Raw genomic sequence first — 72,089 nt, 5'->3', positions numbered from 1 at the left:
TGAATGTATTAAAGAGTAAAATGTTAGTGTTACTAAATGGAAAAATGACTTATTTAACATTGGTTTTGATTAATTTGTGAATGCCATTAGTATCTTGACATTTGACACATACTTTCCTAATGTCACCAGTTGTGTAAGAAGCCACATCTTCTTCAATAGAGTGCTTGTAGCGATGACGATAAGCACGTCTTACTGCCAAGAGCTCTTCTGGAGATCCAATGCAAGCTATTTCAATGATTAGCCGGTAATCGGGTACATCCTTCTTCAGTGCAGCATTGGTTAAGACAGCATCCCTATCAGCAGGGTCCAGTGTCCAGTGGCATATAGCTCTCTATGTCCATGTCATTTTTATTGTCAAAAATGTCAACATGAAAAAAGAAAATACCCAATTGTAATTCATTGAATCATAGGTACATACATGTAATAAATAAATCTAAGTCAAGTATATTCTGAATATGTCATCTGTATGGATATTTAGATAGATAATTTTTGTGGAAATATAAACCTCAAAGTCCCCGGAAAGTTCACATTTAAGTTGCTCGATGAGATCCTCTTGATAAACTTCCTCATAAGCTAGCCCAATAAGCTTCCTCTGATTTGCATTTCTGTGTCCTAGTGTGGAAATTAAAGCCCTTTCATCTGTTCCCCATCCTGAGAAGGATATCCAAATAACAAAGGAAAAGGATTAGTAGAGTCATTGGCTTTTGACAAATGTATACCCTTCTAAGAAGAATTAAATCAATTAATACATGAATGGTAAAAGTAATAACTTCATTTTTCTTACTATAGTAAAAAAAAAAAATAAAAAAAAAAAGGGAGAAATCATACAAAACTTTAGATTTTTTTTTTAAGATGAACATATTTCTGAGGGTGAAGTTTAGGTCTAGTGTTTTAATGCATTGGATGAGACACGAAAGTGACATATGATCATTTTTGGACACGTGTAGTATCTATTTTAGTATTACAATGTATTAGAACACTGGACCATGAAAGGAAAACCAAATCCTATTTTTGATTTCAAGAATATATATTTTAATAAATAAGTTTAGAGAATAAATATGGAGTGCTTTTGATATTTTATCTAACATAAATTTCCCCTTCTCAGTCCTAATTTGCAATAGAGCGCTACTAGTAAAGAAAAATGAAATATGTATAGAGCCTGCCTTGGCAAAGTGTCTTTTTTCTAGATACCCCTTTGTTTCCTTTTTATTTTTTTTTATTATTATTATTATTTTTTCATATGCTTAAATAATGGAAAACATATAAATGAAATGCTGTTTTCCATATAAATCAGTTTTGGATTAGTAGTTGAACAAGTTTCTTTTTTGATAAATATAATTGAACAAGTTTCTACATCAAACGAACATAAGAAACTGCTTATGTAACAAAATCTTTTAGCTGCCATGACAGATTGTTACCATTTCGTTTAAATGGAAAATCAATTGAATAAAATTGTTCAAGCAATAAAAAAAAAAATATTTTCATTTTCATAAATTTGATGAATAATCTCAATAATTAATTAATTAATTAAAGTTTTAGAAACAACAAAAGGAAATTTAATAGAACTTTTTAACCATATTACCAACATATGAGATCAGTAGCATTTTTGGCATTCACAAAAACAAAATAAGGATTAAAATAAGAATAACCTAGACAAGCCTTCTTGATATTCTCTGCATCTTCAATCGGGGAAAATTCCTTGGGAGCAATTATGGTGGCCATTTTTTGCTCTTCCTCTGTCAAGGCTCTGACTATTGTTTCTTTTTTTCTTTTTTTTGTTCTTCATTTATAGTGGCCAAACATTTACAGCATCCGTTTCAAAATTAATCTCAATATATGTTATTCGCAGCAGTAATTAATAACATTTGCATGTAACTTATAAAGAAGTTGTACCGGTTCCCATAGTGATAATCTCACTTGTGTATTTCATTACAATTACTGATAACAGAAAAAGTTAGAATGATATAGTAGGACTTATGACCAAGAAACATGCATAAACGAATGTGCAGCCTCTAAAACCATAGCACTTAAAGTCGCTTCTGCCACAAATCCCACTAGTTGGTGAAGAATTAGCTTTGAGTAATTTGCAATTCAAAGGGGGAGAGTTGTAAGTTGGCAATCTGTGGCACTTACAACAAAACATGTTGGTGGAAACTACCATCGAAGCAGCTTCAATAATACTACTTTACCTTACTTCATTTTACACAATATCTCATTACTGATAAAAGAAGATACAGATTATTAGTCCACAATAAGCTACCATTAAAATGCCCTATGTTACCCAGTGTTGACAACTTCTAGTAGAATTTCAAGTGCCTATGCTCTTCGTGATCTAAAATTATTTGCCTCCTCTTTATTAGATTTAGCTGGACTTAACGCAGCAAAAGAATTCATATCTGAAGCAAACTGAGAATTTTCTTCTACTTCTAAAGTGCCAAACAATTCAATTTCAACTGCTTTTGATTATTTGATAATCCAATTCACATCATCATGAAAAACATTCTTTTTTTCTGTTTGGACTAGGTGGCCACCTTGATGGTATTTTGAACATGTTGAGCTAGGTTTGGGGCGTGACATAAACCCGAAGGTCCATGATTCAATTCACCACACTATTGGTCTATAGGGTTTTGGGGTGTCTCTTGGACAAGAAGTAAAATAGTCTTGTCAAGAGCTAAGCCACCACTTCTTTATGCCGAGAGAGAGAGAGCCTCTCAAAGTAATACCAACAATATCCAAAATGAAAAATCCAATCTTATTGTCCATCTCATTTCTCATAACCATTTTCTGTACACAGTGTATCATCTATATCTTCTAGAAACTACCTTCCACCTTCAAAAACCACATTTCTCCACACACAAACCCATTAAACTTGATAATTGATATTGCAACCGCCAAACAATGAAACAATGACATTCCTTCGGCTCACCAAAACTCAAACCTCAAAAGCCCACAAAACATTAGACTTCATTAGTAACAAAACCTTCTTCAACCTGTTTATGGTCAGTCAGTCTGCCAAAAGCTCAGCCTGCTTCGTCACAAAAATGATCAACACTTTCCCTTCTGAAATATTCTTTTTTACTTAAAAACTTGAAATTCAGTACCTCTGATTCCAATGACTCACACAACCCCCAATAGCCATTCCTACAAAGAACAACCACAAAGACCAGTTAAAAGGAAACAAGTGTTCAATACTGATAGTGAAAATTTTGATAAATAATAGGGAAAAAAAAGTATATTGTATTTTTCAGAAGTGCCAAACATAGACTAAACTCTGAAAGCAAAAGAGATAATTACAATACAAGTAAATCATCAAAGAAAAATGAAGATTAATTTCAAGTCAATGCAAGCATATACACATACATCACCTATCATAATTTTTTTTTCACAAAAAAATGGCTGTGCTTAAGATTTGAACTCGCACACCTTTGGTTAACCAATCATACAATTAGGAGTTAAAACACACCGAGTTAAGCCCAACTTCCTACTACTCAGACTTAGCTCTTTCAAAAAATTTATAGAACTCAATATTGGCTCGAGCTTCATTCCAGTCTCAATATTCTGGTTGGAGCTCAGCTCATGCAATACTCAACTCTCTTCCAAGCTGATTGCAAGCTCCAAAAAACTTCTAAATGCTAGCTGTTTTGAGCATTTAAACTTGGAAAGCTGATGAGCTCTACATCAAGGGTAAGGTAATTGCACATAAGTGATGGCTTTTTATTACACGAATGGGTACTCTTTTCATCATTTGTTTGCAAAATGAGAACCAGAGAGAGAAAAATCCATCTTATACATGAAAAGCTTACAGAGAGATGACAAAATAATGAAAATAATAAAATAAAAAATAACAACAGAAAAGTTTAGGAGAATGTGCTGTCTATGCTTGATTTCTAAAATGAAAGCATCAGATCAGTTTGAGAAGAAGAATATTCCCTCAGATCTATGATGGAGAACCTCTATCAAGCCAGCGCACCAGCTGAGCATGATGGTGCTTAAGCCCAAAAGTCAGAACATAGTTCAAGCACAGGTCATCTTGCTTAACAAACAAGCCAAGCAAACTTTGATCGAGCTGCTTGCAAGCAGCTTGGCTCTTTTTTATACCCTACAGTACTTGAGAACAGCTCTTCACATGTACCTACCACAAGCAAGAAAAGAGTTGGAAGAACAGGTTTTCTAGCATTATTTTAAATAAAATCAGAAAGATCAAAGGTAAGAGACACTAAACACTTCAGAAAACTGAACCCCAACCACAAACTAAAAAAAAAATCCCAACATCAAATATGGACAAAAAATCCTTAAAACTGCAAAGGTGTAACTTCAGAGGCATTTAGTGAAGTTTCAATGAAGAAACAAAAAATAAACCAAAGAAACGTCAGCACTAAACTGCATTTAGGGCTATTCACTCAAAATGTAACAAAATTTAATTAACAAAGATTTTTTTTTAAATGTCATAGATATAAATCTCCAGAAACACTTTCTAATGGGTCAACCAAAAATTGGAAACTCATGGGAAAGAAGCTTCAATGCACAAAAAGGTTTTACCAGTCCCATTTCCCATTAAAACAAAAGATGCTCAGGGAAAAGAACAAATGGGTCCCCTTGGTTATAGTAGCCACTAACTTTTTCACCAGACATGCCAAAGGAAATCTTTTAGTCTGTGTGTGACTTACAAATAGAAAAATAAAAAAGAGAGTGAAATGATTAATATATTTTATCCATTGCAAAGACCTATGGGTTTGTATGAATCAAACAACAAATTAAGGATCAAACAGCTGGTGTGGTGAGCATGACAGTCACAATGCTGTAGAATAAATTGAGCATGTCAACATGAGATACTTACATTTTCATAGAAGAAGGTCAGAAGGCACCGCAAAAACAGTTTAAGGAAAGACATGATTATCATATTGAAAGGATACTTAAGTAAGGCACAAGTACAGAATTTTCAGGGACAAAATGGTTTTGTAATCCTGTTCCATCATAATAGACTGAGCAATGAGATAAATCAAGTGCTCAGGGTTGGGAAAACAAAGGATGCCTTTCACAAAAACCTGGAGAAGCTACGAAATAACCATCCAAAATCCTGGAGAAGTATTGGATAATGACTACTTGAATATGTTTCTCTATAATGGTTTATAATAAGCTTCACACAGGATTCATAACCACAAATGACCATGACATTAGTAGCTAAAAAAAAATCAATAAAAACGCAAACAATTTACACAATTTACATGTCACCTACCTGGTCTCATTCCAGAAAAGAAATACAGAAGAATTTCTTGAACAAGATTCAGATCAATAGCAGCCACCAGAACCAATGCCAATTATGTAGAAAACTGCAGCAGAACATGCAACATTCAGTCCACATCTGCAGCAGAACATGCAACATTCAGTCCACATCCACAAACGCAGTGCAGTCAATATCTTGCAGGGTGATATTCCCCATATATAAATCGTTTATGTGATGAGAACAGAGAGGAAGGCATTTCCAATTGAGACTTTCATGAGTTGCACCCATCCCTGGGACTCACTTGTCCTCAACAGATGGGTTCACATTCAAACGGTTCTGCAGTAACCGTACCCGATAATAAACAGTATCTATTATGTCACAGAAATAACCAATACAGGAACATGAAGGCTCATCAGAAGCCAACCTGATCAAAGCCAAAGACAAAGCCCCGTCAACAGGCATTGGATCTGAAAGATTTTGATCTCCCATAATTTTAACCTCTCTTTCTGTGGGGAAGTTCCCTTCTTCATTTCCATTAAAATCAGAGACCTTCAAATCTTTAGTGTAATGCATAATGGCTTCACGTTTGGTTGATTCATGCTTCTCTGCTAGTGTCAAAATGCAAGAGAACCTCAAGTGATAAGTTACTACAGTTTTAACCATCTTGAAGTTGTGACAGCAGCAGAAGAAATCAAGCCACCTTCTTCCTACACCTGCATACCACTTGATAATATCAGTATCTTCAAGAGCAATGAGTAACTTGATCGGCCTAGGGCAACCCATGTTATTTGTAATTTGTAAAACCAGCCATCTTAACTGCCTTCCTAACAAGTTCTATTGCTGCATCAACTTTCATACACAGCCTCGTCATATCCTCAACTGTGCTCTTAGCATATTTCCGTTCCTCTTCCTCCTCCACTCTTTTTTCTTCTTTCTCTAATGCCTTAGCTTGGACCGGACTCAAATACTTGTCAACTTGCTCTTGAAACTTATCATTTATCATAAGCATTAACCAGCTCTTGGGGTAATTGATCCCTAATGTGCCTTAAAGAGAGAAAATCACCTGCTGTAAGCATCTGATGCCATTCCCAACGCTATTCCAAGGAACCCAAGAAATCTTGGACCACTTCAGTCAGTCCAAGTTCTGAAGATTTCTTGAACCTCATTTTCAATTTGAAAGTCAAATTTAAACCCATCACTTTGCTTCAACTTCTTAAAAACATGCTGCAATATCTTCATCCCCTGTATCTTTCTATTCCTCTCTCTAGCATTTTTAAATTCTAAAGCTCTAGCTTCCTTCTGCCTAAGGTACTTCTTCCGTGCCCTAATTGCTTTCTCCGTCATGGGAGGATGCAAAACTGAAGGTGGAACTGCCTGTAGTTCCATACCTAGAAACCTAATATTCTCAGATACCGCACTATGAATTGCCGTCTTCATTTTATCGACCCTCAAATCCAACCTACCTTCTAAATATTTCAAAACCCAATTCTTAAAGTCCATGGTCAACGTTTTTGACCCTGATGTTATCACTAATATTTCATCCAAATACCTGACCACATACATCTTCACTGGCTTATAAAACAGGCCAGACATCCAAACAAGCTGCTCCGATTTAAACTTTGGATTCTCCTGATTTTTCTGAAGACGCATATCTTGAATTTCTTTATCAAACCCATTAAAGTAAATATTAATCAAAATTGAACACAACCCGCTTTCTTGAGGAAACCCCCTTCCTAAAGTAACAACCACCCAATTCAATTCCCACCACCTCACACTCAAACAGCCTCTTTATTAAACCAATCAAAGAATCATCTTTTATTTTCTCTTCAATAAACAAACACAACTTACTTACATGCCTATCATCAAACCTTTCTCTATCAAATGTGACACTAAACCACCAACTAGGATTCTCTACCGAGTTCTTAAGGTACCTAATGGCGGTGTGGCGTCCCATACAGAAACGCCCACCATAAGAAAAAGCTACAAACAGTTCATCATACAGAATTTCCAACACCATCCTAATAGCTTCAATCAAAACCTTTAATTTCAAGTTGGGCAAGACCAAGGACTCACCTTTCTTTCTTGAGGGCATCATCAAGTTTTGGCATTGTTGGGTTGTAAGGAAGTGAGGTTTTGGCAGGCGGTAAGGAGGACATTGGGCAAGGCAAGGACATTTGAGACAAGACTGGAGAATGTGCCATGTGAGTATTGAGTGAGAACTAAGGCTTTGAGTTGGGGTTTTGTGGGGGTTTCTGTGGGCTTTTGGGTTTGGGTTTTGTGGGGTGGAGATGGGTTTTGTAAGAGAGTTGAGAATAGTCTGAGAGGGGAAAGATTTGGAGACCTGAATTCAAGTGGGTTTATTCTTCTGACTCTGAGGTGTATAATCATTGAGACAACGAGAACAAAAGTGGAAGTTTGGACTTTCGATTGGAACCTCCACTTTTGATTTTGTTTTGGGGGTTTAATTTCTACTTTTCTATCTCCTTTTGTGAAAGTGAATTTTTTTTTTTAAATAACTGTTAAAGATGTCCATTTGAAAAAAATAATTTTTACTAACTTATTTTACTATTTAATTTATTTTTTTTATTATTTATAAATTTTATTGTACTTTTTAGTACTATTCATAAATTTTACTGTTATTTCAGATAACTTTTATTTTTAATTACAATACTTTGGACAAAAAGTTTTCAATTCCTACAAAATAAACGAATCTTAAACAGTTTTTAGTTTTCAGTTTCAGATTATAGCGAGGAGAGAATGTATTGCGACAATGGCCCGAATCCACAACAAAAATAAAAAATAAAGAATAAAATTAACCCCCCTTAAAGCAGAAGCTAATGCAGCCAGACTAGAAGCAACAAAGGCAGCAAAATTGGGGTATAAAAGGCACATGATTTGTGAAGGAGATGCTATAAACGTCATTTTGTCACTACCTAATTCTTGATCATCTCCTCACTTGTCTATTGCTATTTGCTAATTTCCTGACAATGCTTCTGAGAGTTAGAATTTCCGCCTATCCTTGAGTGCTACTTGAGGGATGTTAACAAACCAGAAACTCTTGTATTTCAAAAGGTTTTATTTAACACAAGCTACCTAAACTGAGCCTGCCTTAGCAAAGAGATTCCATATATGTCTCATTATGGTTTCTTAGTTCCATTCTTGCACCTCTTTCAAACCTAATCCACCTTCTCTTTTGGCTTGCATACAACATCCCAGTATACTTTAGCCCCCTAAAGCTCCTTTCCTTTCCATAGCCTTGGTAAAATTCTTTGGTAATATGAAGATGCTGGACCAGTTAAACCTAAAGGCTGTAAAGAACTGGGGCCATCATGCAAAGGAAAGGTTCCTTGCTGTCCAGGATTCAATTCTGCTTGTTATCTTATCAAGAAGGAGCAAACATTCTTTTGCACAAGGTCTTCGAGAAATTAGAGAAACCCTGAGCTATCTTACAAGTAGTGAGCCTTTTTGAATTGCAAGAGCTCAAATATTCGATTCTTCAGCCATCAGGAACAGCAGCACAGAAAACCTCAATCTTTTGAGAGTTCGTAGCCACACCAGACATATTTCCTAAACTCCTCCAGATACTAAGAAAAACTTACTGAAAACTAGGTGTTTATGTTTATAGTTGCTTCTGGATTTACATTTCCCATCCAATCAATGCAACATAAGCAAATATCTTTAGGGTGGAAGTTTACCATCCTCATGCCACACAACAACCTTGAACAGTGAACCATCTCAAAGAAGCTACTGGGGTATGGCAGCTGTTTTGTGGCTAAAGCAGAGATCATTGCACCAAATCCTTGCTCTTAATGCAAATTGAATCTATTTCTCATTCCCATCTTTGGGAGCAAAAGACATTGTTTGTATATCCAAGGGAAGGAGGTAAGTAGAGAAGGTTGCAACCACACAACCAACATCCAAAACCTGAACTACCCCTGCAGCACACAGATCACTTTGGTCTCACTTGTAGTTATATTCCCTAACCTGAATATACAACAAAATTTAGTACGTTAAAAGTATGAACAAAAACACATATTGATCCTGACACAAAATTTAGATGTCATGCGCACACACATTACAAATACATGTATGTATGTATGTATGTATATAGGTAGTAGTAAGAAGTTAATAAGTTAGCACTTAGCATAAGCTGCATAACAAGAAGCATTCAAGCTAGTCCTTTACTATAATGTTGACAAATCTTTAGCAACAGGTTAGGTGGAATCAGGGCTGGCTCAAGGTATTGTGGGGTCTAAGGCGACAACTTTAAGTGAAGTCTATTCTTATACTTTGAATATTAATAGAATATTTATTTAACTTTTGGGTTTTTTTTTTTTTTTTTTCATTTAACATCTATTTTTTTTAGAAAAAAAAAAATACAAATTAAAACAAATCCATCACATTACTCAATAACTATACAACTAAAATAAACACTATTCATTGAATGAAGTAACCAAATATTAAAAAAATTATGATTGAAAAGTTTAATAAAGTTATATATTTAATATTTCTAAATAGAATTTGAGTATAAATTTATTTACTAGTGGAAGATTAATGAGTTCTTTTAACATTTATGTATGAGAGATTAAATGATTGACCCATTAATTCAATGAAAATATTTTTCTTTAACTGATTTTTCTTTGATAAAAAAACAACTACTTTTATTATTGGTGAATATTTAGGGCTTAATTAATACTTCTATTGGTACAAGAATATCTCTATTGGTAAAAATTTAGGGGTCTTTTTTCATTGGGGGCCTTAGGCGTGCGGTTGCCTATTTGGCTCACCCATTGAGCTAGAACTCGGTGGAATCTTCTGGTGGTGGAAGGGAATGTCTCTCTAGGTCTTCTCTTCTAGAAACATCCAAGAACAGCAAATTCTTTCACATAAGAAAAATCATGGCATGGAAGTAACTCGTTGAATGTCAATGGGCACACAGTCATCCCAATTCCAAGGATCAAAAGTGGCGTTTCAATAAGAGCAACCTCGTTTGTAAATGTAGAAATACCTACAAGTTGAAATTACAACAATATCAACTAGAAGAACACGAAGTTGCATAGCTCAGAAATATTCCAAGGCATCTAGAGCAGCATGCTCTCCAAAGATCATGATCCTGACGATTCAACCTCAGAAGGTAGCAGAAATAAGCGAAGGCATGATGAGGATGAAGGGGTTGGACCTAGTGGAGAAGGTGATAACACCTTAAAATGTATACTTGTTATATATTTATGTGAGCGTTATCCCCATATTACTATGCTTAATTTGTATAATTAAGCCATGATTTGCATTAGTCCCTATTATTTATCTTTACATAATTTTTTGAATAAGATGTCATTCATTACGTGTAATTATCTACTTGTAGAAAATCATGTGAAAAAAGATGAGTTTACAAGAGTCTGTGAGAGAATGGAGGCCAAACTAGAATTAAAGAGGAATTAAAGGACTGTGCTTAAATGTCTAAGGAGGTGCAGCTGGAGTGCTTCGGTCGTCTACTATGTTTGGAAACTTCAAATAAGGAAAGAAATCAAAGGAAAAATCAAATTTGAGAACTGATCAGTATTTTAGGCATATCTCTCTCCTCAAAAATCCAATTGACACAAGGTCAGATAGGTTAGAACTAGGGGTGTTCGCAGTGCGATGCGGTGAGATTTTGGCCATTTTTAGCACTACATTTTGCGGTGCAGTTTAGCTAAAATCATAATTGCACCGCATCTTATTTTTGCAGTCACATGTGTAGTGCGATGTGGTGTGGTGCGGTTCAGTTTAGAGTTTAACCAAAATCATAACCGCACTGCACCTCATTTTTGCAGTTACATGTGCGGTGCTATATATAAAATGAGATTTGAAGTTGGTATATTTTTCAAATTTTTGGCATTTTCTACCCATCCCAAAACTAATTTTTCCCTTTATTTTTGGCCAACTTTTAAATTATTTAGCTAGTTTTTCTTTATTTTTGGTTGGTTTTTCTAGTCAACACTTGCTAGGATTATCAAACTTTTTTTTTTTTTGAAAACTAGGGTTATTAAACTATTAATAATATATTTAATATTATAAATATATTAATATATAAAGATGGTGTAGTGCGGTGCGGTTATGCTATTTTGCAAGCGGTTTTGGTGCGGTTTTTTCAGTTTATGCGGTTTGGTGAACACCTCTAGTTGGAACCATGACTTAAATATCTACAACTTTCTAGTTTTGGGTTTTTTGAAATTCTCAATTTTTGAAGGCCAAAATTAACTCACAAGTTACTGCCATAAACCTAGACGAAAATTAATATAGTAAAAGTATTATTTTCTTTTGATACTTTGGACATTAGGGTTTTGAAGGGAGGCTGACTCTTTGCGAGGGCTAAGGGCTATGTTTTTTCTATACAGTATGAATATTCAATGTGATTCTTTCTAGGATTTTATCAACAACATATTTGATTATCCAATTATATTTCTTTTAATGTATTAGTTCTTCCATACTTTCAATAAGTTCAATCATGTTTTTCTTATTGTTTAGATGAATTTCTAATAATTTCAAATAGAAATCAAGTTTTAAAGTGAATGGGTTTTTTTTTAAACTTTTCTAACCGCATTATTAATCTAGGTTATCATACGTTCTTGAATTGTCTCAATTCAACCGAATCATAAGTATTTAATTGTATAAGAACAATCAATTATGAAATATATAATTTCTTAGATCACAAATAATTTCATATCGATATAGGGAAACACCCTGATGCCATAGTATTTACATTATTGATTTAAATAAGTTTTTATTATTATTCTTGTTAACAATCACCAAGCAAAAGTATTTTTCTTCTTCACCCAAATTATTGTTTAATTATATTGTTTTTTAATTTACCCCGCTCCTTGTGATTCGACCTTAGTACCCTGAAAATTATATTATTATGATCTCCTGCACTTAGAAGTGAGCAAGCAGAAGGCTACTCTGATGAGGAACCACAGCCAAAGTGACTTTATAAAGTCGGGGAATTTATGGTTGATTCGGAGGATTTTAGTCAAAGGGAAATTTTTGACTTCGTTGCCAGTAAGTGATCATCTTTTTTCTTACTACTAACATCACTATTTTACCCACTATTTTACCTACTATTAATACTCTGCCACATTTAGTTTTTTTTTTTTTTTTTTGAGAATCCAAAGCGTGAAATTTCATTACTAAAACAGAAAACTTCGGTCAAGAATTACAAAGTTTGACGCATCACTGTGGATGTCTTCAAGCCAAATTTGTGGTTCATACAAGAATTTTGCTAACTTAGCAAGCTTATCAGCAACTTTATTTCCTTTCCGTCTAACATGTGAGAAAGACGCACTTCTCAAACTTGTAGCTAGCCTGTGTGAGTCCTCCACGATGTGACCAAAAGCTGTCATGCACTTTGAGTCCGAAACTAGATGCTTGTAGATGATCTCGGAGTCTACCTCAAAAACTACATCTTGTAGATTGAGTTCAATGGCGAAAGAGATGGCTTTCCTGCAAGCCAAGGCCTCCACGTCCTCCACTGTGGCTGGTAATGGAATGCGTTCCGATAGCGCTGCAATCACCATACCCTCTGAATCTCGTATCACTACTCCGATGCCAGCTGTGCCTGTGTCCAGGAAAATCGCCCCATCACTGTTGGCCTTGTACTGAGTTGGTGATGGAGGTAACCAGTGCGTTGGGTGGTCCGCCGGTCGTTGCTGCACTGGGATGTCTTGGGCTGCTTGAAATTCATTGAATCGTTCAACAGCGTCAGTATAAATCTTCCCCAGCGGCACCGTGGTTTCACCCATTCTCTGAGCATTTCTGTTATGCCAGATACCCCAGGCCACGTAAGCAAATATCTCAGCCAACCTTGGTGCATTCTGAGCTAAAATTCCTTGACATAAGTCACGGAAACACACCAATCTCTCAGCCAAAAAAGGTCGACAACTTTCCAGCTCCCACCAGACACCTTTCACCTCTGTGCAGTCCCAAAGCGCATGAATTGTGTCCTCTGTTTCACTGCCGCAGCGATCGCACACAGAATTTGCTGTGATGTTCCTCTTCAAGAGGTTCAGTTTTGTTGGCAGAGATTCATTTGCTGCTCTCCAAAGAAAGTGGCGGATTTTGTTTGGTAGGTTGAGCGACCAAATAGCCAACCAAAACTGTTTGTTGGCTGCTGTGTTAGAAGGACCCGGCGCCTTCATTGCTACCTCATTTGATAGGAGCTGGTAAGCCGATTTGGTGGAGTATTGTCCATTCCTCGTTGCTGACCAAATGAGTTTGTCTTCAGCTTGGGTGGAGCTCAAGGGTAAGCCAAGGATTGCAGCAGCTTCATGGGGGGCAAACTCATTCAGAATACGGTCTTCCAACCATTTGCCATTTTCTTCATCAATAAGAGCACACACCCGAGTATCATTGGGTAGATTTTTTTGGGGAGAGACCACCCGGCTTGAGTGCAAATCCGGCAACCATTTATCTCCCCGGATTAAGACTGACTTTCCATCCCCAATTCTCCACCTCGATCCCAACCTCACAGCCCTACAAGCTTTGAGAATGCTATTCCAAGCATAGGAACCCTTCACTTTCACACCCTCATCTAAGATAGAGCAATTGGGAAAGTATTTTGCTTTAAAGACTTTATAGAATAAAGAGTCTTTGTTATGGAGCAATCGCCATACTTGCTTCCCCAACATTGCTAGATTGAAATTTTCAATATCTTTGAATCCTAGCCCACCTTGACATTTTGGCTTACACAACTTCTTCCAAGCCACCCAATGTGTTTTCCGGCTTTCTTCTTTGTATCCCCACCAAAACTTCCGAATTAGAGATTCAATATCTTTACACAAACTCTTTGGGAGTTTGAAGCATGCCATGGTGTAGGTTGGCATCGCTTGGAGGACCGCTTTGATGAGTACTTCCCTCCCCCCTTGTGATAAAAGGCGCTCTTTCCACCCTTGCATTTTGTGCCAAATTCTTTCTCGAATATAGCTGAAGCTTTGTTTCTTTGCTCTACCCACCAAAGACGGCAATCCAAGATATTTCTCATAATTGGTGGTGACCCCAACTCCAAGCATATCTTTGATTTCTTGCTGCACCTGATAGTCGGTATTAGGGCTGAAAAATAGTTGGGTTTTTCCTTGATTAATCTTCTGCCCCGAAGAATCTTCATATTGATGTAGTATGTCAAGGATGGTGCTGCATTCTTGTGTGTTTGCCCGGCAAAACAGCAAGCTATCATCTGCAAAGAACAAATGAGAGACCTTTGGACCTGCACTACAGAGGGAGACCCCTCTTATTGAACCTGCAAGTTCTGCTTGTTGAATAAGTGTGTGTAAACCTTCTGCACATAATAGAAACAGGTAAGGTGATAGGGGGTCTCCTTGCCGGAGGCCTCTATTAGGGGTGAAGTGTCCATGTGGTTCACCATTCACCAATACAGAAAAAGAGACAGAACGGATACATGAGCTAATAAGGGAAATCCACCTACTTGCAAAACCCAATTTCTCCATTAATTTTTCTAAAAAAACCCACTCCACCCTATCGTATGCTTTGCTCATATCGAGTTTTAAAGCCATGAACCCTTCTTTTCCCTTTCTCTTATTTTTTAAATGATGTAGTGTTTCAAAGGCTACAAGAATGTTATCAGTGATCAATCTATCTGACATGAATGCACTTTGTGACTCCGAGACCAATTTGGGCAGGATTTTTTTAAGTCGATTGGCAATGGTTTTGGACACAATTTTGTACAATACATTACACAAGCTTATGGGTCTGAAATCAGAGGGTTTTTCTGGGTTTTTTGTTTTTGGTATCAGTGAGATAAAAGTGTGATTGAGACTTTCAGGTAAGGATCCCGTGTTAAGTATAGATAAAGAGGCCGCAATAACATCTTGGCCAACAACATCCCAACAAGACTTGAAAAAAATTGGAGGAAAACCATCAGGTCCAGGTGCAGTTAATGGTTTCATTTGGTTCAAAGCTTGTTCTACTTCAGATGCTGTAAAATCAATAATTAATTCATCATTCATAGAGGGGGTGATTTTCGGTTCAATACCTTGGAGAATCTGGTTAAAGTTTGAAGGGGTGGAGGATGAGAAAATATTTTTGAAATAGTCCACGAAGGTGTCCCCAATCTGCTTGGTTTCTTCTACCACCGAGCCATCATCCAAAATTAATTTGGATATGAAATTCCTCTTGTTTCGTTGTGTTGCTCGGCCATGGAAGTAGCTTGTATTCAAATCCCCGCTCTTCAGCCATTCTACCCGTGACCTTTGTTGCCACAAGCACTCTTCCTTAATCATGAGCTCATACACTTCACCCCTAAGAATCCGGACCTGTTCGTGATTTGTCCCTGCCATGGACAGATTTTCGGCATGTACTAGCTCCTTCTTTTTTTGAGTCAACAATCTGCGTATATTACCGAAAGACAACCTGCTCCATGACTTCAATCTCACTTTGCAATCTTCAACCTTACCCAATAACCTATCCACCGAGTCTCCTGAATTCCTCCCATTCCAAGCACTTTTGATGATGCCCTCACAGTTTTCATCTCGTAACCACACAGCCTCGAAGCGGAATGGTCTGGATTTATTGTAGAATCTAGCATTTTCATCATCAGAGCAAACCCACAATGGACAATGATCCGATAACGTACCTTGAACATGATGTACTCGTGCTGTGGGAAACAAATGTATCCAAGATGGGGTTGCCACCCCTCGGTCTAAACGAATCCAAGTCACCTCACCATCGAACTGGTTGTTACACCACGTGAAGGGAGATCCCACAAATCCCAGATCTCTAAATCCACAAAAGTCCAAGGCTTCTCTAAAGTCCCTCATCTGCCTTTCCCTTCTGATTGATCCGCCCTTTTTCTCCTCTGCTTTGGTAATTTCGTTGAAGTCTCCCACACACAGCCAAGGTACCTCCATTTTTAAGCAAAGATGTTTAAGTAGCGCCCAAGAATGTTCCCGGTTGGCCGTTACAGGATTTCCATAGAAACCAGTAAACCGCCAGGCGTCATCCAATCCTGGGTTAACTACTGCGTCAATATATGTTGGTGTGGAGTCTAGTACTCTGAGATTGATCCCATTCTTCCAGTAGAGTGCTAATCCACCACCTGTATTGACTCGTGGTTCAATGTGTACATTCTCCAAATGAAGCTTCGAACAAAGTTTCTTCAAGTACTTATCCTTTGCTTTGGTCTCCATGAGGAAGATGATTGAGGGCGACATTTTTTTCACCAACTCGGTGAGTTCTGAAACTGCACGTGATTGCCCCAAACCACGGCAGTTCCAACTTATACAATTCATTGCGCTTGGCGGGGCTGATCCACAGCCACCGCCCCTTCAAAATAGACATCCTTGTCACCATGGTAAGATTGTTGTCGTTTGGAAGGAAGATTGGAATTTCTTCCCTTTGTTTCAGCTTCTCTTTTCTTCCCCACGATCTGTTCAACGTGAGCAGCTGGACGCTTGTTTCCTTCACGTGTTTTTCGAGTCCAGGTTGGGAGAACACGGCCTTGTTGTGCTGAGTTTGGAACCCTAGCTGTTTTTTGATGGTCACGTGCTTCACTTAAGTGATTAGTGCTCGTAGAAGTTGTTGTTGCACGTGTAATGGCTGAGGTGGCGTGCGACCTGGACTCTTCAAGACACTCAAAACCAGCCGCCTCATTTGCATCCTCACTGATCATGTGCTCCTTGATTGGAATTTTAGCAATCAATGGCTCATTAAATGTGTGTGGCCCGGCCTTTAACTTTGATAGCCCCTCATCAATTTCAGCTAGCTCGGAAAGGAAATCTTTGTTGTGCAACGGGTCTTTTGGTTCAAAAACTTGATTGGTTGCCGTTTTGAGGGAGTTTGAATGCAGATTAATTGCTGGTGGGCTGGCAGACCGTGACTCTGCATGTGGCAATTCAATATTTTTTAATTCACCTTCCACTTTCTCTACTTGATTCACCAACGGCTCTACCTGATCATTATTCTGCTCCAAAACCGTAGGTAAATTGATTGGGCCATCTGTAACCGATCCCCTTAATTGCTCCATTGACTGCTCCACGTTGTTCTGATCCACGTCATCATGTGTCGTTTGGGCTGGAGGGACCGCCGTGGAGTTTGCCTGAGCTTGCCTTGGCTGAAACGAAGCTCTTTGAGTAGATGAACTTCCTTTCTTTTTGTGAAAAAAACCGGGCACTGAGATTACATTTTTTTGTACACGACTCGCAGGTGGTGCACGGAGCCAAGGTCCAAATTGTTGTTCTTCAACTTTTAGGGATCCTTCACTATCTAGCCACACCTCACAGTCCCTATCGTCATGGGTAAGACAGCCGCACCAATAGCAAATATTGGGTAGGCGCTCATACTTGAAAGAGACCAACTTTTCTTTGCCTTGTCCAACTGACACCATTCTTCCTCGACTTAGTGGACGAGTGACATCCACGTTAACTCTTACCCTCATAAAACTCCCTCCATTCATCTCCGTTTCAGCCTTCTGTATGATTGCTCCAACAGTGCTACAAATTCCTTCCGCCACCTTTGGATTCATGAATCTCACTGGGATGTCATGTACCTGCACCCAAAATGCTGTACTTCTGAATTTCAAATCCTCAATTGGCACGTCCTTATCATAGCGTTGCAACGCCAAAAGGTGCTTGTCAAAGCTCCAAGGTTCATTTGAGAGAATGGAATCCACTTCATGTTTGTTGTCGAACGTAAAGAGGACTATGTGATTGCCCATATTTTTGACTTTGAAACCATTCTTTGATCTCCACAATGGCATAAAAGTCGAAGCAATAGCTTCCATATTCAGAGCCCTTCTTGTGTAGAATTTGCCAACAATGATAAATTCTGGCGTAGCCAAATCCTCCTCAAGATCGAAAGTTGGCCCTTCTCTATCAGAAATCGATAAACCTTTACAATGATTTGTAAGATCATCCATGATTTCACTGTTTCCCAAACCCCCGAAAGAAAGAAACCACTAGCCTTAAGGATAACCTTGTTATCCTAAGGGACAAAAGCACCTACGAGTAGGGACACAATATTCTACAGCCTAGGAGAAGTTCACAGAGAAACTTTCACTAGCCAGAGAAACACTATTTTCAATTAATGCTTAGTACTATCGTTTGTACATAAACTTTGTTTTTCTGTTATTGTTCTTGTTTCTGCATAGGTGAGATAATTTGGAGAGACTTACCAAACTAGTATATGGTTTAAATTGTAAATTCATTACAGATTTTGTTTAGGATAAAGTTTGGTTACGATCTTAGCTTAGACAATTAATGCCATGCACTCAATATCTTTTTATTGTTTCTCACTACTTTCTCTAAAAAAAAAAAAAACTTTTTATTGGATGTAAATTTTGACAAATCTATCATTGGATTGTATTTTCTTTTTATATCTTCTATATTTGCAAAATTTTTAGAAAATTGTGTGAAGAATTTTCAATCATGAATCAAGTATCTTTCATCTTGCATATAACCAGACTTTAAAATTGTTCTATACATAATATAATCATAGTTTGTTGAGAATCCCATCAGTTTTATATTTCTTAGGATTTATAAATAGTTTTAGTGATTACTTTCTTTTTTATATTAACTAAAATAATTTTATATGAAAGAAAAATTTTACCAAAAGTGGTCATTATTTCTTTCTTTTGTATATTCAATTAATATATGTGTTTCGTTTCAATAAAGCTTGCAATATTCAAACCTGAATTTCTTATTGATATCCATCAACAAAATTTTATAAGTTGTTTTAACCCATTGCCATGGTCAGTTTAGGGACATAATACCAAACGTTAATTGTTACAAGAATTTTGGCTCCGTAAAAATTTGACTGATCATATTTTCTTCTTCTTTTTTATTTATATTTTTTCTCTGCAGTTGGTTAGGAATTTGACTATGTTGTTACAAACATCACATAATCTTCCCCAGATCTCTCCCTTTCACTAACAGAATTTACACGTTTTTGTTTTTGACTTATTAAACAATAAACATATATAATAGAAAAAAAAAAAAGTTAAAAAGTTCAAAGATTTGAACACTTAAATATATTAGAAGATACTATAACCCTGTAGAAGTGGTGGCAATGACAGTAACAGAAGAGAATAATCAACCAGAAGGAGGTTCAATGACAGACAAAGCAACCAAAGTAAAACTTTTGAAAAGGTTATTAACCATACTCACTTTCATTCTTTCTCTTCCAATATTTGCCTCAGTTATATGGCTATTATATATGGGAGACTATGATTGTGAAGTAGTCCTAAGGTTGCCAAAACTGCAACTTGGTATTGGTATTGGGTTGATCGTTACCTTCTTAGTTAGCAATATTGTTGTGTTCTTCCAATCTCGATTTTCTATGCTAGGACTCCTTGTGGTTATGGTGCCACTAACTGTTATGTTCACTGTGGGACTTGCCCTCATTGGAGCCTATAATATGGAAAGTCGTAATATACCAGGCTCACCAATGTGGCTGCAATTGAAGGTGCATGACAATGATAATTGGAGCTACATCAAAGCATGCATTTGTGATACAGGAGCATGCAATGATTTGGTGTCGAGATCATTAACGTTGAAATCATATGACTTCAACTCAAAAAGATTATCACCCGTAGAGGTAATGTTATTTACTTTGTAGTTTGCATATAAAAAAATTACAAATTTTACTATATGAGTTTAACAAATTAAGTTTGTTTTAATTAACTGATAAAGTCTCTTATTGTAGCAGATTTAGCATTTTCTAATTTATGATGAATATAATTAGCTATATCCAACATTTACATGCTTTTTTTATGCATATAACTTCTACTTCAACTTAAAACAAAATGTAGTGGAAAATAGTTCTTATCCATATGACAGCGACTGTGATACATGGACAAATGATCAGGGCACTCTATGTTACAATTGCAACTCTTGCAAAGATGGATTTCTGAGTACATTACAGGGCAAATGGTGGACACTCGGGTTCTTCCTGGTTGTGATGGCTTTAATACTCATTGTTTCTCATCTGTTGCTATTCCTTGCTTCGATGTTGGAGCATTATGCAATATAGGAGTTCAAATGTTACATTTTCTTTAGCTATTTATCTTTCTTTTTGTTTCAAGCTTGTATGGATCATCTTTTAATAAACTTTGTTTTTTTCATCTTTAGCAAAATTAAGTCGTAGTTGTAAGAAAGTTCAGAACTAATGACTGTTGAATCAAATCTCTTATTATAAGTTGTCATTGCATATGCTTCATACTTTATTTTTATATTTTTCTTAACACAAGCTTCTCTTTATCTTTAAGAATATTAATTATTGGAGTGGAACATAATTATGTCTTAGGAATAAATAGAAGATATTATTGTTATGATAGAATAGAAAGACAAATAATATTAGCATTTGGAACATAAAGTTTTGCTATTTTACTTGCCATATGACATGAGTGTTATCTGTTTCATTATATACAACAATAAAAAAAATTTATCAGTTGAGCTAACTGGAACTAACATTTGCACCTCTTTTTAAAAGGATATCCTACGCTATTATTCCAATAGCTAGGATATGCTCTTCGTTACAGTCAAAATGAGATAATTATACTTGTAATTATGTCTTAGGGATAACGTAAATTATATACTTGCTCTCTTGCGATTTTGTTTATGCTAAATTTCAGAGTTTTATAAATTCAACATTCCACTAAACAGTAAACTCATTAAATTTTTTGTTATAATTTTATTTTAATTACATGTAAAACTTGTAAACAAAATGTGACTTGATTGAATCGTTTCCTTCATTCCCGTTCCGGGTGTGTCAAACAGCTCAATAGATAGAATGTTGGTGATGACACCTACAAGCTTTGAGTTCAAGAATTTGAAGGAAGCAGTGAGTTGATCGAGAGAGTAATTACTAATTAGGCAATTTAAGTGCTCTTTTTGCAACATTTAAATTTGGGTGTTAGGATTAGGCAAAATCAGGAATATCCTTTCACAATAGCAAAAGGACCATTCTATTGGTTTAACAACTTGTATAACTTCTTCCTCCTGTATTATATGCCTTGAAGCAAAAGCCATTGGATCTATAAAATTTCTGAAGAAAATTTTAATTGAGTCCCTTCTATAATCTAAAATCAAAAGATATACAAGTTACAAAGACAGAAGCTAAGCTAGCTAGCAAGAAAGATAAAAACAATTACTTAGTTAAAGATAAGTATGAGATCATAGTTGTCATAACTTTACTATCTTACTTTAAATCTAAGTTTTTTTTTTAGTGATAGAATTTTGGGCAACACAGTTTTCATATTTAGAAAATATAACCTAATAATTAGTTGCATAAAATCGATAACTCATGAGTTACAACTAATTAATGCAAACCACACCCGTGGATTAATTCCCGTATGTTATGAGACCTTCGTTGCATGCAACCAAAACAAAAGATACAACCTTCCACCTAGTTTTGAGTTAATCTTTTATTTTAGTTTAGATGAAAAAAGGTTTTGATTACTTACTATTACTAAGAAAAAAAACCAAGTTTTTGAAAGGACTCTATCTATAATTTATTGTATAATATGTGCATGCAATGGGGCTAAAATCTAGAGGTTCGGTTCTTTCTTGTTAGACAAAGAGAGCACAATCGGCACTACCTTATAATAACAGGAATAACAATATCGATTGAAATCACGTTATATAAAACAGAAGTCAGTATTTCAAATTTCTTAATTTCTTTTCCTGTTAACTGAAAAATGCAAAAAAAAAAAAAAAAAAAAAAAAAAAANTTTAAAGAAATTTTCATATGCATAGAGCATTTTAAATATATATATATATATATAAAGTTTTAAAAACTTATAAATTCTAAACGATGTCATTTCTATTGAATATCTCAATTCAATTTAAAACATATTCTTTATTCAAACTCACTCAAATTTAATTTCAAACATATTCTTTTTAAACCTCACTCAAATTCATGATACCAAAAAATATGGTTTAGGCCCAATTCAACATATTTTGGGGTTAGATGCGAATGTAAAATGAATTATTACTTAATATTTTATAAGTAATACATGAATTAGAGAAAAAAAAATCCAACATTTTGTATAATTTGAGAAATTAATTGGACTATTTTTCATATATTTACAAAACGTATTTTAAAACTTCTAATTCTAAAAATATTGAAACAATATTAAAATAAATATCATATTTTAGATGATCATTTTTTTTTTTGGCAATATTTGACGTCAATTATTTAATAATGAATTTCAATAATGAATTTGTTTCAAAAATTATTAATTCTAATTTTAAGATAGAGAGAGAGATAAGAATCGTAAAATTTTTGGAAAATTTAAAAAAAATTACATTCTTAAACTACTGAAAACATACTAAAACATTTTATTTTTTAAATTTTTTGGCCTTAATTAAATTTTTTACATCCTAAGCCAGATAGACATCTTATCAGCTAATAGAACATGGTTTTTTTTCCCTCCTAAGTGAGAGACTTTACTTTTTTATTATTATTCTTGTGCAATACTATAAGGTAAAGATATATAATATGTTCTATTTTAAGGGGTCTCTTTCATTTGGAAACCTTAAGCCATTGCGTAAATGGCCTAATGGTAGAACATCATTAAAGTGCTTCACAAGCCAACGGAGGTCTTGAGCATCATTAAGGTGCTTTTATTTTTGTTTTTGTTTTTATAATTCAATTGTTACAATAAAGAGACAAAATTTAAACCATATCTCTCATAAAAGAGATTAGATAATGTCATTGAATAACAAAGTTCTTGGCCAACTTGATCCTTAAAAATCCGACATTGCTAAATTGGATCCAATATTCCATTCTTCCAGTCCTGTCAAAAAATTTACTTCAAGACCTAAGAGGAATAAACTTAGGCCGTCAACCCATAAGGTTATATACAAATGGGAAAAAAAACATAATTACTACCATGAGAATAGAGAATTCAGTAATAAAATTTTATGATCTTATATTGAAAAGTAACTGCTTATATGGAGATTAATCTAATCTACAGTTTTTAAAATAGCAATACATTAATAGCTCTTCCTCTTCATATTTCAAAACAAACAATTGTGAAGAGGGGCAGAAAAGCTTATCAACAGCCTCTATTTCCAGCTTCATATTCACCTTTGAGTGAGCGAGGGATCATATGCTCCTCCCCAAAGAGCTCCACCGCCAGCACTAGGAACAGCTACAACACTGGAAGGTACACCATGGCCACTGCTATATGGAATCATTCCCCCTCCTGCAGGCCCAACAGCCATCTGAACAAGAGGCCTTCCATAGCTGTCAATATAGGCACCGGCACCACCACCCTGTATAGGAGGGGGTGGGTATGAAAGATCGGGATGCATGTAACTACCACCGTATGGGCTTGGTGCTATTTGACATAGTATCAGCTCAAGCATTAGAAATGAAACATCTATAAAACATCGAAACAAAATATGATGTATACAGGCAAGGAAAGTTACCAAGTGCTCTCTTCTCGGCATTTAAGACCTCAGCACGTAGCTTTTCCACTTCTCTTGCCATCCCAAATAGATTCTTCTCCATTGCTTGCATTTGCTCCACTTGCTCAATGTTTTTCCCTTTTTCATACTCAAAAGTAGAACTGCTCAACCAAACAAACAGATTTAGAGAATTAAATGGCAAGCTAAAACATATGTCCATGCAAATTAAAAAAGAATGCAGAGATTGTCATATTCATGTGCATTTGATTAGCTTTTTTGTGGAACTTCTTCAGTTTATTGGCTTCTGTAAAGCTTCTTAAGGCCTTAGGTACAACTATACATTTGCCCAAGTCAAGCAAATAAGTAAATCAACAAATAAGCCAATCCAAACCAACACGGGTAATTACTAGTCTCAAAGCACAGAAAAGATTACTTGAATAGAGAAACTTAAGAAATTTTGGTATCATCAAACTTTCAGTTATCGCCAATTAAAGCATGCTATATCGTGGCAAAATTTGGAATATCTTAGACATGGAAAAAATGGAAATTTTATTAATGAGAAAATTCACTGGAATGTCTAAATGCCTCTCATTAAGCACTAAAATAGATCAGTGAAGTGAATAATTGAGCTGGTTCGAGAAGGTCCTTTCCAATGACTGGATCTGTCAATAGATTCTGATGATCCAATAAAAACAAAATCCTAAATGGATGGCAATTTGGTCCTAAAGTGTACCATACCAAGGCAGTTGACAAATTGCAACTGCATATTTGTCATTTCCTGCTTCATCAAACTAGCAACATTTTAAAGAAGAGTGCAGTAACTTCTTCCGCACGCTTTACATGGACTTCTAAGAAATCTAAAGGGGAAACATCCAGGAAACAAATTTTTATGCCTTACCGTAATCTCTGGTGTTCTTGCCTCAAACTGTCAAGCTCAGCATGCAAATCTGGTATATTCTTGACATCTGTACGGGCTTTCTGCAATTCCTGAGTGGCCTTCTGAATCTGGACAGTCAGCTCTTGTCTGGCAGCGACCAAACTCTGTGCCTCCTTATGGGCCTGTTGCAGTTCCTTCTTCACACCCTCACCAGCTCTGACATCTGCTTCCTTCTTTGCGATCTTATCCAGCAAAATCCTGATCTGTAAATCACTTTCAGTCTGGATGCTTGCTATGTGTGCTCTGATTCTTTGTACTTCCTGCTGAGCACCAACAAGCTCCCGCCTCAATGTCAATTGACTGGCTGCCAACCTACGGTTTTCTCCTGTAAGCTGTTCTATTTCTGCTGCCTGAACAGCAATTTTATTCTCCAACAGATCAGGAGGAGGCAGTGGCTCCAATGATCGTTGGCCTGCTGCAGAACCAAGTCCAGGAAATGGACCATGCCGCATCATCCCTGGAGCCTGGACAGGACGTCGCTCAAAAGAATGTGGAATTTGTCCTCTTGAAGCCATCTATCAGACAATCCCTTCAGGCCAGGACAAACATCAATGGAGATTTACACAATCAAAGTCCTGCGGTGCAGCTACCTGCATTGTTTTGAGAAAAGTGATCACAACCATAAAGCAAAGTCTACAATGGATATATAAAAGATATTTCCTTTATTTCTTTTTCTTTTTTTAAGTGAGTTTGGTCCCGATGAGAGAATGAGGGGAGATTCAAACTAGTGATCCGCTTCATAAGGCTTGGTCCCCAGCAGATTGTGCTACCTCCTATCAGTAACCAAACATTCTGTAATACATAAAAAAAACAATCCTATTGTAACAAAGCTGTGGTTAAATTAAAAATGTTTTTGAATTTGTTCTATAAAAATTCCATACACATGTTTTTTTTTTTAATTTTTTTTTTTATAAGTTTTGGCCCCAATGAGATGGGGGAGGGAGATTCAAATTAGCAACCTCTGCTTCATGAGGCAGGATCCCCGCCCAGATGTGCTACCCCTTAGGTTAAAATCCTGTGCAAAAGTTAGGGAGCTACACTGGATGTTTATACTGAAACAATGCATTAGAAGAATATTGAAAAGTCAAGATTTAGGCTTTGATTGGAACTTTGGAAGAAATAACTAAACAGCCCAGATCACTAACTTATGGAATTGCCCAGACAAACCAGCAACCCATGAAATATCATCCAGTTCACAATGCAAGAACCGCCTCTACAGACAATATAAACTCTGGAAAGAGTTATAAAAATGCCACTATTAGCAGCCTTTCATACTTGCATCATCAGCAAACCATTAGCTAGCTGCAGATGTAAGCTTCTAATATAATTGGCCCATTGGCATTTAAAAACAATTTTTTTCTTTGTACCAACATATGCATTTGACTTAAGAAACCTAAAATTCAACTTTGTGAAACTAGCTTCATTTCATTAGATAAAGACGTGTTCAATTCAGATTGCTAAAGCAAAAGAGGAACAGTTTCACTATTACAGCATGGGTTAAAACTTAAAATTCAAACATTATTAACTTTCCTAAAAAATCATTAGGAAAGCTAAAAAATAGAATGTTTTTGAAAATTTTGGCCAAACATAAATATCTAGAAGAAAAACACAATATTTACAATCACCAATTATTACAAATTAAAAATAAAAAATGAAAATTTTACAATCACCAAAATTTTTAAAAAATATATATATATATATATACACACACACACACAAAAAAAAATTAACTAATGTAGGGGAACATGATGTTCAGATTTTTCAATAAAAGTCTTATTACCAATAAAAAAAATTATTAAAAAAAAAAAAAAAACTGTTTACAATGACTTCATATTTTCTTGTTTTTTTATATTCCAAATCAATGACTTGCGAAATGCTACAGACCATCATCCTAAACATTACATTTCAACTTCTAATTCAATGTAGTCAATACTAAATCACTATTCTCAAACCAATGGAAAGGGACAACAGCTTAGAATAGAGTAATATAATAAAATTAAAAAAGGACTTCCTTTACTTGAGAGGCTGATGACTGGAGAGTTGTCAGACAGACAATGACCTTGCCAGAATCATTCCCACCATTAAATGAATTGCAACAATTCATTTGAGTTTATTGCAAGTATAGTAAGAGCTCATGGAATAAATAGCACTAATTTTGATACCCGTAATATTTGCAGTAAACCCCTATAAACTACTGGTCCTAATTTATTCGAAGTTGAGACACCTTATATGCTTGTACCACCACCATTGCTAACAGAAACAAGAACTAATCCCCCCCCCCACTAACATCCTCAGATTCTTTGCATCGGGGAAGTGTATATGTTCATTTTGACATTACCATTGACTTCCTGTTTGGTGTGTGTGTGTGTGTGTGTGTGTGTGTGTGTGTGTGTGTTCTCTCTCTCTCTCTCTCTCTCTCTCTTCTCTCTCTCCTATATATATATANGTGCCTATGCCCTACACTCTGCTAAGAACATATGGAATTTTTGGACAATATGGACATCATGAAATTTAATTTGCACTGCCAACTGGTGAAATTTCTTCCTATATAGGAATTACTATACCAATTATCATTCCAAGGATTCTATGCTCCAATTATTGACACCTTTAGTAGAACCCATAGCTGTCCAGTTAAAATATGTGTTTGTGACAATTTGGAGAGAGAAAAAAAATTGTGTGTGTACTGTGTAGTGGTGTTGAGACGCTGATAGTTGAGCTTAACTCTTTATTTTTGGCATTAGTCCTCTTCCATCACAAGTAGATATAATCTTTTAAATTGGAGTTTGTAAATTTTAGGCGAACCATATGCACTTATCAATGTCAACCTTTTTTTTTTTTTTTTTTTGGTGACTTTCAAATTATAAATAAATATAATTATCTCAACAACCTTACAATAAGAGTGGGTGCAGGGCAATTCACTACCAACTAGAATTATATTTTTTGGTTGTTTGCAACCAATTATTATGAGTAGGAGATTATGTAGATGGAGATGGGCCATTTTTCTTTTGGTTGAACCATGTTAATCTCATGGATGTCTTTATGTAGATAGAGAGGGCTTTGGTTGGGATCATGTTATGCTCATTGGTGAACTTGTCTATTATCTAACGATTCAGTCTCTCTGGATAAGGATAAGGTATCTTTTCTGCATTTAATATTCAAAATTGTCTTCTTATAGACGTTAAAGGATTTTAGGTAAGGGGAGGCTTCAATTTTTTTTAATTGTTGTTGTTGTTTGGGATTTTTTTTGTTGGGGGGTGGGGGTGGGGGGGGTCCATTAGAGGTTAGATATATATAGATACAAGTATATCAACCGTTGTTGAACAATAATTTAGTAATTTTTTCCCTATGGGAATTTAAATTAGGACAAAGTTTGGCTACAAGCTTATAACTCTCACTAAAAAAATTAACATGCCTAAATATTTTGAAAATCTAACCGTCGGATTGCATGTTCTTTATGTTCTTAACACGCATGTCAAATTCCGTGCCAATTGGATGTTATTTAATATTCAATCCTTACACTTTTATGCATAATTTTAGACTACAAAAACTTGAAATTTAAACATTTAATTGATTTCATAACTATTGATCTTTAATTTCAGGAAATTTTACAAGCATAAAGGATATAAGAAGAAAATATAATCAAATGGAGGATTTGTCAAAATTCACATTCAACAAAAAGATATTGAGTGGAGTTGTAACCAAAATTTGTCCTTTAAATTAATAAGTTGTCTTAGAATTGTTCTTACATCTTTTGCTTGGTTCATAAGAATTGTTTTCATGGCACTTGCCTCATGGCTAAAATGGCATTTCCTCCTCAAACAAGTGTGGGTGAAGGATGAGGTTATGAGTTTAGAACAATTAGATGTGGCATGTAACTTAACTATCAAAAGTTCTTGTCACCATTCACCACGCATTTGTGCGTATAGCAATGCACACATGTAAAGTGAGGGATGCTTTAAGTTAAAAATATTTCCCTTTTCAGCAATCTTCTGATTCATTCACTTACAACTCAACTAGTCCATAATCACAACTGAATTGGGGCTGCTATGGATTGTCATCAACTAATTAGAGTTGGTCCCTTGCATTATTTTCCTCCATTCTTGTTCACTTATGGATGATATAACTTCACTCTATCTCATTACATTTTTTGAATTTATACACTAACATCCAGAAATAATTGGAGAAAAGGCACAAGGCTGCCTACCAACAATCTCTTCCAGACCCTGCAAAAACCCATGCCTTGTGCACTAGATACGAGTACGACCTTCTATACCCTAAACTCATAAAAAAGACCAGTGCTTGATGAGCTTAATACCTTCCCACATAGGCATCTTATTCATGTATAAGTCAAACTCAAAAGCACACATCATTAACAAATGTGGCATGCACATTCTATATTTCTGTTGATACCAATGCACTTAAATTTGGGTAATGTTCCTAAAGGTGACATCTTTTCATATTTGGGTTGTGCTCGCTTATCTACACCAATCATTCTATAAAAACAGTGGTACTTTTCACATATAGAGAATAAAATTAACTTGCTCAAGTAATAAAATTTTTTAAAAAAAATTTTTTTTTTTATAAAAGTGATAGCATAAATTGTATATGGCTAGGATCATCAAGAAAAAACAGTATAACCAAAACAAAACCCAGACCAAAAAAAGAATCAAAAGTACAAGAAAAGTGAAGCTACAAGATAAAAATCTAGGATCAGAGAGAGAGAGAGAGAGAGTGAGAGAGGTACTTACAAGGTGAGTGGGGGATTCTTTAGTAATTCATAGAGATGGGTATCGGAGCCTCTGGCGTAGAATGGTGGCCGCCGCTCCCACCGGAGAAAAAGTTTGGGATGGGTTTTGGTTTTCGAGGCCGAGTTTGTAACAAAAAGTGTTATCTCAGGGGAGACTTCACTCTTGACTTACAATAAATAAAATGACTTCTTTTTTTTGTTTTTGTTGTCGTTGTCGTTGGTGTTTTTTTTTTTTTTTTTTTTTTTTTTTACTGAATTGTCAAATACAAGCCATGACAATACAATTTTTAAATAATAAATAAATAAATAAAAAACTAAATGCAAGTAATGGTCTTAATGTTTGGAATAATTTTGATTTTCTTTCCTAAAATTTTGATTCACACCCTTAAAATTATATTGGAGTATGAAACAAGCCCTTTTGTTATTATTGTTACGAACATGGCCATTAAGTGCCACGTGTGCTAGTTGATTTAATTAAATAATGCAATGTCAAAATTTTATGTCATGTTAATTAAATAAAAAATTAAAAATTAAAAATTAAAATAAATACTCAATAATTATGAAAATATTATATATATATAAAAAATTGTCTCAATACAACAATGATAGAGACTCCTACTTATATAGTTCTACTAGGCACATCGAACCTTTTGTTTTCTTCTCTCTCACATAGCATTGCCACTTGGTCCTATTCACTCAATTTGGGTCCACCACAACTCAAAAGCATAAGGTGGGTGTGAAAAATATCCATCTATTTTATTATAAGAATTTACTTTTTTATTTTATATACTAACTTTTCCAAATACCCACATCAATTTACCTATTTTACACTATATTATATTAAAATATCAATTTTTCTTAAATTTTTTTAATTGTTTCTTCTTCTTTTTTACACACAATAACTATTATTCACTCTCTTCCTTAACTTACTGATACGTAAAGAAAGAATAAAAAAATATATGCAAAGTGAATAGTGATAGTGTAAATTTATACCATTATTGTAGCAATTTTGCAAATTTACAAATTTTCAGCTTAATTGATGTGGGTGATTTTGGATGTTGAATATGTAAAATGGATACATTTTTCTATTTTGCATTGATTGATGGAAATGCTCTAAGTAATGACATACATATTGATAATGGCAATGTTATAGGTCATGAGCCTAAAGACCTTCATACTGTTTGGGTTGGCTACATGACCCATAAATGTTTTCACTTGACAGCACATATACCTAGCCCACATACATATCACCTAAGAGCATCCCCATCCGAAAATTATATCATATCCTATTTTACCATCTCAAAAAATACTTTACCAATTATACCATACTATTTACAATATTCCTAGTATCCCAACTTTTATTTTATAATACAACACATTAAAACTTTTAAATTATACAATAAAATATATTTCATTCTCTCTCTAATTTCTGTTTCCCTTCCTCTTTCTTAACCAGTGGTCAAGTACCAAAAAGAAAACCCCAATACCCAGACCCCAGCACAAAAATTCATCCCAAACCCCAAACAAACCCACCACAAAAATTCATCCCAAACCCAAACAATACATCCACCTCCCAAACCCAAATAACCCAACCATCAACAACACAACCACCCACGATGACCCAAAACTTTCCAATCACCACCCACCAATCCATCAACAACACCACCACCCACCGATCCCCATCAACAATACAACCACCACACAAACCCAAAACTTTCCAACCACCACTCACCGATCCACAAACCACGGCACCACCCCAATCCACCATCAACACAACAAACCACCACCCACCGATACACCAACTCAGCACCGCCCTAATCTACCACACATCAAACCCATGAGCTCCACCAACCCATGAGACCCACAGTGGCTTGATTCAAGGGAAGAGAGAAAGAGAAAAAGAGGTGAGAGAGAGATAAAAAGGGAAGAGAATTTGCTTAGTCACGGCGAGCACGACACCCCTCGATCCACCACCATGGCACCACCTTAATCTGCCACATCAAACCATGAGCTCCACCAAACTATGAGACCTATTAGGCTTGATTCAAGGGAAAATAAAGAGACCCACGCCGCCAAAGCCACATCAAACTATAAGACCCACATCAAACCAAAGCTAGTAGACCCACATCAAACTGAAGCATACATAGAGGGATGAGAGAGGGGGAGGGATTGAATGAGAGAATCATAACAAAAAAAGAAGAGAGAGAGAGAGAGAGAGAGAGAGAGAGGGGGGAGTTGAAAGACAAAGTATCAAATTGATTAAAGCAAATAGTGAAAAAGGAATAAAATATTGTTATATTGTTTTATAATTGAGCTATAGTCTGATTCTAAATGTAAAATCGCACTAGCACAATTGCAATTTTTCTTGCAATAATCAGATTTTACAAGTCTGGATGGTGTGGGGATTTTGGACTTTTATGCTAAATTGAACTAATATACAACATATGTTATTCTTAATGTGAATGCTCTAAAGTACCTAATCATTTCTTGACTTCACGGATTGGCCTAAAATCCCTATTTTCTCTTTATCATGAATTGGACTCATGGCCTACTATTTTTGCTTACTTCACAGAATAGGCTCAAAGTCCGAATCTTATCACTTTACATAAAGTGCTCATAATTGTGCTCAAAGACCGAATCTTGCCACTTCATGAATTGGGCTCGCGGCCCATAATATTGCCAATGCACACGGTGGGCTCATGACTTGTATTTCTCTTATGAATTGGGCTTGGAGCCCATGTTATTTCTCCTAAAGAAACCCAAGGCTCAAAGGCCCACTTCATCCTTTTCATGGCACCATGATGGACTCCCCCATAAAAAAAGCCCTTATTTTACATGAAATGGTTAAAAACAAAACAAAACAAAACAGAAAGTACTATCCAATGGCTAAATTTGTGAAGGCCATACATGTATCTTGAAGGCCCAAAGCATTGAATCCATTTAATAAAAGGTAGTCCATTGGGGACAACAGAAAAAACAAAGGAAAACACACTTGTTGGGCAAACGGGACACCAACAAGAGAAACCAAATCTATTCTTTTAATGAACTAGAAACGTTAAATGTGTATTTACAAGGGAGAGATAGCAGAACCATTGTTGGTTAGTGAATGATATTGGCATGTGAAGGTAAGTCCTGCAAATCACTAAAGCTACTAAATATACTTATTCCCTACAAACCACAGGTCCCAAGTTTTCCGCATGAAAACTCATGAGCTTAGATCATAAGGTGAAGTCTTGTGATGATATTTATCTTCTTAATCATCATGTATGGGCAGGGAATTATTAAATTCCTGCTCTTCCTTTGAGTTTTTGAGCCTTGGCCATGTTTTTCTTAAGTTTTGGACAAAACCCCCAAAGCTAGAGATCGAGTCCCTTCTTCCAAAGAAAGAGTTTTGTGTTTAACAAATAAAAAAAACCTTGGGTCTAGCAATGCCAACCCTTTAGCCGCTAACAGATTGACATGCATAAAAAAGTCCCCAGCGATGTTGTTTCAAAATCTATGTGCACCTTATATGATTAAATCTATTACGATTTAACCAGACATACTAATAGATTATTTGATTTGTCACTAACCTAATGTTAATTAGCTTAATTGTTCCAATCGAAAATCCAATGATTAGATTAACACTCAAATTAAAATTCAATGATGATACATTTAGAACTTATTCATGATTTAGATTATTAAATGCATTTGGATGAGCTTATTTTCATTAGTTTATATTATTTATCGTGTAAAAGTACCGTTGTACTTTCAAAAAGATATTTTAATTTTTTTTTTATTCAATTAGTAAACTCTAAAACTTGCATGAGCAATAATTTTTTTAGAGCAGGAATAAAATTGATGTAACTAACATAGTTAAAATTTCTGAAGCAGTCAACCGCAGGGCATAAGAATAGTTGCAAACTTGCAATAGGAGAGGCTGCAGTACTGAGCCATGCATAGGGCTTTAAGACAGTTCTACTTGGGTTACTGACCTGCCACTAGCGGATGTATTACCTGCATAGAGCACTGTTTAAGCACTATTTGTTTCACACATTTATGTATACACACATGCATTTTATAATTGAAAACGTGGGTTCAACCCATGATTTCAAGTGGCAGCGAATTTAGCACTAATTTTTACACGCGTAATAAGTTTTAGCCTACATGCATATGTATCCTATGCTTTAATTAATCTAATAAAAGTTCAAGTTTCCTTTATATAAATAAATAAATAAAATAATAATTCTCTCAAAAAAAAATAATAATAGTAAAAAAAACAAAAGGATATAATTAAGTTGCAAGAGCAGCGACACTCATTATTTCACTTTGAGGAGTTTAGACAATTCAATTAAGAGTTCTTCAGAGTAGTTTTTTTTTTTTTTTTGCTAGGTTAGAGTAGATAAATGTGGGTAAAACATAAATACAATTAATTTTTTAGATGTTGTTTATTAAGTTTCTCAATTAAATTCAAATACATAGTTGTATTAAATTTAAATGTTCTTGAGGAAAATAGCATTGTTTGTGTTTGATTATTAAAATAATAATTAAAAAATATTTTTAAATTAATCAAAATATCTTATATATATATATATATTCTATATTAAAAAAAAATTATACATAAAATTTGACCGGCAAATAAAGTAATACTACTTTCATTAACTATCCGATTGCTCAACCCCAAAAGCTGGTGTTTTCAGTTTTCACTTCCTGGATGTCCCACAGGGATATACAGAGTTATATGTTGAGAATTTGATCGATGAGCCTGTTCAAATCCATTATTCCAACATTAGTGTTTTGTCCATATAGCTTTAGGCATCTGGTTACCATTTTTTGAAGTCTCTTAAGAAGCTAGATAACTAAGGACCTAAAGCATTAAGCAGCCACTAGTCTCCACTTTGTTGAGTGTGGATCAAATTGGTTGGCGATTTCTTAACACTTGTCCAAAGCATTTTAATTTCCAAGGACTCAGCTATATCTCATCCACAAAGTTTGGTGCAGCAAAATCTCAGAATGCCACATAGCCACTCCCACTACAATAATGAAAACGAAGGCACTCCTCAACTTCACTGACATATAGCAATGTAAAGTACAGGTTTGTTTTGAAAACCTCAGTATCAACAACTATAAATAGCTGAATCTCCCAAGCAGCATCTATCAACGAGTTCAAGCTCATAGCCTTTTGAGAAACTAATATTGTGTTCGCATTAGAAGCTCCCTTCTTGTAGTTGTTCCTTACATTAACATTCAAATAATGGCTGCATTCAAGTCTCTAACACTGGTTGCTTTGCTTGTTGCTATATCTGTCATTGTGTGTGAGAGCGGCCGAGTAGCCAGGAAGGACCTGGGTGTGGATCTTGGTGGAGTTGGAGTTGGAGTTGGAGCAGGAGTAGGATTGGGGTTAGGAGGTGGGAGTGGCTCAGGTGCTGGAGCTGGGTCTGGTTCTGGCTCTGGCTCTGGGTCTAGTTCTAGTTCTAGTTCAGGTTCTTCTTCTGCTTCGTCAGGTTCAGGTTCAGGCTCTGAAGCAGGTTCATATGCTGGGTCCTATGCAGGGTCTCGAGCTGGTTCTGGATCAGGTGGAAACCAAGGAAGAGGAGCAGGTTCCGGGTCAGGCCAAGGCCGCGGTTCGGGCTCTGGTTCTGGCAGAGGAAGCGGCTCAGGCTCTGGTGAAGGCTATGGCGAAGGCTATGGCTATGGTGAGGGTCATGGCCAAGGCGGTGGCGATTGAGACAACGCATAATACCATATGGTTGGGCTAAACCAGAAAATAGTTTTCAGTTTGTATCTAAATAAATGGATGGTGAATTTCTTTTTCTTTTTTATACAGGATGGTGAATTTCAGTACTATGTATCTCTATATGAAGTTTATCAAAAATATATCTCTATATGAATAATTTATGTCTTGAAACTTTTCTAAATCCAAATATTCTTACTATCTAATACATTCTCTATGTTGTTTATGTGTGTTGGGGGGGTATAACTAATAGAATTTCTTTCTATCAAATAAAAAACCTCTCTTTCTCAAAACAAAAAATAATAATAATAATAATAATAAGAGGCCTCTATTCAAATCTCACATATACTAAAAACCAATTTGTGAATTGATTTGATGATAAAAAATAATTATTATGAAAAATATGTTATAAATTCAAATCTTATCATATATATTAAGATAACATTATCTAAAGCTACAATAAAGTAGTGAATAACAAGTAATTCTTAAATACTCTCAGAGCATGAAGAAAGATATTTTTTCTTTGCACATTTATAGTGGAATTTAATCATTAAATTTATGGTTAGATCCACTATGAATGTGAGAGGAGAGAGCACAATTTCTTTGTACTCCAAAAATACCTAGGAATTTTCCGTGGATGACCATCAACCATAGTCCACAACCAAAGCCACAACAACTGGAACTTCCAAAATGGTTTGATAATATTTAGAAGTTCTCATGTAATCTAAATAGATAGGTATAGTTACCTATTATTTTGTTATGTAAAATCTTCAGCATACGTTGAATATAAATACAAACTTGATAAATTAATCAAGCAAACCAAACCAAAACACACACTCTTATTATTTATTCTTTAATAAATAAATAAATAAATAAATAAATATATATATATATATATAAGTTTAAAGTTTGAGTTCCAAATTTATTATTTATCTTTAAGAATTGAAAATGGATCCACATGGTTATCAAAACCAATATTACCTCTGGCCCCTCAAACAAGAAGCAAAAAGAACTCTTGAATGAAAATTAAAAATGAATGTAACTATACAGTTAGTTCAGAAATGGTAAAATATTTGTCAAAAGTTGAACGGGTAACAGCTAACAAATGATGAGTCCCTAATAATTTGCTCAAAAAAGTCCATATATGTCTTGAAGTTGAAGAATAACCACCCCTAGTTCATAAGTGTCGCGGACGTTATCCATCGCCACTTGCTAGCTCGTCTATGGCCAACTGGCCGGTGACCACCATTCTATAAGGCCCCAAGTGGTGCTATTGAGTATCATAACTACAGCAAGGACTCTCGGATCTCACTTGTACCAAATTTGTTTGCTATGATCCTCTAAAAATCAATGTTTGGATTTTTTTTAATCACTTTTTAAATTTATTTTCAGAATAGAATAATTTCTTAACTTTTTTTTTAGAAGAAATATAATTTTTTAACTTGAAAGCATTAATTGGTTTTTTAATTAAAATAATACTGGACATATCATAGAATAATGTTAAGTTTGAGTAGTTTCGAAAATAGAAAATTGGGCATAAAAATTCGTCTTAGTTTTTGTCTCTGTTGTTTTATCTGTGTTTAGGTATTTTGTTAATTTTTTAACTTGACAACACCAATCGGTTTTTTTTTTTTTTTTTGAGAAAGAATTGGTTTTCTAGTTAGCAGAATATTAAACATAAATCAAAATAATAAATATCACTTTTTATTTGATCCCTAAATTATGGACATGTTAAACATAATATATTTCATATTTGACATTTTCAAAAGGGAAGAAGAAAAGAAAAAAAGTGCAAATAATACTGCTAGTTACTGCTCTTTATTATGGTCCATACACACTTGTAAGGTGAAAATTGTATAATTATTGACTATTGTTGCGCGCATATATATATATATATATAAAGAGAGAGAGAGAGAGAGAGAGAGAGAGAGAGAGAGAGAATTATCCATGATTCCATATGCATATTGCTGTCAAAAGTACATTTTAGTGGAAAAGCTTGATATCAATGCAGTAGGCAAGTTATAATCATGCCATATGAGATCAGGTGGAAGATGTTTGAAGAATGAAAGTATGAAGTGAGATTGTGGTATATACAGTTTGTTTCAAATACTTTTTTTGCAATAGTTTGTTTCATATACTTTGAATGCACATGCTTGCACAAGAGTTGAATCTGTTAATGTAAATGAATGGAATAAAAAACTAATTTTCAAGGATAATTCATCTATTTTCATCTTTGATATTAGCTTAGTAGGAAAAAGGGAATGATTATGAGGGATTGAGGAACTTCCCATTCTATTTCATTCCCTTGATTGTATTCCTTTATCTTAAAATTAGGAGGATACATTCCATTAATGATAGTAAAATTATATTTTCCCCCCTTTTGTTCCTTCTTTTATAAACTTCCAAACACACACACATATAATTATAATGTTTTCATTTTATCTCATCCCATTCAATTCTTTAATGATCTACGCATTCAATTCATTGCATTATTTAATAAACTTCCTATTGGAGCTTGGGGTTAGAGGAAAAGTATTCATTCAAAATTTTAAAATAGAATGATTACACAATACAATAATATTTAATGTGGTATGGACAACAACAACAAAAATATACTTTAAATATTATAAATTAAAACTTCTCTCAATCAAATCTCATAAACCAAACTTACAAACTCTCACCCAAAAAAAAAAAAACTCAATACTTGCAAATACAAACATAATCAAAAGAGTCAAAGAAGCAGTAAATAATTGCAAGAATGTATCGCATGGGATATAGATCACATTATTATACTCCACTGCACTGAATACAATATACAATGTGCCTTATTTATTTTATATTTTACTGTATTTTTGAACTTTAGTTACTTTTTTTTTTTTTCGGGAGAAAGTGTACTTTAGTTACTTAATAATGGGGAAAACAGATATATGGCAGGTTATGGCTAATGGAGTATAGAGTGAACTATATCCAAGTTAGAACAAACAAGAATAATGTCGCTGACTCTCTTGCTAAATGGGCATTTAAATGTAATTTTCTTGGAGGTTTTAACTTTTAAGAACAACTTAGGGCAACACTATAGAATTCCTAAAATCATGTGGCAAACTTTTTAACTGATTAAACCTAAGTCGTCATTAATGCTTTGAAGAGTTGGAGTAAAAATGGATCATTCAAAGTCCATTTTCATAGGTACAGCTTTCTGAAAGAAAGAAAAGAAAAATGTTGGAAACAAAATCAAAGAGATGCTTTCTAGAGAAGGTAGAGTTGATGTTTTCTTGGTGTATGTCTTGAATTTTCTAGTATCTTCTAGCTATAGGGTTTTCCTAATATTGTAGTCTTGCATCTCTAACACGTATTATATTTTGATATAGTTTATAGTAGCCACGCCCAGACTCCACTATGGTTTGTGGGGATAAAAACATATCCATATGGGTCGGCACATCTCCTTATAATTGTGTGTCCACACAGGCGCACCAATACAAATTAAACATGCACGATTGTAATCATAATAAGGTTTCCAACCACAGATCCTCGAAAGAAATTCCCACTTGAAAACTCTCAGCCTTTTTCATCCACTAACTTAGTTCAACCCACATTCCAAAAGAATGTCCCACATCACAATCCCAAATGATAAGGCAAAGACACATGTACTCCCACTTCTTCTTGCCTCGTCTACATGATTTCCCACTTCACAATCACATGGTCCACCTGCAGCATCACTATCTCCTACTATAACTACAAATAGCTGCGTTTCTCAGCGTCCCTTTCCCACACAATCACATAAGCATTAGAAGCTATAATTAGTATACACACGCGCGCTCTTTATTGCTTTGTGTTCCAAAACCTCGTTTGATATTCTTGGTTCTTTGGGCAAGTTAGTTGGGTTCTATAATGGGTAGTTTGAAATTCTTTGGTCTTGCTGCTTTGCTTATTTCATCCTTTGTAATAGTGTCAGAAAGCCGAGTGGCAAGAAAGGACCTAGGGTTGGACCTTGGTGGCATTGGAGTTGGAATTGGCGCTGGGATAGGGATTGGTCTAGGAGGTGGAAGTGGTGCTGGTTCAGGCTCAGGTTCTGGGTCTGGGTCTAGTTCAGGGTCAGGTTCAGCTTCTGCCTCAGGATCAGGTTCTGGGTCAGGCTCATCTGGTGCAGGGTCAGAAGCAGGTTCATATGCTGGGTCTAGAGCCGGGTCAGGATCAGGTGGCAACCAGGGAGGTGGATCAGGCTCTGGTCAGGGTTACGGTGAGGGTCGTGGTGAGGGTTCTGGTAGAGGAAGTGGCTCTGGTCAAGGTTCTGGTTATGGTGAAGGCCGTGGCTATGGCTCTGGGTCTGCAAGTGGTCATGGAAAATGAAGTCACTTAGTTTTCTTTAAGACTGAAAAGAAAGAAGAATATTTAAATTATAAAGTTTTTCACCTATATGAATATTAATAAATAATTAGTATGAATAAATAAGTATGGTGAATGCTATAAGAGTGTTTATGCAGAGTCTTTTTTTTTTTTTTAAATGTAATCAACTTGTCTCTTATAGGCTTATGTAGAGTCCTATGTCAATTTAAGAATGTTAGTTCTAAATCTAAATGCCCTCGGATTAATGCTGTTTTACCCCCTTCAGTTCAATAAATTTATCTTAGTTGTCTCTCCGGCATGGAGTTTCAGTACACTTTGTATCGTTACATGTCGCAAGAAATGCTACTGTGATTTAAAGTTGTAAACAAGTTGAATTGGGTTGGTTATTAAAAATGAGAGATTATTCACATCTAATTTTATTTTAAATATGAACCGACTCAAATTTATCATCAAATTAGATTGTGTTCAAGTTAATTTGGTTTATTTTCTTATTCACGAATTTTTTGATTAATTTATTCTTTTCCTATATAAAATAAATATCACAACTGAAAAAATTTATCCCTTCATAAAATTTTATGCCAAAACTAGTAACTAAATTGGCATTGAAATTACATACAGCTTCGTTTATTGATAGCCAAAACTATACTAATGTTAAGGTCACGCATTCATTTTATTTATTTTTTATTTTATTTATTAGGAACCGATAAGAAGAGTTCATTTTATTGTGAGCTTCTTTTGGTATGTGACTTGAAATTATAAGTGCACAGTGCTTCATTATTGTTTAAAAAGTCTATGTAAACATCTAAAAAATATTATTAAAATCTGAATAGAAATCCTATCTTATATTTAGTGTCTCACTTTATTTCCCAATTGTGATATATGTCATGTGTCTGATTTTTTTTTTTTTTTTTCATTTTAAACTTTAGTTATTTTATAAGAAAAGAAAATTGAATGTGTGACAAGTTGTGTCATTGATAGAGTATAAAATGAAATACTCTAGTATGATGAATGATTTTTAATTTTAACTATAAATAGACAGTTTCCATTTCATTTGAAATGGAGAGGATGATTACTTGACCAACATTTTTATTCTCAATTTTTGTTTTGCAAAAGAGAACTAGATTAATCTTATGCTTTAGTCCATGCCTATGTAATGCACAAATAAATAAATAAAAACCATATGTAAAATTAGAATATATTTTAATAACAAAATTGAAATTCAATAATAAAAAAGATATTAGAAATAAAAATAATAATTCAAGTAATGTCACGAAAATCACCTTGTAATAATTATAATATATTATTATTATTATTTAAATAAAAAAATGTTCATCTATATTTCTTGAAAATGTTAGTATTTATTTTTAATTGTAGTAGTATTTTACATTTTGTTAATGTAGGGGCTCAATTTGGAAAGGCTCTTATAAATAAAAAGGAAATTCATCCCATAAGCCCAAACAATACATTTTTAGAAGGTGGGTTCAAGAACTAGGCCCTGACAAATGAACAACGCCCAAAACAGGACTTCCCCCTCCTGTTGAAGGCCGGCACACTAAGGTTACTCATCAAGGTTTCTCCTCGGCGAGGATCCGAGGATCCTCTTCCAGGCCCCCCTTCATTGTTCTGTTGGTTCCCCTTATATAGCCCTCTTCTCACCATCTCTTTCTTCCACCTGTTGATCATCCGCGCGCTTCCCTCCTAATCGTCCGTCCCATCAGCTTTGTTATCAGTAATCATGTGATTTGTAGTGGCCAAGGTTACCCTATCCAGGAGTCACATCTCCATTAGTGCAATCAGGGGATTAGGTGAGCGCATTTATTGTAGAGATGACAACTTGTCCTAGGCTTGTTCCCCCACTTGGTGTTGTCCTTGGTCCACCGAGGACAGGGTCATTCTCGGCGGAGTCCTTACAGCCCAGGTCTCTACACAACGTCCTCGGGCGATTCTCCATCCTCAGCATGGGCCTTGGGCCGGGTGTAAAATGGGCCGAAGCTATCAGACTTTCAGGCCCCACAATAGCCCCTCAAAATCCTGTTGCCCGTATCCTCGGACGGGAAGGAGGGTTTTGATATCCCTAGGCCTATTGCATGATTCGCCCAACATCGGTCAACGTTAGCATTGGAGTCTTTTCGCCTGCCCAATGGACGTTTCTGGCGCCTCGATATTCGGCGCGCGTTCGCATTAAATTTTCTGCGGCTCCATGTTCCCCACGTCCAACAGTGTGATGGCAATCAATCGGTAGGGATTTCTTACCTTTATGGGCAGGAAGTTCCGCCTGGTTAATTTTAATTGAGAGTATGAATACTAATTTGAATCACTTGGTCTCCTTATTTGTACAATTAAGAACTTCGACGCGCACACTCTGAATTTAGTCCAATCTCCACACTGACCAGTGCCCTTTTTTAGCATAAAGAGTCTATCCGAGGAGAATCTCCCCATTTCTGTAAGTCTCCTTCTCTCTGTAGCACAAACTTCTCTCTACTTCCTTTTTTCTTTTTTGTTCTCTCTCTTTTGGGTCTTTGAGTCGTTACTAGGGATGGGTAAATTTAAGAAATTAGTTGAGTCTGAAGAGATGATAGAGAAATTCATTGCTGATTACGGGATACCCCGTAATGTTGGCTTAAGGTATTGCAAGGAAGGAGAGTGGTACACTAAAAGGAACGAGGGCGAAGTTGTGATTCCCATAGTAGCCTTTGTAGAGGGAGGCATGAGAATCCCTATGGGGCCAGTGATGCGTGGTTACCTTAGGTATTTTCGGTTAGCTCCTACCCAGTGCGCTGTTAATATGTTTAGGATACCAGGGTGCGTAGATGTCCTGAATGAGAAGATGGGGTTGAGGTTAACCCACCACGATGTGAATTGGTGCTACAATCTTCAGCACTTGAAGGGTAAGTCATACTATATGAAGCCAAGGGACGATAGGGTCCAGTGCCTCCCTGATTTTAATAAGGGGTTGACTCAAGATTTTCTCATAGTGTCAGGGGAATGGCATAACGGTCTCCACTGCCCGACAGTAGAGGGAGAGCCAAGTAGGGTACTTGAAGTAAGAGATGGTATAACTTCTTTTCTTTTTTCTTTGTCGTATATCTTCTTGGTTTGACTGATCATAGGAGTTTTTTTTCTCTTTTTGCAGATCTGCACGCCTTCGCGCGTCATTTTTACCTGGTCAACAAGCAGGACCTGGAAGCCGTTCTTAGGGTGGAGCTCTTTCTGAACGAAACCGATAATCAGGTTAGAGCTGACCATAAAATCCTTGGATGTAATCTAGCCCAGAAGTCGTTTTCGGTCCCAAAGCACGTTATCAGGGCTCGTGATCTTCGGCTTAGGCAAATCACCGTGGTAGAGGACAGGTTTTCATTTTTCGAAGGAATTTCTATTCCGGAGGGCATCCCTTTGGCAGGTTCTCCCTCATCCCATCAAGCAGTACAGGCTGAAGAAAGGAGCTCGGAGAAGGGGGAAGAAGTGGTCGAACTAAGCTCATCTGAAGACGAATTTGGTGTATTTGGCCTAGCCGATCAGTCTGAGGATCCCTCTGATGATTTAGGAGATCCTCATTTATCCGAAGCTGATTTTCAGCCCCCAATGGTTGGCATTCAGACAAAGATGGGTTCCAAGAGACAGCCCCAAACCAGCTTTCTTGACCTACTTGAGGGCAAGTCTGGGAAAGGTGTGCCAAGTAAGTCACAGCCCAANCATTTTAAACTTTAGTTATTTTATAAGAAAAGAAAATTGAATGTGTGACAAGTTGTGTCATTGATAGAGTATAAAATGAAATACTCTAGTATGATGAATGATTTTTAATTTTAACTATAAATAGACAGTTTCCATTTCATTGAAATGGAGAGGATGATTACTTGACCAACATTTTTATTCTCAATTTTTGTTTGCAAAAGAGAACTAGATTAATCTTATGCTTTAGTCCATGCCTATGTAATGCACAAATAAATAAATAAAAACCATATGTAAAATTAGAATATATTTTAATAACAAAATTGAAATTCAATAATAAAAAAGATATTAGAAATAAAAATAATAATTCAAGTAATGTCACGAAAATCACCTTGTAATAATTATAATATATTATTATTATTATTTAAATAAAAAAATGTTCATTTATATTTCTTGAAAATGTTAGTATTTATTTTTAATTGTAGTAGTATTTTACATTTTGTTAATGTAGGGGCTCAATTTGGAAAGGCTCTTATAAATAAAAAGGAAATTCATCTTATAAGCCCAAACAATACATTTTTAGAGGGTGGGTTCAAGAACTAGGCCCTGACAAATGAACAACGCCCAAAACAGGACTTCCCCCTCCCATTGAAGGCCTGCACACTAAGGTTACTCATCAAGGTTTCTCCTCGGCGAGGATCCGAGGATCCTCTTCCAGGCCCCCTTCATTGTTCTGTTGGTTCCCCTTATATAGCCCTCTTCTCACCATCTCTTTCTTCCACCTGTTGATCATCCGCGCGCTTCCCTCCTAATCATCCTTCCATCAACTTTGTTATCAGTAATCATGTGATTTGTAGTGGCCAAGGTTACCCTATCCAGGAGTCACATCTCCATTAGTGCAGTCAGGGGATTCGGTGAGCGTATTTATTGTGGAGATGACAACTTGTCCTAGGCTTGTTCCCCCACTTGGTGTTGTCCTTGGTCCACCGAGGACAGGGTCATTCTCGGCGGAGTCCTTACAGCCCAGGTCTCTACACAACGTCCTCGGGCGATTCTCCATCCTCAGCATGGGCCTTGGGCCGGGTGTAAAATGGGCCGAGGCTATCAGACTTTCAGGCCCCACAATAGCCCCTCAAAATCCTGTTGCCGTATCCTCAGACGGGAAGGAGGGTTTTGATATCCCTAGGCCTATTGCATGATTCGCCCAACATCGGTCAACGTTAGCATTGGAGTCTTTTCGCCTGCCCAATGGATGTTTCTGGCGCCTCGATATTCGACGCACGTTCGCATTAAATTTTCTGCGGCTCCATGTTCCCCACGTCCAACAGTGTGATGGCAATCAATCGGTAGGGATTTCTTACCTTTATGGGCGGGAAGTTCCTCCTGGTTAATTTTAATTGGAATGAATACTCATTTGAATCACTTGGTCTCCTTATTTGTACAATTAAGAACTTCGACGCGCACACTCTGAATTTAGTCCAATCTCCACACTGACCAGTGCCCTTTTTTAGCATAAAGAGTCTATCCGAGGAGAATCTCCCCATTTCTGTAAGTCTCCTTCTCTCTGTAGCACAAACTTCTCTCTACTTCCTTTTTTCTTTTTTGTTCTCTCTCTCTTGGGTCTTTGAGTCGTTACTAGGGATGGGTAAATTTAAGAAATTAGTTGAGTCTAAAAAGATGATAGAGAAATTCATTGCTGATTACGGGATACCCCGTAATGTTGGCTTAAGGTATTGCAAGGAAGGAGAGTGGTACACTAAAAGGAACGAGGGCGAAGTTGTGATTCCCATAGTAGCCTTTGTAGAGGGAGGCATGAGAATCCCTATGGGGCCAGTGATGCGTGGTTACCTTAGGTATTTTCGGTTAGCTCCTACCGAAGTGGGCCATCCTCGGGTCGGATCCTTGACCCTACGGTGTCTCGGGCAGGGGTGGTTCGGATTTCTAACTTTACGTGTGGCAGTAACCCCTTCTTCAGTTCAAGCTTTCGCGCTCTTCAATTACAAGGCATCACCTGACTGCTCGCATTCCGCGACTGACATATCGATGCATGAGACGCGCCCTCATTAATATCCTCGTGGATTGATGCAGATCCAACGGTTTACGGCTTCCTTGGAATTTGGTTAGGATTAACGCCGCTGATAACCCTTTTCTCCCGAATTTTGTGTGGATCAATTCCCACCAACCTCCATATTGTATATAAGGCTTTCTGGGGGGAAAACGTCCATCCACACTCCATGAATCCCCTAACAAAATAGGAAACACGTCCCTCCAGCTCTCCGAGCCCCTTTAACAACCCTGCCAGAATTGTGACAAGAGTTTAAAGAAACGGGGCGGCCTTGGATGGGAGTGAGGGCACACAGGCCAAAGGTTCTCCTTCCTCGGCCGAGAGTCGTTATGGCTGTAGCCCGCGCCAGACTTCCGGCGTGGCAGAGTTTAGGCGTCATCTCGATGGTGTCGTGCATGGCGGCCAGGAGGGAAGTCCCTGAAGTACGTAACGCCCTTCTCCGAGGCGCACCCATGCCTGTCCTTTAGACTGGCAGCGACTTGCACCTGGCCTGTCCATCGGTGGAAGCTCACAAGATCACGTAATGTCCGGTGCTCGGGTGTTGCCGTCTCTAACGGCCAACCAATGTGGGGCTGGGAGAGAATCAAGGGAACGTCATAGAGAAGGGTCGCCGGCACCATCCGCACCGGCCTGGGGGTCGTTGGCAGCCTTAAAACAAGCCTGCCTCAGCCCCTTCCCTAAAGTTAGTTTTAAAACAGGCCCGTCTGGGCCTCTGTTTGTAGCATTAGCTTTAAAATACGCCTGTCTGAGCCTCTGTTTGTATCTTGTATTTACTTTTCGATTAATAAAACTTTGTTGTGTTTGTTTCCTTCTCTTATTCTTTGAATTTCTTACTTTCCTGCAACGATCATATCTTGTGCAAAAGCGTTATTATTGGTTGTTACTTCGTTCTCTTTTTTTTTTGAAGTCGGGGTACCTTGCGCAAGCCCCTAACGGTGGAAATCGCTAGCCGTTGTGCCTGCTAACGCCCTAGTCCTCCCCACAGACGGCTCCAATTGTAGGGGCTCAATTGGGAAAAGCTCTTATAAATAAAAAGAAAATTCATCCCATAAGGCCAAACAATACATTTTTAGAGGGTGGGTTCAAGAACTAGGCCCTAACAAACAGACAACACCCAAAACAGGACTTCCCCTTCCCGTTGAAGTCCAGCACACTAAGGTTACTCATTAAGGTTTCTCCTCGGCGAGGATCCGAGGATCCTCTTCCAGACCCCCTTCACTGTTCTGTTGGTTCCCCTTATATAGCACTCTTCTCACCATCTCTTTCTTCCACCTGTTGATCATCCGCGCGCTTCCCTCCTGGCCGTTCATTCCATCAGCTGTGTTATCAGTAATCATGTGATTTGTAGTGGCCAAGGTTACGCTGTCCAAGAGTCACATCTCTATTAGTGCGGTCAGGGAATTAGGTGAGCGCATTTATTGTGGAGATGACAACTTGTCCTGGGCTTGTTCCCCCACTTGGTGTTGTCCTTGGTCCACCGAAGACAGGGTCATCCTCGGCGGTGTCCTTACTGCCCAGGCCTCTACACAACGTCCTCGGGCAATTCTCCATCCTCGGCATGGGCCTTGGGCCGGGTGTAAAATGGGCCGAGGCTATCAGACTTTCCGGCCCTACATTTAATATTACTTAAAGCAAATTATGTGAGTAATTAAGATGTATTTATAGGGAAATTTGATTCATGAAGCTCACAGTACTTATACATGGATACACTCATTCAGTTCTTTCACAATCAGTAATATTTGGCGAGAAGGCAGCTTTTCCAAGTTTTTTAGGATCATCCTACCATTTTGCTATGAACAAAGTTTCTCTTCAAACTAGTTTGAAGAGAAACTTTTCAAACTTCTCATATATCTTTTTTTTTTAGTGTGGATTTTGAAAATCTAAACGTTGAATTTCATGTTCCTTATATTTTTAATATATATATCAAATTTTGTTCAAATCGGATGTTATTTACTATTCAATCAATGAAATTATTTTTTATTCACAATTTAAGATCATAAAAACTTAAAATTTTAACATTTGTTTTATGACATAACAATTGATCTTTAATTTTCTTGAAATTTTGCAAACACGAATGATATAATAAGAATATATAATTCAACGGTTAGATTTCAAAATTCACACTCAATATAAAGATATATGAGGAGTTTGAAGAGTTTCTCTCTAAACTAGTTTAGAAAGAAACTTTGTTCTTTGCTCTCTCTCTCTCTCTCTCTCTCTCTCTCTCTCTCTAAAAAAAAACTAAATAGATATATACACTTTTTTTTTATATAAGTAGATATGTGGGGTTAGGATTTGTGGCCCAAGCCCAAAACAATAAATTTGTAGAGCGTGGATAATAGAGCTAAGTTGATTATGGAATTAACAACGATTGGTTACAACCTGCAAGTATAAACCAGCAGAAAGATATACGTAAAGACGAAATGAATTGAAGTCCGAAGAGGTTTATGATAAATTGAGTAGTGATTACAGTTCTTAGAATTACAGTAAAGTCTCTCTTTCTTTTCTATCGTCTCTTTTTCTCCCCCATTTATCAGGAACCCTTCTTCTTTATATAACATCCTTCCCCATTATCCCCATTGTCCACTTATACTTCATCTGGGTACCTACTTGAGTGTATGTTATGTCATGTATCTTCTTTAACTTTTGGTGAGTGGCGGTAGCTGAGGTTACACTGTTCAGGGGTCTTCTCTACATAAATGAGGCAGAAAAGTTGCTACAGTACATTTAATACGGTGGTAGCAGTTTTCCTTTAAATATTTCTTCGTTCTTATCGCCTCCAGACATACTCAGAGCTTATCTTTATCATTGGGGTTGTTAGAATATCATTCGGACCTTCCACACGTTTGATTAATCAAGACTATTCGTATCCGAGGAGTAAGACCTCTTCGGACTGCTGGTGACCTCTTCGGATTATACTCCTCCTTCGTTTCCAGGTATCCTTCTACCAGATGGACTCCATCTCAACCGGTTCCTTCTCTTCGGACACACAGTAATCCTCAAATAGGGCCCTAGACCCACTACGTAAGGTTGGCTTTTCCTCTTACAAGATATATCTTTAACTCCCACTAAAATGTTGCCTACAAAATAGGACCACTTTCCTAATGGTTTTCAAATTGCTCTTCTATTTTTTTTTTTTTTGTAAAGTTAATAATTTGCATCAATTATAATTTGAAATTACTACATTTTTCAATCACAGAGATACCTAGGGTGTGATGAGTTTTCTGGTTTTAGATGAACTAATTTACCCATCACACCTCTGGATTTTTTTGTAATTAAAAATTGTAGTAACCCAAATTATCTATATACTATTTTTTAAGAGGATTCTCTTGTTTGGACTAGATTTTTTTTTTTTTTGGTTCTAAAATACCCCCTATGTTTAAGTAGGGGCAAAACTTGTAAAAATGTTTCTTTAACTCCCACTAAAATATTGCCTACAAAACATGATCACTCTCTTGATAGTTTTCAAATTGTTTTATCCATTTATAAAAAAAATTAAAACTAAAATTAAAACAAACACAAGCTTTTTTGTAAAAACACATATGCAAAATTAAAAAAAAAAAAAAAAAAGCCGTACACACATTTTAGTTACACCAACTCCATACTTCTATCCAGCAATTTTAAATTTCCCCTTATCATTAAGCAATTTTTTTTTTTTTTTGGAGAAATTTATCATTAAGCAGTTAAGATGTTGCTTTTCTTTTTTTGGTTAAACATATATTTCAAGTTTCTAAGTTATCATCCAAAATTAAAAACTCCTCAATTANTATGTTATGTCATGTATCTTCTTTAACTATTGGTGAGTTGCGGTAGCTGAAGTTACACTGTTCAGGGGTCTTCTCTACATAAATGAGGCCAGAAAAGTTGCTACAGTACATTTAATACGGTGGTAGCAGCTTTTCCTTTAAATATTTCTTCGTTCTTATCGCCTCCAGACATACTCAGAGCTTATCTTTATCATTGGGGTTGTTAGAAATATCATTCGGACCTTCCACACGTTTGATTAATCAAGACTATTCGTATCCGAGGAGTAAGACCTCTTCGGACTGCTGGTGACCTCTTCGGATTATACTCCTCCTTCGTTTCCAGGTATCCTTCTACCAGATGGACTCCATCTCAACCGGTTCCTTCTCTTCGGACACACAGTAATCCTCAAATAGGGCCCTAGACCCACTACGTAAGGTTGGGCTTTTCCTCTTACAAGATATATCTTTAACTCCCACTAAAATGTTGCCTACAAAATAGGACCACTTTCCTAATGGTTTTCAAATTGCTCTTCTATTTTTTTTTTTTTTGTAAAGTTAATAATTTGCATCAATTATAATTTGAAATTACTACATTTTTCAATCACAGAGATACCTAGGGTGTGATGAGTTTTCTGGTTTTAGATGAACTAATTTACCCATCACACCTCTGGATTTTTTTGTAATTAAAAATTGTAGTAACCCAAATTATCTATATACTATTTTTTAAGAGGATTCTCTTGTTTGGACTAGAATTTTTTTTTTTTGGTTCTAAAATACCCCCTATGTTTAAGTAGGGGCAAAACTTGGTAAAAATGTTTCTTTAACTCCCACTAAAATATTGCCTACAAAACATGATCACTCTCTTGATAGTTTTCAAATTGTTTTATCCATTTATAAAAAAAATTAAAACTAAAATTAAAACAAACACAAGCTTTTTTGTAAAAACACATATGCAAAATTAAAAAAAAAAAAAAAAAAGCCGTACACACATTTTAGTTACACCAACTCCATACTTCTATCCAGCAATTTTAAATTTCCCCTTATCATTAAGCAATTTTTTTTTTTTTTTGGAGAAATGTTATCATTAAGCAGTTAAGATGTTGCTTTTCTTTTTTTGGTTAAACATATATTTCAAGTTTCTAAGTTATCATCCAAAATTAAAAACTCCTCAATTTTAACTACAAATTTTACCATTCCACTAATTTCTCCCCACTATCAGCCATTACTTGATCGATTATTCAATTAGCCCACTACAAAGTAGTTAACCAAAATCATAATACTTACCCCTACCTCTAGATTACATATAAAATTCTTCTTCTTCTTCTTTTTATTTTATTATATATATATATATATATATATATATATATATTTTTTTTTTTTTAACGATTGTGGAAAGTACCTTCAATGTTGAAGAGGGGTATTGCACCTCTAGATTACAAATAAAATTGATGATTATAGAAAGCACCTTGAAAGTATGAAGAGAGGTAGTATGTAGGAGGTATGTATTTTTCAATGAATATAACTAATATTTGAATTTTACATAAATATTTATACGTGATATGTATTCTTTCATTCTTTGCAATAATTTCTATTTTTCTTGATTAAGGTCACTGAAGTTTTACAGTCACTGTAGAAATAGATACAGGAAAAAGAAACTCTACTTACAAAAACAAAAGATCTTTTCTAATTGTTCTCTTTCAAAAAAAAAAAAAAAAAAGCGTTTCTATCTCAACAGTATCTTAATATACATACCTCATTTCTTTTTTTCTTTCTGATAAAGAAATAAATAGTCTTCTAACATTTCTTTTTTAATCACTGTCATCGACCATTTGTAAAATTTGATAAGGATTACACAATTTGTAGTTGGTTTTTGTTGAATTTCGGTAGGTTACTTTTGTTAATCCTTATTCTAATTATATGGACTTTGAAGTGCTTTTCTTTATTTTCATATTTCCTTATCATTATCTTCTTTTTTTTTCCTTTTTTCTGTATGATATGTGCTTGTGGGTTAAAGCTTACTCATTACCTTAAAAAAATGGAATACTTATTGCTTTTATTTGATTACAATATTGCAATACGAAGAACTTTGTTTAAAAAAAAAAAAATCTTTGATTACAATATTATAGTACATAAAAAATAAAATTACTCCAAACTATATATATATTACAATATGTAAAACTTTGTTTTAAAAAAATGTGTAATTTGGATAAGTATCAAACTGTGTTACTCTACTATTAACCAAAAAAGATGAATATATTAATTATATTGCAATCTTAATCAATGAAAAATAGTATTAAACTTGACAAGCTATTCAATTTGGATAAGATTGCATATATATATATATATAAAATACATTTATAGATTTAATCCTTATTTTTTTTTTTTTTGGGTCTTTTTTAGGGTGACATATCAACAATTTTGTTGAATTGCACATAGTGAGCACATTGGATGAGTTTGGGTGAGACACTTTACAAAATTATTGTATGATTCCAAGCTCACATAAAGTGGTGGACATCTATCAAGTGGTTGTTAATGACTCTTTTTTGTATATAAGAAAAAATATTTATCCTGCCTATGCCTATATTTATCAATTTGTGTAATTATATGTTGAGTTCAATTTATTGTTTTTGGAATATTAATGTACATAGCATTCATTGAAACTCCAATAGTTTAGCTTTATTTTTCTCAATCACATCTCTTCCATATGAAATTAATTAATTATCCCTAATATTTTTCGTGCCTTTCACTACAAGTTCTCTTCATTTTTTTCAAGAAAATACATTTTTAAAATTTAATGATATTATTGCTCATGTGAGAGACTTCCCAAAATTACAATCTTATTAAATTATTTAAATTAAAACTATTTAATTTTTTAGGCATTTTTTTTTAATTTATACAAGATAGAATTTCTACTTTAGCCTAATGTATGTGTATATATGTGTGAAACTCCCTCCTAGAGACTTAAACTCCGACCTTTGCCCCACACACCCCACAAACACTTATACTTGTGGCTACATTTTATGACTAAGTGGCTACTTTTAGGATTAAAAAAAAAATTGATAAATCTCATTAAAAAAATTAATTGACAATCATGAACCTTTCCCATACTTTCTTTTGGTAGGCATTTGAAATTTTTAATTTTTAATTTTTTAACTTAGATATGTAAGAAATGTTGATGGATAACTAAATATTCTTTTAACTATATTGAATAATCTCATTAAAATAAAAAAAAACTAGCATTTGAGCACACGCGTGAAAAACTAGCATCTGAGCACACTCTCACGTGTGTGCTCAGAGGTTCTTCAATTTTTTTTATAAAGGTTAATAATTTGCTTCCATTATAAATTGAGATTACTACATTTGTTACTCACAAAAATATTTAGGAGTGTGAAAAGTGTTATGCGTGGAGAAAGTTTAATAATTTTAATATTTGGTACAAATGCATAACACTCATCATACCTCTAGATATTTTTGTGAGGCTAGTATAAGATAAAATGTGTACTTCTATTCTATGTATCACCAACAAAAATGGAAAATTGTAACTAATTAAGTTTATCAATATATATATATTATATATATAGAGAGAGAGAGAGAGAGAGAGAGAGAGAGAGAGAGAGAGAGAGAGAGTTTAATTTTTATAACTATTAGTTTTTTTTTTATATATTTAGTTTTTTTTTTTTGGATAAACATGGGGTGTTTTATTAAAGGAAAAAAACAGTAGCAACGTGGGTTGTTTAACTTATTTTTCTATTTAAAAAAGAATAAACGTATAATACCTTTAAAGAAGTGGGTTAATGGAAGAGTGTTCCTATTTTGTAGGCAATGTTTCAATGCAAGTTAGACATGTATTTTTACCAGATTATTCTTTAGTTTTGTCATTACTTAAACCTAGGGGTGTAGGGGTATTTTGGAACCGAAAAAAAAAAATCTGGTCCAAACAAGGGAAGCCCCTTAAATAATACCTAATGGTCTTTCTACCTTCTAGAAACTCTTTGGCAACATTGTATCTACCTTGCATACAATTTGTTACATGTGCAATACCATCAAATGTGTTGTCAACACCTAATTTTAATTTTGAGGAAAAAATTAGAGATAAATAGTGTAATGATAGTTGTAAAAGAAAATATTAAAAATTGTATCAAATATTATGTTGTGAAATAAGCAAAATATTAATAATGTTTTGAATATGCAGCATGTAAACAAATAATAAAATTGATAATTATAAACATGTAAATTGAAATAAAAATGGTGACATTGAGTAACAAACCTTGTTCTCTATAGCCATCCCCATGATTTTGATCATTTACATTTTCAACTTCTTTAGCTCTTTCTACATCTGCAATGTAATTATAAAAAACACTAATTTTTTTATAAAAAAAAAATTATAATGGTGCAAAGTTTATAAATATTTGACATAAAACTTACCATCCTTAACATCAAAATTTATATGACTTGGTCTAGCCTCAAAATTATTTGGCATTATATTTGGATATATTGGAGGTAAACCTAAAGTTATTATAAACATTAAGTTAGCATTGATCTTGATATTGACATAAAACTCACATAAAACTAACATGACATGTTTATCTCACATTGGTTTTTTATGTCTAGTATCCGCTGTTCAAAACCTTAATCTATAACTACAAAGGTTAGACTATTTTATAGTTGTACTATGGTTATGTAATATATTATAAACCCGGTTTAAAACACTATTATTACTATTTTTGTGTGTGTTTTAATAAGTATTACTGTTTACTAAAAAAAAAAAAATAACATGCCAAAATTTATATTTTTCCCTAAAATAATCATAGTCCAACCAATGAATATTTTTTAAAAGGTACAAAATTATGATCTCCCCATTAGTTTCTTGCATAGCATTTCGCTCAACTGGCATATTTTGTGCCAAGTGTGCGTAAGATGACAACTTGGTGTAGCCTCGCGATTAGGTGGTATTAGTGATACACATGATGATGTTGAATTAGAATGCACGTCCTTATTTAAATTTACTAGACTTCCCACTAAAGTAATATCACCACCCAAAGTTTGTTGTCTTCGTCTTGCATAATTGGCACGTCGTCTTGCCAATCGAATTTGTATGCTTTCATTATCTTCTATTTGTCTACTATGTCGATTATAATATCTCTGTAGTTCTCGACGACGTTCTACGTCATTTGTATGAGTCATAGTTGTATTTTCCAAACTCATTTCTGCATTAAAATAGACAAAATATAATCGTGTTAGTTGCACATATATACATATTTAGCGCAATAATTATTCCCTAGTCTAAATAAGGTGTATTTAAACCTGTAAACATTAGAGTAAATTATAAATGCAAGGCACTTGCCACAAGTTAGACATGCATTTTTAACAAACTATTCTTTAGTTTTGTCACTACTTAAATCTAGGGGTGTAGTGATATTTAAAAAAAAAAAAAAAATCAGTCCAAATAAGAGAATTTCCTTAAATAATAAAATACATAGATGATAGTTGTACAGCTCCCACATTCTTACTTTGCGCATGCAGTCAAGGGCATGACTTCACAGCAAATAGTGACGACTACAAGTTACGAAAAGTTATAGCTCGCCTACAATATATGAGTCACTTCATTAATCATTACCCATGCACTGTGGTACTTTTTTGGATTAGTTGAGCATTGTCGTGGACGTCCTATTTTTACTTTGAGTGCAATACAAGACTCCATCCATGGTGGGCCGGGGTGGCACTTAAAAAAAAAAAAAAATCAGTCCAAATAAGAGAATTTCCTTAAATAATAAAATACATAGATGATAGTTGTACAGCTCCCACATTCTTACTTTGCGCATGCAGTCAAGGGCATGACTTCACAGCAAATAGTGACGACTACAAGTTACGAAAAGTTATAGCTCGCCTACAATATATGAGTCACTTCATTAATCATTACCCATGCACTGTGGTACTTTTTTGGATTAGTTGAGCATTGTCGTGGACGTCCTATTTTTACTTTGAGTGCAATACAAGACTCCATCCATGGTGGGCCGGGGTGGCACTGCCTTCACCACAAATATTTTTGGTGCCAACATCCCAAACTACCTGGTTTCACTTTAGATGATCTATCGTAATTTGAACAGTCCACAACAAAAATGTCAAAGACTTTAATCCTCCACCTCTAATTAGGTATGGTAATTTTGCTCCGTCAACCCGCTCCTTCCCGTTTCATCCCACGTGAGTTTTTCTTACTCCGTAAAGGTGATGGAACGGAGATAGGACAAGATTTTAGCTCCACACCATGGGGGAGACGAGGATGGGTTTAGAATTTTTAGACTCATCCTGCCCCGCATTACTAAAAGTTATAATTGTAAAATTTTCATATTCTAAAACCCTACTATTTAAACAAATATATCAATATTAGCTTATTTTTATTCTACATAATATGGTTCTCTGCCTTTATTTTATTATGTGATATACTATGAGATTTTTTGTGTGATTATCTTGTTAAATGCTTGGAAATATTATTCAATTTTTTCCCAAAAATTGATTTGATTTGATGTGATAAATTTAGTTGTAATTTCAAGTATATTTTTGTTAATGAAATAGGTTTCCTTAAAAAAATTGTACTAGTTGTATGACAAATTAACAAAAAGTATAATTTTACAGGGTGGGGCGGGGCTTTGCGAGGCCCTAAGGGGTGGGGATGGGGTTAGAAAGTTTTCCCCGTCATGCAAGAAGAATAGGGATGAGGCTAGATAAAACCATATGGGATAGAGACGAAAATCCCATCATTCGACCCACCCCGTCCCATTGTCATCCTTACCTCTAATTATTAGAAACCATTACTTATTTTCTTATGAGTAGTTTGAGCGAATGGTTTTTATATTTAGAGCACGCTATAAATAAGTAATTCTTAAGTACTCTTCGAGTATCAAGAATGATATTTCTTTATCTCACATTTATAGTAAAGTTCATTCATTAAATTCATGGTGGAGTATATCGTGAATGTAAAAGAATGGAGCATTATTTCTCTATACTCCGAGAATATTTAAGAATTTTTCCTACTATAAATAACTTAATGTACCTTATGTCCTGTATCTTGGATTCTCCTTTTAAAATTTGGCTAAGTTGAGTACGTGATTATTTAACTAAATCAGTAAACCACGTTATTAAAACCCCTTCTATATTTTCCTCTTTAGAAAGCCCATTTCCTTTCACTTTCACTTGTGTTGAACTCGAGAGTTCAAAGTACTTGTGAATATCCTATTGAATTAGACAAACCACAACATATACCGGAATCCAAATGTATGTCCTTTATGAATAATAGCGTAAAAATACAACCTTAACTTCAATTCATTTTCTTAACTTAAATTTATCTTAAATTTATCCTTCTATCTACTACCATTAAAAATAATTGTCGTTAACCTCCCTATATGTCAATGTGATCCTCATGAGGTTATTTTGTTTCAAAACAATTTTCAATGCTAAAAGCATTAGCATTGGAAAATTCCAATGCTATTTTATTTTACAATTCTAAAAAGTCACTTTATCATTATACCATATCCTTTTACAATACCTCCACATTCCAAAGTCCAAACTTCTACTTCCCTCTTTTACTCATTAAAATAATATATCTACATAATAAAATAATATATTTCAAAATTATATCTTTTCTCTCCCATCTCTCTCCTCTCTCTACATAATAAAATATTATTATTTTTTTACAATACTTGCTACAGTGCAATTCTATGTTTAGAATTGCACTGTAGCAGTATTGCAAAAAAATTTGCAATACTGCTGTTTAGTATTCCCCAATGCAGATGATTTTGGGGCTTAAAATTCCAAATTTCCCTTAGATTTGGCATTAGCATTCCCCAATGCTAATGCTCTGAGAGAAGTTACCAAAATTTTCTTTTAAATAAAATATTAAATTTGTTATTTTTAATTAATTTCTTCTCTGTCTATTTTTATCTCTTCTAAGAGCTCTCTTCTCTCACGCCTCTTCACTCTCTCTCATCTTGGGATTGGACTTAACTCTTAAATGCTTTCGTGCCCTGAAACGTGGGCTAACAAGTTTTTTTCTAGCATGATTGGGCTCAGATTGTGGGTAGCCAGTGGTTTGCTGTGTACTCAATGAGGATGATTGGGCTAGGCTCTATTTTGGGCTGGGACGGCAATACCTCGACCTGGTTGGCTCTAAAACCATGCTTTTTTAGGTATTTTATGTATAATTTTTATCAAAATCTTGTCTACAAAATTCTGAAATAAGTCAATAACCGTCTTCAAAAAAAAAAAAAAAAAAAAAAGGAAAAAAAAAAGAGAAAGAAATTCCTAAATTATTAGTCCAATCTAGCCAAGCCTATATATAGTGCCAAAGAACTGTCTATCTAAAAGATGCCAACAAGCAATTAGAGTTTCATTGATGAGCAACAAAATGAAATTAATGCAACACTAGTTAGTTCATCAAGATTCAAAGAATTTATTTGAACCGAAGAACTCAAAAGCAATTAAAAAAAAAAAAAATGAGGGTCTCAAGTTTCTAAAAGAAATATCTGTTAGAATAAAAGTTCAAGGGCCGAAGGCCTAAATCACTTGTATTGTCTTGGGTTAATGTTCTAGTACCACAGTACTAAATACTGCATGTTATACTATAGTACCCCAAGTTCTTAGGATTATATAGTAATGCTTGGACGCATCCAAATCTTTACTTTATTTGCATGTCAACTCTTAATTGAATTTCAACATCTTTAAATACATATGGTGAACTTATGTGAAAGTGTTAAAATCCAATCAAAAGTCAACACATAAATAGAACGTGAATTTTGGTGTGAGAAAAAGTGTTTCTAGCATTACTCAAAAAGCCTTCTAAGTACATTTTAGATATATAAAAGGATTATGACCATTCAATTTTTTTATGGTATCAAGTCAGCAGCCACACCATTTGAAGTATCTGAGTACATGAAACAAAATGCCATCAGAACCACCCAAAAGAACTCCATAGCACACGCCACACTGGCGAGGAGTTATGTTTGCTCCGCCACCCACCTCTCATGCCATCGGCAAAGTTCAAGCACTTTCACATGCCTGGCACTGCCCACACACCAATCATCGTTTTTCCATACACACAAGCTACATTTGCCCTAGCCATGTCATATGATGCATTAGAAGATAACAACAGCACACCACAATTATCACCTCATGCCACATCGCATGTTGTCCGTGAGCAGTTAACTTTTGACCAGTAGGCCTTCCCTTTTGTAGTTTTTCACACTGATTTAAAAATTTTCATCTAATTTTGACATTTCTAAAGGCGCAAAATGATGTTACTCACTCCATTCAAGTGGAGGAATATATATTAAATGTTTCTTATTTTATATTTGTATAAATATACTTCAACTTGACTTAATTTTAATATATATATTGACTTTGAAATTTTCATTGTCGAATATTATGACACAATTTAACAAAATGAAAAAATTATACTGTCAAGTATTAAAATTATCAAGTTGAAGTATATTTATACAAATATAAAATAAGAAACATTTAATAGATTTAATATATAAAAAATGTATATTTTTCAAAGTATTTTTGTTTCGTACGGTAAACGAGAGTTTTTTTTTTTTGGTAAATTATGAATATACATATAATATGCATATTTTGTTATGGATTTGAGATTAGAAATAAATTAAATTGTCCGAAGCTTTAAAAATCACTTCTGAAATTGGGCCAAATAAAGTAAATGTTTGGCATAAACTAATAGCGAAGTTTGATTCCAGTAAATTGGTAACATTGTCAAGGCACTAGCTATCTACACATGAATATTAAGAAATTTGCAATTGATAATGAGAGATAATTAAGTTTAGTTTTTCTTTATCAAACTTAACAAGTTTATCTCCTACTCATATTGCGTCACTTCTCAATAAATTAGTTATATATTAAGGGAAATGCTAATGGATGCTCCTAAAGCAATGGTTAAAAATGAAAAAGTAAAAAAGGCAATAATTGTTTAGATAGTTTTTTTTTCATTTTCTATAAAAGTGGTGTCAAAACTTTCTTAAAATGGATTGTTAATTATTGCCCTAAGAGCACTCGTTAGCATAACTCATATATTAATTCTCAAAAAGTATATTGATATTCGATAGCTTAAAAATAAATGAGTTTAGCCATAGTCTTATGAAGTTATAATTTAATGGCATTGACTAGTTTCTTTTACAAGGAGAATTAGAACTCAAATCATTCATTCCACTATAGAAATGATTGAATATATATATATATATATATATATTCGGATGTAACTTGCCTACAACATTTTCTATTCTAATTTAATTGATTACAGGCAGTTGGTCGGAAAGTCACGGCAGCTGAGAAGTCTCAATTAGGCACACGAAGCACATATGTGTGCAAACATGCTTACTAACTGAAAAGGGTAACTGTCAAACAATGGAAAATTCTTTTTATACATGTCTCCTCTCATTGTTTGATTGTTTATATTGGGAGATGTAGGATTTTGAACGAACTTAATATAATAATCTTATTCGAACTGTTGTACAACTGTTTAGTTTTATATTACATATCCATCTTTTGAATCCAAAAAAAAAAAAAAAAAAAACTAAAAATTTGCTTACATTACATCACAGGGAATATATATATATTATTACATATCCATCTTTTGAATCCAAAAAAAAAAAAAAAAAAAACTAAAAATTTGCTTACATTACATCACAGGGAATATATATATATATATATATTCCTCTTAACATAGGGCATTAAAGTCTTAAACCCACCTACTTGCATTAGAAAATTATGCAAATTTAAATCTTGCCTTATATTTTAGTGATGAAAATTTACCTTATATTTGGAAATCAGATTCTCATGTATCAACAACTTCCAAGTTTGAACTTTTAATACAATCATTTTTAGTAAGTCACTTGTTAGAAACTCAGAATAATTAATTTATGAGAGATTTACATCATTTATTTCTCTCACAAACTAGTGGCAATTGGCAAAATCCTAATCATTGACCACAAAATCAATCAATACTGAATTAACCAAATATCTCTTTTAGTCTTGTTCAAAGGACCTAAAATTATCTCCGAACTCTTTAGTTCAAGTGGTATAAGTATTATGAGTTCCAGTTAGCTCAACTAGTGAAGTTTTTGATAGTTGTATAAGAGATCTGGGTTTCAATCCCCACCTATACCAAAAATCGATTGATGTCTTGATCTGATGAAAAAGAGTTATTATTAAAAACGGATATCAGAAGTTAAAACTCTCTAAAAAAAAAGTGGTCTAAGTATTAAAGTGTTTGAGGGTTGAAGGGGAGTAGGGAGTTCGAGTAACAGTAGAAGACATATATATATATATATATAAAGATCTAGAATTAACCTATCAATTTAACAATTCAGCCAACAATTATAAGACCTATCTTTAACATGTTTGGGTGGATGTTGTTATTTGTTAATTTTATGCGGTTTTGTAACACAAAATAAATATATAATAGCCTAAAATTTTTTTTTTGAAATAAATATAGTCAATGTTTAAGTACTTATACATAAATGAGGAATCCAGGAAGTGGAAGCAGCGAGGAGATATCCTAAGTGGAGACAACTGTGTACAGAGTGTGAAAAAGAGATCATTTGAACCCATGATCTGCAAGTGCCAGCCAATCTAACCAAAAATATCACCTAGTATTAGTATAGTACCACTCCTTTACTCTTCAACCCTCTCACTTTGGTGGACCCCGGCACCGCATTTCTAAAGCTGGCAAGATCTACAAAATTCACTATAATAATATATGTGAATTCAAATATTGCTGCTCTTGTACAGTACTACTCCTTCTATTATTGAAAAGTCCTTTTCTTTTACTGAATGCTAACATGTTTTTTTTAATTTTTTAATTTATTATAGAGTAAATTGTAAATTACACTATTAAAGTTTAGAGGTGTTTAGATTTTACACTTTAAAATTTCAGAATTTGAATTTTACCAAAATTTTGGGGTATTTGAATTTTACTCTATAAAATTTAGGAGTGTTTAAATTTTACATCTCAAAATTTTAAAATTTGAGGGTGTAAAATTCAAATACCTCCATATTTTAAAAGTAAAGTCTAAATTCTAAAATATCATGATATAAAATTCAAATACTCCTAAACTTTAGGGGTAAAATCCAAATTATGAAACTTCATGATGTAATCTAAACACTCTCAAAATTTAAGGATGTAAATTGCAATTTACCTTTTTTTTTTTTTTTTTGGATAAAATTTACCCTTAATTTTAATAACAAGACAAGGAGAATTGAGCCTAATTCTTCTTACAAAGAGATCAAGCTATGTCACTTTATAATTTTCAATTCTAAACTAAACTTTTATGAATGCTACAACTTGGTTGCTTGCTTGCTCCACTTATTTAATGGTCAGTATCATTGAAATTCGAGACTTGACCAGAACTTATTTTGGAGTTGCCAATTGTGTTAAGTAAGATCTTTAAATCAATAATTAATCCAAATTGAGATTGAGACTGACCAACAATTACTTAAAAATTAAAAATTCTATAATAAAAATACAAGCTTGTAATAGTTCAAGATTTGTGGGATTAACATCTTATGATTAGGGGTGTTTGCGGTGCAGTGTGATTTTGGGCCATTTTTAGTACCGTACTTTGCAGTATGGTTTAACCAAAACCATAACTACACCGCACCTCATTTTTGCAGTCACATGTGCGATGCAGTGCGATGTATAGTTTAGCCAAAACCATAACCGTACTGCGCCTCTTTTTTGTGGTCATATGTGCAGTGCAGTGCAGTTGGCGTATTAAAATTCACCTACTATTATCCATGGAATTCTAAGCGATCAAACAACAAGAAGACATTATAAAACTCTCAAAAGTGAATGAAAGCAATTCAAAGTATCCATAAGGTACTGTAGGTAACATAAATTAACTTTGAAATCCCAATAACATGTAGTAAATATCTAAACCCAGATTTAGTACCAACAAAAACAAAGAAAACCCACAAAAATTAAACATAAGGGGCTGTTTGGTAACGTTGTTTGTATTTTTTGAAAATACATGTGGGTGAAAAAGTGTGTGAAAATACATGTAATATTGTTTAAAAACTGAAAACATGTGTTTAAACTCCTATAGATTAACTTTAAATATCTAACATAGCTACTGAGTACTAAGTCCTGACCCATCACTTCCAAGTGCCAATATACCAACCGAGTGCCAATATACCAACGGCAACAATCAATAAAAAAATAATATAATTAACAAGTTTGTCATATACAAGCTACCAATAGATTAACTTTAACAAAGAAAAAATTGAATTGAACACTTTTAGAGAGATAAATACCGCAATAGTAGAAGCAACTTGTGCAAGTGAGTAGTCTAGTGGCAATTCAAGTGGAAGTGTGGCAGCTAGGGTCTGACTTCTGAGGGCTGAGAGAGTGATATGATTTTTTTTTTTTTTTTTACTAACAGAACAATAAGATATGGCTAGGGTATTAAATTATTAATGTATTGATATTTTATCCTTATTATATATATAAATATAATATAATATAAATTAATATATCCCCCCCCCCCCCCCAAAAAGAGAGAGAGAGAGCCATGCCCACAAACGTCTCCTACCTTGGGATTGTATTCTGCATTACGAGCTTGAAGTGCAATGGCCTTAAGATCCAATTTGCAGTCCAAATTTACTGTAGACACTATGTTCCTGAAGTGACAACACTAAGATGTTATAGGCTACTAATTCTGGCAGTAAATAACATAAGTGAGTTATTGCAATGTCCAATTCATTAACAAAGCCACATACAGGAAGGACCAAAGAAATAAAATAGTCTTTTATTTTATATAATCTGAAGATCATGAGGACACAAATCTATCTAACCAAGAGATCCATATCCACCAGAAAGCAGAGCTAATATTCAACTCTTCCACCAATATACATCTCTGAAGGCTTCAGTGCTCATTTTTTAATTAAATCAATGTAAGAAAGTAATACAACCAGAATCCACCCAAGTACAAGAAATTCTGTCTTTCTGTGTGTGTGTGTGTGTGCGCGCGCGCGCGCTCAACTTATTTGAATCATAAAGTATCTAATTATTCAGAAACCAACCAAAATCAAAGAAAAAAAGGTTAAAATGTTAGGCTCTTGTCACACATCCATTCTCGAGACAGGAGGGACAGATAATCATAGTGAATGCAGGAACCAAATTATGAGTTAGGCAAACCCCAGCATTTACATTCAAAACATCTAAACACATTCACACTCATTCCCACAGTAGCCAGGGCACAACTGTAATTTCATATTGCTGGATACAAAATGTCAATCACAACAAACATACAGCCACACCATAACATCAACATTGTACAGCAAGTGACCCACATCAGAATCCATATCATTACCATTGTTAGACACACAATATATATATATATATATATCAATTACAATGCAATGACAGACATATAAGTACAAACACATACCAGCCATTACAACATCATAAAAACCTATGATCCTCACAACATATTATATACTGCATTTTCCTCTTCCTGGTCTTACAACAATTGGCTCACGTCCATATCAGGATACTTATCTTTTAGAGATTACACATGAAGCCTAGTCAACCAAACAGGTGCGTATATATTAGAATAGTACATAATGAATTTGTGACAAAAAAGAAAAGGAACTCACTGAAGGGTAGGGACAATCCCAGAAGGGTGCTTCTTGAGATCAACTGGTTGGCTCCCTTCCAATCCCTGTTCTGCCATTCCTTTCTTTTCTTATAAATTCTTCTTTCACTCTGTTAAAACCTACACAAAATTAGTCACCACCAAAACCCCATCTCTAAAAGAACCCAGAAACAAACTCTATAAAACCAACTAAACTCAACACCCATTTACACAAATCATTCACCACCAAAAACCAATTTTTTAATCAAACCCAAGAAACCTACTCTACAAACCAACAGAATTCAACACATTTACACAAATCATTCGCCACCAAGAACCCATTTTTAAATCAAACCCAGAAATAACATCCACAAACTTTTCAAGAAACCAATACATACACATGATAAAATCGCTGAACAATCATCCACAAAATTATGAGATTTATTTATGTCAGCTCAGACAAAACCCAAAACTTCTTTTTCTATACCATTAATCCCACCAAAATAAGCAAAGGTAAAGCACCCAAATAAACACACTCACACAGTAAAAGTAGTGGGGGGTACTCTAAACATGGGGTTCATCTAGGTTTTTCATCATGGGTATCCAAGATCAACAAAAATTTCCCCCAAAAACAAAAAACCAAAACATGGGTTCGTCTGGGTTTTTCATTCTAAAGCATCTCAGCTAAATTCACAAATAAAAAACCTTAGATTAGAAACAATAATTAAAGGTTGTAAAGACTAAAAGAGCGAAGAAACAAGAAAGCAAAAAAAAGAAAGGAGTTCCGATTGGTTTATGTTTAGACAGGATCTGATAAAAAGAAACACAGACCTCTCTTTAATTTGACGTTGTCTGTGCTAGGGTTTGATGATCGAAAAAATCAGAATCAGAAGAATCAGATCTAAAGAAGAAGAAGAAGAAGAATAAGAAATTAACGGAAATTTGGGAGGGAGCGGGAAGAGTTTGAAAAGGGAGTTGTTTTTATATATAGAGTTTGGAGAATTTTGAAATTCTGGGGATTTAAAAGAGAGAAGGATATAAGGAGAGAGAGAGATGAGGGTGTGTATGTGTGTTTGAGAGAGAGAGGGCGAGGGAGCTTTCCCTGGTTGCGTTTTGAGGATGTGTTGGGGGGGGTCTTGGAGAGATCTACTCTTCTCTTTTATTTATAGGTCTCGATATTGTCCTTGCGGATTGAGATGTGGTCAACTTGTGTTGAGGGTGTTATTGGAATTTCATGTGGGGGTGATATTGTTACCTGTTTTGTGAGGCGTGTGTTGGTGAAGTTCCAATGGGTGTTTGACACGCTTTTTTGGGTTCTTTCTAACGTTTGAGAGTGTTCTAGATTGAATTCTTTTCGACAATGACATGGTCCACTTACGAGTTGGATTTTTTTTTTAGCTGGTTTGTTTTAAAAAAAATTCTATTTTAGCCACTAAAAGGTTACTTCTTTTTTTAACACACTTAAATCTCAATTTATATTATTATTAGTTTTTAATTATGTTTTTAATTAGTTAAAATTAATAAATGAATTTTTTAATTTAGATACTGATATGACATTTTTTAATGCCAAATTTTTTTTTTTATTATTAATTTAGATCACGTTGACATTAATTTAATATTATTTATTCTTGCCGTTTGTCACGTCAGTTTTCTCTTTTTCTGATGTAATAGTAGGGACCAAAACGAGAAACGTTTTTCAGGATAGAGACTGAAAATGGTAAAAATAAAATGTAAGGACTAAAATGTACTTTCCGTCAGAAAAATATTCAACCTAACCCAAGGTATCGTGTTTTCTAGGCTCAAATTCACTAGATTGATTAATTGAGTGCACACCTCTACCTAAAGGCTAAAGGGTGCACTTATGTACAAAATCCACAAGAGGCATGCCCTCATATAAAAGGAGGGCATAGTTCATCATAAATAGAAAATTTTTACCAATTCTCTATTTTCATCAACTTGTAATAATATTAGTTTTACACGGATTTATACGGATCTATAGTAGACATTTTTTATTTTACACTGATTACAACACATTATATTCCTAGGTCTTACCAACTTTTCCTCTACTTTCTTCTCCTCTTCCTCAATTTCTCTCCACCCAAACATAAGAGCCAGTGTAAAAAGATTAAGAATTTTTTAAATTAACTAAAATTATTAAGTTTAAAAAAAAAGTTAAAAAAAAAAATGAAAAGACAAGTTTAACGATTGCTTCTAAAACTTATATTCTTTCTTTGAGTTTCAACGTATGGACTATTGTTTTTTTTTTTTTTTTGCGTAACTCATTTTTATATATATATATATTTAAAAGTGTATATATATATATATATATATATTTAAGTTGTAATAATCTAATCAATCTAGATTTTTTCTTTTTTTTTTTCTTACAACCAACGGTATGGCGCCCATGTTCTACCACTAAAACAATGTCACCACTCCCACGACTAAAACTAAATGCATACTCGCTACAAATGCACAAAATTATTTTCAAAAAAATCAAAATATTGTTTTTAAAAAATCCCACTTTTCATGAAGTTTTTTTTTTCATTCTTAGACTTGATTTTTTTACTCTGGAAATTATTAAAAACATTAAAATTTTGTTTTTAAATTTTAGAAAATATTTTTCTCGTTTCTAAATTTTAAAAAAATCTTTCATATTGTGGGTATGATCAATATTTTCATGGCACAAATGATTGTCAATGTCAAAACTATAAAATCCTTTAATGTTTAAAATAGTATTTGATGGTAAACTGAAAATTGAACCAACTCCAATTCGTCCATAAGAGTCGTTTAGGTCAAGAAGACAAGGACGGTCATCCCTAGTAGGATGGTCATCCATGGGCATGATGGTCGTCCATTAGGAAAGCACCTGGATGACCCTTGACGCTTGGGAAAGTTCCAGAAAGATTTATCTACAAAAACTAGTGAATCGAACCACGTGTTATTATTTTGAAGAATGAGCAAGATCCTGGTTCGTCGCTATAATTTCCTACTAAGTACTTAACTTCCAATGACAGTTGTAGAAGATAAGTTTGAACATTCTAACTCTTATAGCGGTTGTGGAAATTAACCCTAAACCTTCTGACTCTCTCAAATATAGTGGAAGTTACAAGACAAGTAACTGTTTCGAAAGCACACTATATAAGCACTCATCCACATCAAATGGAGGTAAGTTTTCATGACTCCTAAAAAGTTGGAACTCTAGAATTTAAGAGAGAAACTAACTTAAGCATCAGAAAGTTCTTGGCCGGTCCACCCCAGTTATTTTTGATCGTGTGTTTTTCTTTTCAAGCCTTCCAAACAATTACTAGTCTATTGAAGTCCAGAGTATTCAGCATATTAATTTTCTTTGCATCATCAATATTATTTACCAAGAATCTTATAGTTTAATTGACTTTTTTTTTTTCTTTTTTCAATTGGACAATGGACCTTTTTAGAGTTTTCAATAGAGCCGTGCATGATTCAAACCTCTCTCAAACAACTATCAAATTATCAAAAAAAATAAATAAATAAACAAATAATGCCACCTAATAATAAATGAACGAAAGAGTAATGTTACAAACATCGATTTTTACATCAGTTATTTCACACTCCCTCAAATGTGCATTTACATATAAAAAAAAATTTGTAATTCAATTAGTTGATACTTCCTAATATTCTCAACTCAAAAAATAAAGATTTAAATCCATTCTTACCAAACTATCAAACTAAACCAAATGTTTTGTAGATAAATTGACACATTTCCATTTATAAAGTGCTTAAAAATCTAAGAGAGAAAAGATTTGAATTATAAAGTTAATAGTATACTGTAATTATCTCTAAAAAAAACTATCTAACTACCAAACAACAAATTACGCCTAAATGACCTCACCACAAAACACTTGGTGTCAATAGTCTTACATTAAATAGAGGGAGTGTTAATGTTTTCAAACAGTTCCGCAACCTAAAAACATGTTTCAAAGTTTCATACCAATTTTAGAGATGAAATTTTTTTTCTTTATTTCAATTAGCAACATCTTTAAATGCTTTTTTTTTTTTAAGAAGAACATCATCATCATCATTAAATGTTGATGATGCATTCTCATAGTGCACACAGCTTCACTAAAAAGCGCGTACAATTGAATTGGGTACATAGTTTACCAATAAATAAATAAAGAGTAACCCATAATATATTCCACTGGATACACTCTGTCCTTCTCTTTTCCTTTTTAACCAAAAAAGTCCAAAACTCTCATATCCATGTCTCCAAAATTTTCTCTCTCTTCTCTCTATGTGGCCGACGCCTTAACGCGTTCACGCGTATCACTTGTCGCTTCATTTGTGGGTTTTCCCCTATATATAACCCATCTCAACTTCTCTTTTCTTTAGGTGCAGAAATAAAAGTTTGAAGCTTATCTCATTTTTCTTTCTCTGCATCTTTTTTTAAAAACCAAAACCAAAACCCAAATTTCACTTTCTTTTTCTTTTTTATTCTTTAAAAAAAAGAAAAGAAAAAGAATACGTATTGTTCGAAACCCAAAATGCCTTCTTTAGAGGAAGAACTGTTCCCATCAACGCCTGGGAAGTTCAAGATCGACCGGGCCCACAGCATGAACCGTCAATTCCACCGTTGCTTCGCTTCTACGAGCACCATGTTCTTGTGGGCACTCTTCTTGATTGCATTAACGGCGTCGTATTTGAGTTTCCAGAGTTTCGTCGATTCCGGTAGCAAGTATTTCACCGCCTCGTGGGGCGGTCTCCAGTGGGAGAAACAAGTGCGGGTCTCCTCCCAGATCCGAAGGTCCGGAGGCATGTCCGTTTTAGTCACCGGAGCCGCCGGTTTCGTCGGCACGCACGTGTCGCTCGCCTTGAAGAGGCGCGGAGACGGCGTCGTTGGGCTCGACAACTTCAACAACTACTACGACCCGTCGTTGAAGAAAGCGCGCAGGGCCCTCCTCGACAGCCACGGGATTTTCGTCGTGGAGGGAGACATAAACGACAGTCGCATGCTGGAGAAGCTTTTCGACATCGTGGCTTTTACGCACGTGATGCATTTGGCGGCACAGGCCGGTGTTCGATACGCTATGGAGAATCCAAATTCCTACGTGCACAGCAATATCGCCGGGCTCGTCTCGCTTCTCGAGGCTTGCAAATCGGCGAATCCTCAACCGTCGGTTGTTTGGGCTTCGTCGAGTTCGGTTTACGGGTTAAACGAAAAGGTGCCGTTTTCCGAATCGGATCGGACCGACCAACCCGCAAGTCTCTACGCCGCTACTAAAAAAGCCGGTGAGGAAATTACCCACACTTATAACCACATTTATGGCCTCTCCATTACCGGGTTGAGATTTTTCACCGTGTACGGCCCGTGGGGACGACCCGATATGGCTTACTTCTCTTTTACCCGGAATATTCTCCAAGGTAAACCGATTAAGATCTATCGGGGCAAGAACCGGGTGGATTTGGCCCGGGACTTCACTTACATTGATGACATTGTGAAGGGTTGTCTGGGATCTTTGGACACGTCCGGGAAAAGTACCTGGTCGGGTGGGAAGAAACGGGGAGCCGCTCCGTACCGGATCTTTAATCTGGGTAACACGTCACCAGTGACCGTACCGACACTTGTGAGTATATTAGAGAGGTATTTGAAGACGAAAGCGAAGAGGAATCTTGTGGATATGCCTGGAAACGGTGACGTTCCGTTCACGCATGCGAATATTAGTTTGGCCCGAAGTGAACTCGGGTATAAACCCACAACCGATTTGCAAACCGGGTTGAAGAAGTTTGTTCGGTGGTACCTTTCTTATTACGGCTATAATCACGGAAAACCCGTAAATTAATTTTCTTTTCTTCTTTTATCTTTTTTTTTTTTTTTTATAAAAAAAAAAAAAAAAAAAACAAGACACATTCTTTACTTGGGGAGAGTTAGAAAGGGACTCATCCTCTGTAGTTTTGTTGTATCTCATATCTTGTGTATAAAGTAAAAGTTTTTTGCTTTGTTTCACTCAATTATTCTGGTAATCTCTTGTTTTTGGGTGGGGCTAATTTCTTGTTATACTGCTTTTGTAGTTTTTGCTTTATTTTTTTTTTCAAGTACATCTTTTGTCTTAAAAAGTCTTGGACTGTTCTCAGTTGGATTTTTTAGGTTTCAAAAACTTTCCACTTTGTTTCTTCTCGTTTTTATATTGATGTTGTGATTCATTTTTCAGTAATCTGACATTCAGCTGTAGATTATTAATAGAAATGTACGATAGATCAAAATGAAGACAATTCCGAATACGTAGGGTGAACATAGTTTAGTTAAAAGAAAATTTAATTAACTTTTTTTTTACAAATTATAAGTAATACGTTTTTACAAGACAAAACAGTAACTTTAATGTTAAATTTACAAATAGCAATTTACCACTTTGAACTCCGCATTTACTTGTACTTTATAGGGTGAGTGGCTGAGTGCCGACTTGACTAGTGATACGGTCATACGGTATATAACCCCGTATAGGTGACAGGTAAGATAGATAGGGACAGCTGGTTAGAGCCGTGATATACGGTTGTGGTGGGGTCCACTCGTGCGACAAACAAAAGTGTCGTACGTCAGCCGTTGGATTTGGCCAATAACTTAGAGGTCAGGATCAGATCTGTGGGCTCTAAATCCAGCTGTAAAGTCTGCATACGTCAGTGTACCGACAGTGAGGTTTTAACATTTTGCTTGGTGAGGCGGTCACAATTAGCTTTTGTTTATTTGTTTTTGTTTTTTATGTTTTGTTAAGTGTCATCATTTATCAGAAAATAAATTAAGTGGCTAATTTAAAATTTCCAGTAACAATGATTAAAAAGTGTAGCTTTCTGTAGAAGTCAAGTTGGAAGGAGAATCCAATAAAAAGTGTGGTATACAAACATTGTGTACGATATATTCTTGTCTATTGAGTTAGGCCATTAACATCCCACCGACTGAATGAAAATGTGGTGGCCCTTATTGATTGGCTAACATGTGGATTAACATTCATTTCTAGGTTGACTTTATTCATTGAACAATGTGCCATGTTAGGACAACGTTTTCCACAATTTGATATAGAGTCGGTTTAGATAGCACTTATTGTTACTGAAAGTTGATAAAAATTGATTGTTGCTGAAAACACTGTAGCAAAATAATTTTTAAATGTGTAAATAGTATCGTAGGACCCACTTTTAATATTTTTTAATACATAAACAGTGCGTGAACAGTGCGTGAACAGTGCACGCACAGTATATGCACAGTGAATTTTGTCCTCCCAGTCAACAAGTGCGGCCAGAAGAAAAGAAAAAAAAAAAGTAAAACGTAACTTAACTTTCAGCAGAAAAACCTGCTATCCAAACACAGTCATGGTGTCTCAATTGAACTCAATTGTGAGCGCTATAATTTCATTTTCACATTATCCTTATTCCTTTAATTGTTATTATTTGTAGAACATAATTTAGTTACAAAATTGGTTATAGTTTTAAATTACAATTTTATTCAATATTTTTTTATTAGAAGTGAATTTTGACAAACACACTATTAAATTACATCTGCTTCTTATATCTTTCATTCTTACAAAATTTATAAAAAATTAGAGATCAATAGCTATATCATCACCATATTGTTTAAATTGAAAGTTTTTGTAATTTAAAATTATGAACAAAATATAAGTTTATAGATTATATAGTAAATAATATCCAATTGACACAAAATCTAACATGCATATTAAAAACTTAAAGAACATGTAATTTAATGGTTAAATTTTCAAAATATAGAGTAATTTTTATTTTATTGAGTAATATTGTAACTTTAGGTTACAACCAGTTTTGTAACTAAATTTTGTCATTATTATATATAAAAAAACACATTCAATCGATTCTAAAAAAAGAGAAAAGAAAAAAAAAAAAAGAAAAAACATTCAATTTATTATTGTTAATTAGAATTTTGGATATCATGTATAGACATTGTAAAGTCAAATAATAGTGATAGCTCTTTCTCAAAAAAAATAATAGTAATAGGTTGATAAGGATGATGAATCTGTAGTTATGGCCGACTTCATTCAATGTTTTGGACATAACTTTCATGATACATGTGAATTTGGCCCACTTCATATCATGAGATTTTTTTTTTTTTTAGTAAACAATAATATTTATTAGAACACACACAATAATAATAATATTAATGTTTTAAACCGGATTTATAATACATTACATAATCAGAGTACAAATACAAAATGGCTTAAAATTTGTAGTTATAGACTAGGATTATAAACAACAGACACTAGACACACATAACCAATGTAAGATAAACATCCCTATTTTTTTTTTTGAGTAAATAGTAATATTTATTAGAACACACACATGAAAATAGTAATATTAGTGTTTTAAACTGAGTTTATAATGCATTACATAACCAGAATACAACTACAAAAGGGCCTAATATTTGTAGTTGTAAACTGATGTTATAACCAGCAGACACTAGACACACAACCAATGTGAGATAACATCCTTTTTTTTTTTTGAGAAGACAATAATATTTATAACCCTAGTCTACGACAACAAATGTTAGGCCATTTTGTAGTTGTACTCTGATGATGTAATTTATTATAAACTTGGTTCATATCATGAGATTAGGATAACAACAAT

The 72,089-nt window shown here is 34.7% G+C and overlaps 6 protein-coding genes, 1 long non-coding RNA gene and 1 pseudogene across 7 annotated transcripts in view; 4 read left to right on the top strand and 4 right to left on the bottom strand.

Annotated features, from left to right (window-relative positions):
• Positions 1–2,597, bottom strand: part of LOC112014112 (annexin D8) — a 3,972-nt gene extending 1,375 nt beyond the window's left edge. The window contains exons 1-3 of the mRNA XM_024046489.2: positions 1,650–2,597; positions 506–651; positions 113–331 (exon numbers count right to left, since the gene is read on the bottom strand). Of these exons, the coding sequence (XP_023902257.2) occupies positions 113–331; positions 506–651; positions 1,650–1,722 (438 nt within the window). The 5' untranslated portion in view covers positions 1,723–2,597. The remainder of the gene's footprint in view (positions 1–112; positions 332–505; positions 652–1,649) is intronic.
• Positions 2,598–3,768: 1,171 nt separating this feature from the next.
• LOC111993245 (nuclear intron maturase 3, mitochondrial-like) lies at positions 3,769–7,612 on the bottom strand (annotated as a pseudogene).
• An 11,661-nt stretch (positions 7,613–19,273) lies between these two features.
• On the top strand, positions 19,274–20,258 carry LOC112007553 (tetraspanin-15). The gene is made up of 2 exons (XM_065762441.1): positions 19,274–19,801; positions 19,949–20,258. Exons 1-2 carry the CDS (start codon positions 19,274–19,276, stop codon positions 20,234–20,236), a joined length of 816 nt encoding a protein of 271 aa, XP_065618513.1. The 3' UTR covers positions 20,237–20,258.
• A 2,855-nt stretch (positions 20,259–23,113) lies between these two features.
• Positions 23,114–29,481, bottom strand: LOC112007611 (protein FLX-like 4). The gene is made up of 4 exons (XM_024039985.2): positions 29,305–29,481; positions 24,518–25,146; positions 23,641–23,780; positions 23,114–23,549 (listed from the first exon to the last, which is right to left on the bottom strand). Exons 2-4 carry the CDS (start codon positions 25,069–25,071, stop codon positions 23,293–23,295), a joined length of 951 nt encoding a protein of 316 aa, XP_023895753.1. The 5' UTR covers positions 25,072–25,146; positions 29,305–29,481; the 3' UTR covers positions 23,114–23,292.
• A 4,509-nt stretch (positions 29,482–33,990) lies between these two features.
• On the top strand, positions 33,991–35,198 carry LOC112007648 (glycine-rich protein 5-like). The gene has a single exon (XM_024040016.2). It carries the CDS (start codon positions 34,537–34,539, stop codon positions 35,008–35,010), a length of 474 nt encoding a protein of 157 aa, XP_023895784.1. The 5' UTR covers positions 33,991–34,536; the 3' UTR covers positions 35,011–35,198.
• A 3,561-nt stretch (positions 35,199–38,759) lies between these two features.
• Positions 38,760–39,728, top strand: LOC112007598 (uncharacterized). Its single transcript, XM_024039967.2, has one exon. The coding sequence runs from the start codon at positions 38,905–38,907 to the stop codon at positions 39,361–39,363; it is 459 nt and encodes a 152-aa protein (XP_023895735.1). The 5' UTR covers positions 38,760–38,904; the 3' UTR covers positions 39,364–39,728.
• A 22,676-nt stretch (positions 39,729–62,404) lies between these two features.
• On the bottom strand, positions 62,405–64,616 carry LOC136061387 (uncharacterized). The gene is made up of 3 exons (XR_010624597.1): positions 64,308–64,616; positions 63,499–63,607; positions 62,405–62,520 (listed from the first exon to the last, which is right to left on the bottom strand). It is a non-coding gene; the product is annotated as an uncharacterized LOC136061387 (long non-coding RNA).
• Positions 64,617–67,823: 3,207 nt separating this feature from the next.
• Positions 67,824–69,458, top strand: LOC112007574 (UDP-glucuronate 4-epimerase 1). The gene has a single exon (XM_024039943.2). It carries the CDS (start codon positions 67,994–67,996, stop codon positions 69,287–69,289), a length of 1,296 nt encoding a protein of 431 aa, XP_023895711.2. The 5' UTR covers positions 67,824–67,993; the 3' UTR covers positions 69,290–69,458.
• The last annotated feature ends 2,631 nt before the right edge of the window (positions 69,459–72,089 follow it).

Source organism: Quercus suber, unplaced genomic scaffold (assembly GCF_002906115.3).
Source record: "Quercus suber isolate HL8 unplaced genomic scaffold, Cork oak 2.0 scaffold_459, whole genome shotgun sequence".
Classification (NCBI taxonomy): domain Eukaryota; kingdom Viridiplantae; phylum Streptophyta; class Magnoliopsida; order Fagales; family Fagaceae; genus Quercus; species Quercus suber.
The sequence above is the reverse complement of the archived record's forward strand: the minus strand, read 5'-3'. Positions and strand labels throughout refer to the sequence as shown.

What these genes read in the sequence shown, in the direction of transcription:
- LOC112007553 (XM_065762441.1), top strand. Translation starts at nt 19,274, where the DNA reads ATGACAGTAACAGAAGAGAATAATCAACCAGAAGGAGGTTCAATGACA. An exon ending in AAAGATTATCACCCGTAGAG is followed by an intron (nt 19,802 to 19,948) that starts GTAATGTTATTT and finishes GAATATAATTAG; the next exon opens with CTATATCCAACATTTACATG.
- LOC112007611 (XM_024039985.2), bottom strand. Translation starts at nt 25,071, where the DNA reads ATGGCTTCAAGAGGACAAATTCCACATTCTTTTGAGCGACGTCCTGTC. An exon ending in CAAGAACACCAGAGATTACG is followed by an intron (nt 23,781 to 24,517) that starts GTAAGGCATAAA and finishes TTGGTTGAGCAG; the next exon opens with TTCTACTTTTGAGTATGAAA. An exon ending in TGCCGAGAAGAGAGCACTTG is followed by an intron (nt 23,550 to 23,640) that starts GTAACTTTCCTT and finishes TATGTCAAATAG; the next exon opens with CACCAAGCCCATACGGTGGT.
- LOC112007648 (XM_024040016.2), top strand. Translation starts at nt 34,537, where the DNA reads ATGGCTGCATTCAAGTCTCTAACACTGGTTGCTTTGCTTGTTGCTATA.
- LOC112007598 (XM_024039967.2), top strand. Translation starts at nt 38,905, where the DNA reads ATGGGTAGTTTGAAATTCTTTGGTCTTGCTGCTTTGCTTATTTCATCC.
- LOC112007574 (XM_024039943.2), top strand. Translation starts at nt 67,994, where the DNA reads ATGCCTTCTTTAGAGGAAGAACTGTTCCCATCAACGCCTGGGAAGTTC.